Source organism: Scaptodrosophila lebanonensis, unplaced genomic scaffold (assembly GCF_003285725.1).
Source record: "Scaptodrosophila lebanonensis strain 11010-0011.00,11010-0021.00 unplaced genomic scaffold, SlebRS2 tig00000001-arrow-pilon, whole genome shotgun sequence".
NCBI classification, from domain to species: Eukaryota; Metazoa; Arthropoda; class Insecta; order Diptera; family Drosophilidae; genus Scaptodrosophila; species Scaptodrosophila lebanonensis.
The window spans coordinates 23,928,957-23,988,168 of record NW_022060529.1 but is presented as its reverse complement, the minus strand read 5'-3'; the positions used below and the strand labels follow the sequence as shown (position 1 = coordinate 23,988,168).

The 59,212-nt window shown below is 38.7% G+C and overlaps 3 protein-coding genes across 11 annotated transcripts; all 3 read left to right on the top strand.

Moving 5' to 3' along the window:
• The first annotated feature begins 10,279 nt into the window (after window positions 1-10,279).
• On the top strand, window positions 10,280-18,129 carry LOC115624022 (aquaporin). Of its 2 annotated transcripts, none has more exons than XM_030518610.1 (7): window positions 10,280-10,486; window positions 13,843-13,899; window positions 16,672-16,880; window positions 16,972-17,115; window positions 17,173-17,320; window positions 17,388-17,662; window positions 17,840-18,129. In XM_030518610.1, exons 3-7 carry the CDS (start codon window positions 16,689-16,691, stop codon window positions 17,873-17,875), a joined length of 795 nt encoding a protein of 264 aa, XP_030374470.1. In that variant the 5' UTR covers window positions 10,280-10,486; window positions 13,843-13,899; window positions 16,672-16,688; the 3' UTR covers window positions 17,876-18,129. The 2 variants fall into 2 exon arrangements, with proteins under 2 accessions (XP_030374470.1, XP_030374462.1); XM_030518602.1 differs by having other exon boundaries at window positions 17,388-17,739.
• Window positions 18,130-19,226: 1,097 nt separating this feature from the next.
• Window positions 19,227-31,315, top strand: LOC115623641 (protein quiver). 5 transcript variants are annotated; one of them, XM_030518100.1, is made up of 8 exons: window positions 19,227-19,744; window positions 19,810-20,290; window positions 21,576-21,673; window positions 21,734-21,837; window positions 22,681-22,728; window positions 24,124-24,180; window positions 25,876-26,022; window positions 26,184-31,315. In XM_030518100.1, exons 4-8 carry the CDS (start codon window positions 21,789-21,791, stop codon window positions 26,408-26,410), a joined length of 528 nt encoding a protein of 175 aa, XP_030373960.1. In that variant the 5' UTR covers window positions 19,227-19,744; window positions 19,810-20,290; window positions 21,576-21,673; window positions 21,734-21,788; the 3' UTR covers window positions 26,411-31,315. The 5 variants fall into 5 exon arrangements, with proteins under 5 accessions (XP_030373960.1, XP_030373950.1, XP_030373968.1 ...); XM_030518090.1 differs by lacking the exon at window positions 19,810-20,290 and having other exon boundaries at window positions 21,747-21,837; XM_030518108.1 differs by lacking the exon at window positions 22,681-22,728 and having other exon boundaries at window positions 21,747-21,837.
• Window positions 31,316-32,896: 1,581 nt separating this feature from the next.
• Window positions 32,897-43,974, top strand: LOC115634683. Of its 4 annotated transcripts, none has more exons than XM_030532545.1 (11): window positions 32,897-33,003; window positions 34,036-35,432; window positions 35,530-35,665; window positions 35,724-35,962; window positions 36,033-36,187; window positions 36,252-36,419; window positions 37,298-37,497; window positions 37,568-37,908; window positions 37,974-38,089; window positions 38,611-42,125; window positions 42,187-43,974. In XM_030532545.1, exons 2-11 carry the CDS (start codon window positions 35,280-35,282, stop codon window positions 43,452-43,454), a joined length of 6,291 nt encoding a protein of 2,096 aa, XP_030388405.1. In that variant the 5' UTR covers window positions 32,897-33,003; window positions 34,036-35,279; the 3' UTR covers window positions 43,455-43,974. The 4 variants fall into 4 exon arrangements, with proteins under 4 accessions (XP_030388405.1, XP_030388402.1, XP_030388403.1 ...); XM_030532542.1 differs by having other exon boundaries at window positions 32,924-33,038; XM_030532543.1 differs by having other exon boundaries at window positions 32,961-33,028.
• The last annotated feature ends 15,238 nt before the right edge of the window (window positions 43,975-59,212 follow it).

Here is a 59,212-nt window from a genome sequence, read left to right as displayed (position 1 = left end):
GAGCTCTGAAAATGAAGGCGTGCAAATAGAATGGCGCTTCTTCTTAAAGTAGTTTTGCAGATTTTGAATTTTGAAACAAGTCAAAGCTCAAGACATTTAATCCCTTCGTTTCCTAGTATTAAGTATTACCAAAATGACATCAAGATTCCAGTCTCGTGTTCATATGTATATATTTTTCAGTTGTATGAAAAATCTAAAAGATATAGGAAAATATAACATATCTGATTAATAAACTATTTTAATTAAGTTTTGTGTTTTATTCTGAAAACGTATCAGCATTATATCCAATCCACAATTGCTGTTTAAATTTCGAATAAGATTTTCTCATGATGGGCCCATCCCTAATGTCTAATATAAATTTTTGCTTAAATTATCCTTGAATCCACCCACTGTGCAACGCCAGCAACCGCTGCGACAATGTCGTGCATGTTGTAGGCTTGGCAGTCGAACCGTTGTTTTGTTCTACTGACTAAGGACGGTCTTGAATGCTTTAATATAAACATATATTTGTATATGGACGACTTGGGTTGAATTAGAGTTCGTTTCCCCATCACTCGACCCAACCTGACGGATGAGTTAAGCAAAACATAGAACTGATTAAGTCATTACTATCGTTCCACACTTACCTTTTCAGACGCCCTTATCGCTTCGACCAAGTCTTATCAGTTGGCGAAATTTCTGACTCTAATCAGATTAACTGAATTGATTTACAAGGGGACAGACTGTGTATAAGTGTCGGATCATTTGAATAACTCCGGCTTGGCAACCATTTGAATGATCGTATAAGTCTAGCTCTATATGCTTCTATACCTTATTGCTTTAATGGTCTTAGAGTGGCGTTTAAATTTTGTAAACTCTGACCTAATTGGCTATAGTTCGTTGCATGCCGCTGATTATCATTTCACTTTTCGACAACTTTCCTTTTGTTTACGACTCGCTTTAATATTGATTATATTTTTTTCTTCCGATTAATAACAATGTTCCCAAAAACCTTGTCTCCATTAGGCTTGCGAGCAAGCAACAGTTGCGAATTATTGACTAAACAAACGACGATAGGCAGCAACATTTTGCTAATAAAAGCAGCAAGTGTTTTTCTCATTTTTTATATTACATTCATACTTATGTAGGTACATATATACATACATATATAAATACTCGTACTTTTTTTTTGGCTGAAGCGCCTTCACAAATATAAAAACGCCTGTTAAGTTTAAGCTGAAAACACAACAAAAATTTATTGGAGGTGTATGCTGCTTATGGCAACAAATTAAACGAAACAGATTTTGAGACATTAACAAAATTAGCAATTATATTCGAGTCCAAGTTAGCAATGAAATGGCACGAACGGTAGCTAAGTAAGTAGTTCGCACAAATGGGAATTGTTTTTTCGATTAGTCTATTTCAGTACCGGTTTTTGGAACTGCGACCCTTAATATCTATTGTGCTTCAACAATTCATCTATCGTGACGGATAAATCTCGTACGCTCCAGTATCAAGGACTGGATATAATAAAAAGTGATGATCCTGTGACCTCTGAGCATTGTTATTGCTTATAATTTTGTGAGTATTGTGAGTGTTACGTTAAGCTTTTCCATCTGTATCTACATAGAATAAAATTCCTGTTGGTCCCCACTGATTGACTTTATCAAGAGAGCTGAAATTTCGATAAACGTTCTTTTTGTAGTAAATGAGGGGAAAGATAATGTTTCAGTAGCAAACATTTGTGTATTGCATTACAGAGCTGAGGCAAAGAAGCAACAACAACAACAACAGCTGCTGTCTTCCTTGAAAACAAACCAATCATGTTTAAACATGAAAAGAGAAAACATAATCACTAGCCAGATGGAATTTCCTTATTTGAGTATTGAATTGAATATTGAAAGTTATGAGAGCTATGAAAAATCATTAATCATCATTGGACTGGACCTGGATTTACTTAGGTTTCATACTTTTTAAGATGCTTGGGTTCATGCAAACCGAGTCGTCTTTTCGTACTGATCAACAATTATTACTTTTACACTACATATTATACCATTTTACCCTTCGCCTAATCATTTTAGTAATAACTAATTTCTTAATAGAATGGAGTATATGGTGGAAAATATCGAACTTTGTGCATAAAGCTACGGTGCAGGAATAAATCAGTAGATGATCAAAAACACAACACCTTTAAATTCACATTTCAAATTGTTCAACTGGTTTCATTTTTAAAATATCAATAATTTTCAATCAATAAATTTCAAGAAATCTAAATTTAATGGTATTTTGAAGATATTAAGCTAAGCTTTGATTTATCAAGGTTTGAAAATTAAAAATATTATATTATGTTACACGACTTTATTCCATTTAGCGCGATTTATATTTTAGGAACCAATCTGCCGCGTAAAAACAGAATTAGCTGTACTTCAATGGGCTGCTCAAATATGGTATATTTTTAGAAAATAGTAACATATAGTATTATGAATTGATGATAGATTGTGGTAATTATATTTATCACGAATTTGGCCAATTTAGTTTTCTCTCAGTATTTTTAGAACAGAGCTGGAGTAAGTCAATACTTGTAAATTATAGATATCACTGCATCCTTCATTAGGAGTTTCCATCTTCTACGAAATCGGGGATTTACAAATGATGGCAAATAAGATCAGAGGGATCTTATGTTCAATTGGCTCTTTATATGAACAGGTACGAGTACCAGTATCGGTTTCTGCAGAGTTGAGCATTTATTGTGGCACAAAAACAATTTCTTGAAGTCATTCAGCGCTTCGCCAGCAGATAAAGCTGGACTGGCTCAATGTCGCCGCTGTAGTGTTGTGGTCTGCGTGTAATTGTGCGCTTCCAGCAAAAAGAAACTTCAAGTTGATCTTGGCCAAAAGCCTTAAAGAAAAAGCTAACAAAACCAAACGAGCTGGCAAACAACGACAAGAAGAGTAGGCATCGGCTGGGTCGAAGCGATATGCCCCTCAAAGCCTTTCTGCGGAAATAAATTAAAACATATTGTTTTTGATTCGACTATAAGCCGCGATCAGGTCAGACTAAGGAGATGGTAACGTCTAATTACAACAATATATTTAGATTGATTGTGAGTAGAACAGGCATGGTTTCTTCTATGTGTTGTAAATAATATTCCCTCCCTTTTAAATAGAAGGGTATAGCCAGTGACTGATGGCGACTGGTCAGCACTTGGCAGTTGGCGGGTAGAAAAGTTATTTGGCGTCGGCGGCAATTTCGTCTCTTTCTTTTGGATCGGCTGCTGGAGTTTTATGTTGTACAATTCTTTACAGTTATAGTTGTTGACCTGCGTAGCTAATCACGCAATCAGACATACTGTACTATACATACATACACACTTATACTAGTGTAGTGGACAAGCGACAACAATAAGAGCACATGAGTCGTTAGAAAATGCTCAGGGGATGTGAAATAATCGCCAAACTCGCATCAAGTGCGCAATTCCTTTGCCATTCTTGGGAGTGTGCGTGTGTGTTGTGGCTTAGACGAGTAGTGTTGTGTCATTTTGATGAATTTTTCGAGTGTGTGTTTTTTTTCGTGGTAGGAAATAAAGGTCAATGTCACAGCTGCAAGTCGCTGCTTCAATGTTGTCTTTATTTTGCGGCACACACCGCCTTTTGACACTTCAGAGCACGACACTCATCAATCTTTGTAGCCTTATCGAGTGCATGCGTGAGTGTGAGTAATGCTGTACTGTCTGTCCCTCGATCCGTCGAACTCCAATTGCTGGCTATGCAAATGTGCCGCCTGCCCGTGCCAAAAATAACTGCGCTCCGATATTTAACTTATTAGATATCACCTTTATGTTTCAATAAGGCCGCGCTTGCGGCTACAACTTGTACATTGTTGCGCTTAAGTTAAATGATACATATGGGCATACACCAAGAGAAAAAAGAGCCAAGGAATAATTAAAACTTTCTGATTTAATGTCAAATCGTTAAACAAAAAAGCCGAAACAAATTTGTTCGGAAGGCTTTCGTGAAAATGCATGCATAGGTGAAGCAAATTGTTTTTTGAAAGAATCACAAAAGTTAAATATTCGATAAATGCTTGTAAACAATTTTCTTTATCCCTCCCCTGTACTTGAATACTATTAGTTTTTTAAAAATAATGATAAATATGATTCTTATTTATCTGAGGTAAAAGTTAACAAAGTTATTTTTTAATAAAATTCTGAACCTATGTTATGTTTTATTTATTTCCATTTTATGGGTCATATAAACATAAAACACTTTGGAATTTGCGAATCGCAATCCGTAAGAAAACCGCCGATTGCGATTGTGGTTCCAAATGTCAGTGAAAATATTAGTACACATGAGAAGCCAGAGATCCAATTGAGATGCGGGTGGTAACGACTCGAAGTGGGCTTAAATTTATTTAAAAAGAAGAATCATTTCAAGTTATCACTCTGCTTTATTTGTATTTGGTAATATTTTTACCATTATAACTGTTCAATTGTAATTTATTTGCTAATACTTTTACATTTATAACTGTTCATCAATGAGAAGGTACACTCTATGGACTCCTTTATGGCCGGTTTCAACAGAAGTTGCATTGTTTGTTACCGCCAGCAATTGAATTAGAAACCTCATCACCATCACCTTTCAACCCACTTCATCTTTAATTATTAAATACAATATTTTGACTAGCTTCGCGAGTCAATTCAAGAAGCTTAAGAATATAATGAAGCCGTTTAAGTTTATGGAACTACTTACATATCAATATCATCAATATCAATTTATCATTTAAATAAAAGCTTCTCAACAAATCTCAATTTTGACATGATATACGAGTATCTCAATTTATTGTTGAGAGGGATAAGTAATATTCAAAACATCTGTAAGGTCTATTAATAATGATAAGAATTTGTTTCTATAATAGTTGTAGTTAATTTAATTTGTATTATTATTCTTTAATAAATTGTAACAATTTAGGCTTTAATTGTTTGAAAACAAAAGCTTTAACTGATAGAGAATAATTATGTTTGCGGGTACAGATCTGTGGTTTGATTTTAGTTGAAACGTGAATGTATCTTAAATTAAATAGTTACTGATTCTTAATTTAATTAATAATTGTGAATAACGAATATGATAGTGTTTGGCGATTTGAATGCCCCGCGTATTTGTTACTTTGCGTGTTGAAATTGAAACCAAAACAACCGATTTGTACTGCGGGCGTATTTCTCTGAGTGTATGCATATAGTATATTGGTAGGTAAAATATACATTTTGCAGAGTCTCAATTTATGACTAACTGTCTGCGTTTGCGTCTGCGTCAGTGTTATTGTTATTATTTAAGTTGTGCTATTGAAAGCGCTTTGAAATGCCTTTGCTATTGACACGGCATGTCGTGGGAATTTTTCAGAGCTTAAGGCTTGACGTTTGACACTCGCACTTAATGACATGCTCATGTATTGTTTATGATGTTTGGTCGTTGTTTATTCAATAGTTTAATTTAGATCCAGATTAAGTGCGTGTGCAGCTGAATTTGTTCAGTAAGCCAATAAACAAGAACTGGCCACGTTCCGATCCAATCCGGCAACTGTACTTCCTGCCTACAACGACGATAACAAAAGCAACAAAAACAGAATTCGGACAAGACGCGTGCGCCACCGGCTTCTCCGCAGACGACGTTGTGGCTGCCGTCAAAATTGCAGGCAATTAAAATTGGGAATTTTTTCCCTGCCGCTGCTCCTCCGCAAGAGGAATGGTGCCAATGATTGACAGACAAGTGTGAGCTGAAGCACAAGCGCTCAAAAGCTTGTACGGAGTTCGCTTTGTGTTTATTTAATTATTTTGTAGAATCGGGCATAAATGTGTATTTCTTAACGAGTGTGCGCAGTTAGCTCTGAATGGATAGTACATACAACATACTTATACATATTTATACTTATATTCCTAACAATGTGTGTTGTCTCTTTAGAATACCAAGAAAATCGCTTTGCTGGCTGCCCGTCTAGTCGATTTGTTTTTGTGACTTGGACACGAATCTCCAAAGGCACAAACATACAACATTTGTAAATACATATATATAAATAGTATTTATGTTTGTACGTGTTGCGCAAAAACAAAGCCCATTAAGATCAGCCATAAAAAATTGATGAAAATTTGCTAGCGGCGGACGATAAGCGGCGATGTGAGCTGAACTCGATCTTAAAAGCGATTCGGTAAGTGCCCATTAAGCGGCGACAATTGCAAAAGAAAAGGTGCGCTGCCCGCCGAGAGTTATAGAAGCTTCCGCCAGTGCCCACAACTTCCTGCCAACTTACGAGTATGTAAGTAGTACTTATAAGTTTAAGGTTTCTCGAATTCAGCTGCGAGCAGTGAACTTTTAATTTGCCTAATTAATTAATACTGTCATACATACATTCGCCTTTGGATGGCGCCTGCCATTTCCGCCTCAAATTTATGATGCCATGATTCAAGGCACAGGCCCGCACATACTCGTGCGACGCGTGTATGTCACTTTTCATTGGTCGCTAAATTATTTTCCTTCACACTTTTCTTTGTTACGTCAGCCATTTCCATAAAGGCTTATGGCGAAAACGCGCGATGTCATGCCAGCCAAGGACAGGCAGGAATGGGCGTTGTTCGGCTAAAATATATGGTGTGGCTATATGTCAAATGTCGGCTCTGACATGGTCTGCACATAAAATCACATTTTAAGCACTTTATTGCTTGATTTATTGTCGCGAAACAAAAAGAAACTATCGGCTAGAGTTCTACATATAATTCAAATCAAGTTCTCCCATTTTTATACCATATTCGACCTAGGACATATTTTGCATTTTTTTGACCCGATCGTAAAGCCCTTTTATATGTTATGAGGGTACTTTAAAAAGGATATTAAAGGATGCAGACCCTTTCCACAAAAAACAAACTAGACCGAATGGGAAAAGGGTATACTAGAAAATCTAAAATGTACTAATATAACAACAGGAAGGAAGCGTGCCAGACCCCAAGTTATGATCAGCATGACGCGACGTATCGATATAGACATGTGCGTCCCTATGAGATTTGTCGAATTTCGTCTTCAATATGTTTGTCTAATTAAAATCAATAATAATTCTCTACAAGTACTACATACAGTTTTCGACCAGAACAAACTTCTATAGGATGTATTTTTCAAGCACCAATTCTAGAAGCAAACTATTTGCATAACTTTTTTGTTTATAAAAATGTCTACCAAATTGACAAATTAAAGAGGTATCTACGATTTTAAATATTTTTAACACCCAAATGTTTACTAATTAATATGAAGTACTCGAGTTCAAACGTGCCTCAATTTCACGATAAGTTACGAATCTCGTCCTGAAGCGAACGACGACTATATTTAAATTCGAAAAACAAGTCAGTTCATTACCAGAATTTAAGCGAGTAGATCAGCAAAGTGTTGTTAAGAAAGATTTAAGATCAACTTTTCAAGTCACTGTAAACCAAATAAAATGTATTTCGTTAAAATACCTAAAATTGTTTAAATAAGGCTAACGGTGTCGATATTGTTGCAGCTGTTCTAAGCGTGAAGATAAATAATACAGAAAACGTTTAAAAATAATAGATTAAGAATTATTGGTGGTTTTAAAACAAAGAATAATATATGTACTTACATAAAACAGCTTTTTAGCCTGGACAGAAACCCAACAATGATCCAATCAGCAATTTTATGTGGCATCATAAAAGTATGCAGCACTTATTGGCCAGTCTTAGTTGTTTTCTGAAACATTGGGCGGATGTCTGAATAAGCCACAAAATCAATCAAATTAATATCAACTCATAAATTTCTCGTGTAGCACGAATGACTTGCACATGCTCGCTCACTTTTCGTCAACAAAGCAAATGAAGGTTGGCAGCGACGACGAGTTTAAAACGTGTTGTAAAATAATTGAGATTTTACGGGGCGCTCAAATGGAAAAGTTCGTTGGCGCCCATTAAAATCAAAGCATTATTTATTTTGATTGCACTTATGTAGATAACCCACATGGGCGTCACTTTATAGCACAAGAATCTGCCGAATTGAAATTGGCAGGCAACTGGAGGCAAACCTTTGTGGAAAAATTTGCTAGGTGTCACGAGTATGCGAGTGGGCGAGAATCCCAATATTTGCACTAGAAAATAGCAGCCAATAAATGTGGGCTTATTATGTTAAATAAATCATAAACCGATTTCTTGCCGATAACTGCACTTTGACGTCACTGTTACCGTTAGGTAAATACATACACCTAGATACTAAATGTAGACGCATATATAGTATGTATGTAAGTATACATATGTACATGTTCTGAAAACATTGTTGCTCTCAGAGTTAATAATTCCTCTGCCTGTTCTACTTTTATGCTTATGCTTGGTTCTTTTCTTCTGGTATTGTTGTTGCATCAATTACACTGTCGTCACACACAAGCATACACACACACACCTACACACTTACATTGCGATCTCTTTGATTATTATTAGCATTAAACGATCTAAGAAGCTATCTTCGTCTGCGCCGAGGTTATACACTCTTTACAAGTGCATTACAATCAAATATTTATTTCTACTAATGATGATTGTTTGTTTGTTTATTTGGACTGAACAGGCTCCGAAACTACTGGACCGATTTCAAGGATTCTTTCGCTGTTGGGAAGAAACACTATCCCCGCCTGACATAGGTTATACTTGTATTATATTGGCAAAAAGGATAGAAATCCTTACTAAACCGCCAATGATGTTACCCAAGGCGTAAACAAATTAACTAAAAAATTCACTTTAGTTATTAAGGAAATAATATTCAAAAGTCCCCAGCCAAATAAAAAATTAAAAATCGATCGACATCATGACTAATATCGATGGCACAGTCCATTATCCACAGGAATTTTTAAATTCTCTAAGCACTTCTGGCTGCCGCCGCATGGATTGAGGTTAAAAATCGGGATTCCAATCATGCTTTTGAAAAATTAAAGCCCGCTGAACATGTGCAATGGGACGATGCTGCTTTATTAAGGAATTGCAGGACAATTTAAATGGTCAACTAACTAGACAAGTGATCTATTAATCTCATTTAAATGGCTTCAAAAAACATCTTTCGCGTTAACTATTAACTAGACCCAAGGCCTAACCTTCGAATTAGTAGGAATCGACCTATGAAAGGAATGTTTTACTCATCGCAGGTCGGAGCTCCGAAAATTAGTTAATTTTGCTGCCACAAAATAAAATAACATCAAATAATGCTAATAACAAAAAAATCTTAAAAAAAAACTATGCTTATAATTTTACTCTTCTTTATTAACTCATAGCAAAACGAAAGGTGCATGTTCCTAAATTGTATAATTTTTGAAAAATTTTTTGTTAAATACCCGTGCGAAGCGGGGGCAGGACGCTAGTATACTATATACTTCTAAACTCTTCTTAAGTCATATTGTTTGTATGACAGCTATTGATTTACTGATCTGACATGGTCGGTCTCGACATACATACTTGTATATGCAAATATGCAATTTTAATGTGATCGATCTCAAATTAGTATTGTAATAGAAATAAACAGACGGTTCATCTATGTATCTAACGGCTGGTCTTCTATTCTCACTTATTATTTATTTATTAACACATCCAAGCGTTACAAGTACCAGATTACTTTAGACATTACATATTTATTTCTAGTTTAAGTCAGCTTGATTTAATTTAGTTACAAATTTGATTTAGTTTTATTTGACGTTTTATTTATTTTATTTGTTTGTATTAATATAAGTGTATGATGTGTATAGTTATATATATAATTTAGGATATTTAGACGTTGTATTGCAAGTGTGCTTGAGTTTTAAGACTGAAGTGCGATCGCTGGTAATTGTCTTAAGGTGATAATTTATAACTAGTGCAGACCAAATATTTGTTCTTCTTGATGTGGAAAGACTGATTCTTCCATACAAATAATTTGGTTCTTTGCTTGTTATAATTCTTTGCAAGAAAATTAAAGTTCTCAGTTTTATCCAGGAGTTGAGGCAACACCCATAGTTGCAAACATAAAGACCAAAAACAATATACCCTTACGCTTTTCCATTGAAGTGTATGCAAGGCGGGTGCGCGCGCGCGCTTCTCTTAGCAACACTCGTACACTCACACACTCAAACACACTCACACACCCGAATACACTCAAATACACTGAAATAGCCGCAGTCGTGTGCTCGCTCGCTTGCACCGCTCGTTCATTGTTTGGAGCTCTCGCTAATTACTCGAATTTTATAAAAATTGGCTGCTTGTCGTCTTCAGGCGTTTCGGTTTCGAGGCTCGCAGTGTTTGTTGAGAAGTCAGAGTGCGCGGATCGCTCGAAAGGCGAATTGAAATCGAAATCTGTTTGTTAGTTTGTTTGTTGTTGGAGCCTGTGTTAAGTGTGGAGCGCAACAATTGGAAGAAGGCGATAATCGCAGCAAGTGAAGAGTGCAGAACAGTTGAGAAACTGTGGAGACATAAAGCGAAGCAAGGGAAGATATAAGAAGCGATAAGGTAAAATCTGCAATCAGAGATTAGACTCTCTTAGCTAATGCCACCAAGTCTAATAACACGCAAAGGGTGCTTTTTAGACTGTCATTAAAATGTCTTTTGCAAATCACTTATAAAAGTGCTAGTGGTTTTGAGGCCACCTCCTTGCCGCCTCCTTTCCTGCCAACTTGTTGCTCCTTCAATCACCAAATTTATTGCACTCTGCTTTCAGCGACCAAAGCGCATAAACAAAACACAAAGCTCGGACCGCATGTGTTGATCATAAAAATAAAAATTAAAAAATATAATACACATGACTTTTATGTAGCATGTACGAGCCACAAGGCCTTTATGTATATTCTGAGAAAGATGAAGATCAAGTGAAATGGAATGGAATAGAATAAAATATAATGAAAAGCTGCCAGAAATTATTAAAATGAAAAACAACTTGTGGTGCTTTTCAAAATCGTGGGCCACAAAAATTACTCTAGAAAATTGTTTCAAATGAATTCTAAAACTGTGGCGCGCAGCCGTGCGTGTAATTGGCCAACCATATGTACGCTTTTAACAATTATCTATACGTTCTCATTATCTATTGTGTAGCTAATTAGGAAGCATGAAAATTAAAAAATAAAATACACTAGTAGTGTAGTGGAAACTAAGTCTTTAAAATTTAATTTATGTTACTAATCTTGTAGTTGTTCAATGTCAATGTTCTGGAGCAACATCTGGTGGGGGATTGCTTGAAAGCAACATTAAAATAATAATTCATATTTGTAAAAAGGAAGAGTGTATGTAAAGACATAAATTGTTATTATATATATAGAGCTTATGCGTCACAATAAATAACAGGACACAAATCGGAAGCTGGGTAACAATAGGTAATAAATAGAACTTTGAAATAATCACAACGAATGAGTTTTTGCGGTTTAGTCAGGTTCTAATATTTTCATCACAGTCCATTAAAAATTTACTACCCAACATGTCATTTCACTGCTGTACGCCTATTATTATTATTATTACTTTTTGTTAGATATACCCACGACTCTGCCGCCGCAAACGAATTCCGCTTAGCGAATAAATGACTGTTTATGTCTTTTTAAGTGACAAAGCTATGTATAGTAGTCGTATATACAAGTATATACGTGTAAGTGTGTGGCAAACGACAATTCTAGACCTCCGAATCAAACCATGCCATCGACCATTTCTCTTCTCGAGTCTTGAGCCCGGCTCAAGTAGAATGACACTTTATTTAGATCATCGGGCAATATTACATCAGCATTTATTTTTCGCTTTTACGCCGACCCCACCTATGCTTTGTCTTTGTGTTTGTGACTCGATCTTGTTTTGAAAACAACAAACATTTTAAGATTTATTTAACTGCATTTGCACAAGTAATTTTATTTAGTGCTCTCATCCTTCCTGCAATCTGTTAGCAGTTCATGAACTTTAACGAATGTTTATTGGAAAAAGTTATTTATAAAATACTTTGCTTATTGCACTTTCGTTAACAGCTTTATTTTGCATTTTACATTCGTGTGCCTCTTTATGAATATTCGTGCTAATTTGTTGAACAAACTGATTTGTTGTGTAAACTTTAACTTGGGGATTGTGTGAAACGGCACGCAATTGTTCAGTTAGCGTGTTCGCAAAGAATTAAATTACGTCTTCAAATTCCGATGGAAGCAATCACTTTCTCAACATAGGTCATGATTTAAGCAAATGATTGTAATTGAACTGGCATGTTTTCAGTTTCTGTTCTGTTTTCCCAAGAAAATCATTTATAAATATGCTATTTGCAGTTAAGTATTGTATTTTTCTTGAAATTCTTAAAGAATGTACCAAGAAGAGGAAAGGATTGGATTGCAAGACAATGCATTTACGGTTCTCTCAATGCCTCTATCTACATCTACCACTAGACAAGCATATTGCCCGTCATCATAAAAAAATGCTACCTTAAATTGATAAGATTAATCCTATAGCCTATACATATGTTATATGGGCCAGAAGGCGACTTAAAGCTCAAACGATTTGAATACCAATTTACCATTTTAAGGGCTACCGAATTTTTGAATTGACTTTAGAACCCAAAGCTGAGAAGACTAAATAAATATTTTCTTAGGAACTGAAGGTCATATTATTATTATATTCTTCAAATTATTTCTGCTCAGATTGTTAAAAGATAGTTTAGAACTAAAGAAAATACTCTTCTGGGTTGTAGCTAGTAATAATCTTTTTATAACCCACATAGCCAAACTTGTCATTTTAATCGACCGAAATCAGTTGTTATCGCCCAGCTACTGTGTCTCGGTATTATTATTATTACCTGTTATCACAATCTTGATAATCAAAACCTGATAAATATGATTATACAGTAGCCACTAACGGGACCCACTTAAAACACAAGATACACCTTTTCAACTGAACTTGGGCCACACAAAGTGTGCAAACAGTTTACATTGCTAATTGCAGGGGCTTAACTACCTACCTAGCCCACCTACCTGGGGGCAGGCAGCTCCTCTAATGAGCAGGGTGTCTCATCACCTTCAAGCCGGCTGAACAATGGATTAGTCAAACAGAAAAAGACTCGATGGGAGTACGCAAAAAATATTTTAACAGCTGCAACAAAATGACGCTAATTAAGAAGCCATGAAGCAGCTTGAAAAACCTGCAACAAATCCAATTAGAAGTCATTAAAAATATAATTTTGCCACAATAAAAATTTCCAATTGCAATTGTAATTCGTGTCGAGGAAAAATGTATAAACATTCCACTTCCGATTGCATATTTTCTGTAACTGTCGGCAAAAGCCACAAAGAGTGTGAGGACCTTGCGGTTGTCATCCCTAGAAACTAGTATGTAGGTAATGGGATAGGTTTTAGCCGTGCCGGAAGTTGTTTATTAATTACATGCGATTTGTTAAGCAGAAAACAGGAAATAGTTGAATGGCTTAATCAAAATATAATGTGGGTAATATACTCGGGAAATACAAATTTAAATTGAGAAAAGCTAAAACACGAGTGTGGCTAAAACACCACAACTTCCAGCTTTAATCGCAGTGCTCTACTCATAGACTTTTGAAAAAAATGAAACAAATCGAACAAAGTCATATCGCAATCTGTATCAGTCCCCAGTCGATCTATGAACTTAAACTATATAAGTTTCATATTCATATTCCATATTCATTTCATTTATTCACACCATCATAAATTGGTGTGTATCTATAATTAGTTAATAATAAAGAGTACAGGTTATAAAACCTTATCAACTTAAATATATGTATATAAAGTGTTTTCAGTTTATGAGTGAACGGACAGTTTCTAATACTTGTATGTCAAAAAAAAAATCATTTTTAATATTTTGTTTTGGATATCTTGCAGTTTGTAAAGGTGACATTTGGCCACATCAGGCCAGACTCCATAAAACATAACTGCTTGGTAAGTGGATCTAAAAAGATACATTTTGTTATCCAAGCTAAGAAACTATATAAGTTGGGCTCCATCGAATTCTAATTTATAAGATTTCTTACAACTTTTTGATTATTTTTATGAAACGCGTCCAATGGCTAATAAATGATCTTTTAATTGGTATTCAGCTTACACTTGAACTTGTTACACAAGTTTGCTTGTTGAGGTCACTTCATGAAGTTCAATTGTCTTGTCCTAAATTAAAAGGCGCCCAGTTGGTTTTTCGACCGCTCTCTATTTAGGGGAAGCCCAATAGGTGGTTAATTTACAAACTGTATGATGAGGGTTGACAAATCGTAGACTAGATGTCAAGTCTGTTGTTTATCATTCGAGAGACGCACTTTCAATTAGGCGCTACATGCGAGTGTGTTTAGATATTGTTTGTATCGGAGCACTTGAAACAATGTTTTGATACTGGAACGATATTGCTCGCAAGCCCACACAGAGAACTCCCAGCGAAATGACGTAAAGCAGGCAAGAATCTTTGGGCGAATAATCGTATCAAAAAGCAGAAATTCTCGAGTGTGGCATTTAAAACATAAATTCTCTGAGTAGCAAGTGAACATTGAGCATTTACCTACACACTTGATTGATTGCGAGTGTATTTTCTGCGGTTTAACCAATTGTGCAATTGTACAATAAATTCAAAACAACTTGGGGCTGTATACATAGATACATACTTGTACATATGTATGTATGTATGTGATATGTGTAAGTGAGTGCGTGCTACACAGATCGGGCCTAAATAGCAAATGAATTCTATGAAGTAAGTGAGTTTCAGCCGGCACGGTCAACTAGTTGTAACCCCTTTTAAGCCGTGGCCGTCCGAATGTTCGTGACCGAGTTGCGAGGCAGGCATTCCATATAAGAGCAGAAACTGCGAACGCGGCCGGCCACTTTAGAAAGCCGTAACTGTACATGATTTTGGCCACTTCATATCGCACATAACTGGGCCCCAACTGGTGGCTAATCCCAAGCGCACAGCAAGCAGGGCCAGCTGCTCTGCCTCGAGTGCGTGGTCGCCGCCTTCTTGGCAAGGTTCCTCGCTCTCTACACGCTCCCAAGTATTTGCTCAAGTTTTATGGCCTGTTGCCAATTAAATATTTGTGTTCCCGCTGATAAAACTGATAACGGGCGGCAGCCAAAAGAAATCAAGCAGGCCAGACAACCGAAAACCTGAGCACCGCAAACACCAGGGGACAACAGTGTCCGGGTGTCGACACTCAACGGAAATGCACCAGCCCACGTATTTGTTGACATCATCTTCTATGGAGGAGCTGTCGTCTGTCGTCTACAAGCGACCTTTCTAGACAATTGCCAAAATGCACTCATACTGGCCGCCTAGCTGCGACTTTTATGCAAATGAGTGCAACGCTCATTTATGGCCGGTGTTTGACAATTGTTCACTTCCAATTGACGGCACCTAATTAATACGTCGCTTTTTAGTCAAACTCGTACCACTCGTACCGTATGCCCCATTGCCTATATTAAGAGCCAACCGTTCATGCAGTTAACTGCTAAGGCACCCTTCAATCGCAAATCGACACAAGACTGTAGATAGCAATAAACATAACGGATATCAAATTATAAGTAAATTAATTGACTTTATTTTTTCACTTAAATATTATTCCTAAAGCGACTCTCTCTCTCTCTCTCTCTCTCTCTCTCTCTCTCTCTCTCTCTCTTTAGATCCCTAGAATTAGTAGCCATTCCCTTTTCTCTAATGGCAGGTCGGAGTGTTCCTGCATATTTGCTCTTCACGAGCTTATAACCTATACCTATTAGTATACTATACAAGCCCAATATTTTCGAACCTTGCTTGTTCTAAGTTTTTAGCTTTCTCCCTTATATGGCAGAAAGAAATGACCAGAAAGGTTTCTTCAAGTTATTTAGGACATCAATGTGCTGATTAAGCAGTTTAACTCAAATTCTTTGGGAGCAGACAAGCATTATTTAAAGAAGGTGTGGAATATGATAAACACACCCATATATAATTCAAACTAGTTACATTTTAACAACAAAAAAACTGACTTCAGATCTCTTTTTTGGCATTTAAAGTGACCTTATGTTTTGAGGATAATTCAACAGCAGGAATACAATTTTTAATGTGGTCTGTTTAAATTATTTTTCTGATGGATACCATTGTAGGAACTCGACTAAACTCACTCTCAAATAGCAAAAGAATCATCAAAATCGATTCACCGCACGATCGAATGTTCTGAGGTAGAAAAACATAAAAAACAAAGACAGGCGAATTGAGAATGTCCTCCTTTGTAGAATCTAATCAAACTCTCATCAAAGTACCCTTAAATTACATCCTTTCCAATAAAAAAAATATCAAAATCTGTTGGTGTGATATTGAGTTATTATTCCATTGGTCGCGCACATACTTAATGGAAATTTAAGACTTACAACATGTATATGGTTTTCCCGTGGATGCCATTGTCAGAACTGATCTAGATTGAAATGGAACCATTCGGGAAGCACCAGCTTTCAAATGGCAAAATCGATTCAGCCTACGATCGAATGTTCTGAGGAAGCAAAACATAAAAAAAAAACAGACGGTTAAAAAATAGTATGCTTACAACTTCCATTAAAGTTGGCCTATCAAGATAAAACTTAACTTTGGGGCAAATAGGGATATATGTAATTGCCAAATGACGGGAAACATTTTTGGGTTAATTTTATTTGCAAAATACTAGTTTAATTGCTTTGTCGACTTATAATATTTCTGCTTTTCAGCACCAGAGGCAAACGAGATGGGCAAACCACAATACTCACTAGGCTTCAATGAGCTCAAGACGAAGGAGTTGCGGCTGTGGCAGTCGCTGATTGGGGAGTTCGTTGGCAACCTGATACTCAATTTCTTTGCTTGCGGCGCCTGCACGCAGCCCGAGAATGGTCTTTTCAAGGCTCTGGCATTTGGCTTGGGTGTTTTTATGGCCATTACTGTAAGTTGGCGCCAAACGGCGCTATTCGAACGTGTCGCAAGCCAACTTTTGGCGAAATGTTTTGAATGCATGCATATTTGTGTATTTTTAGATCGTGGGACACCTCAGCGGCGGGCACGTAAATCCGGCAGTTACCATTGGCATGCTGGTAGCTGGACGTGTCAGCTTGTTGCGTGCCTTGTTGTACATTGTGTTCCAATGTTTGGGCGCCATTGCGGGCACGGCAGCCGTCAGAGTAAGTCTCGAAATCAGAATCTCGTATGTGTATGCTGACTTGTGAATTGCTCCACAGACACTCATCGATGAGGATTACTACAATGGCTTGGGACACACTTCCTTGGCAAGCAACATCACTGAGCTGCAGGGGCTGGGCATTGAATTCTTCCTGGGCCTGGTGCTGGTGCTGACCGTCTTCGGTGCCTGTGATCCCAACAAGCCAGGTAAGCGAACTATTCACATTTGTTTCAGATCCTCCTCGAAGCAATGGTTCCTGTGTATTCCTCACAGACTCCCGCTTCACTGCCCCCCTGGCTATCGGCATGGCTGTTGCTCTGGGGCACTTGGGCACCATCCGCTACACTGGCGCCAGTATGAATCCAGCACGAACGGTAGGCACAGCCTTCGCCACCGATAACTGGGAATCGCACTGGGTGTACTGGGCTGGACCAATTCTCGGGGGCGTGGCGGCTGCTTTGATTTACACTCAGGTGCTGGAGGCGAAGGCGCCACCAAAACCGAATGAAGCGGCCGAGAAGTATCGCACACATGCCGACGAACGTGAGGTGAGAGTCATATGCGCTTGGAACGACAAATATTTCTATTGAATCCAGTGCCACACGCGCCACACTAAGTTCCCATTGTAAATACCGCACATCAAGTAACAATTCATCGCCAATTCGACAATTCCACTCATTAGACCTGATTTCTTATTTCTCCCTGTTACTCTCTCCCTTCCACAGCTACGCAAACTGGAAGGCGCACGCGACTATGCTTAAGTAATTTTAAGCACCAGCCGGTGTATCCGTAATTGCCAGCAGCCTTCCCCATCGATAGCCATCCGGAGGAGTGGCGGGCCATCTCGAATCTGAGAGGAATGCTCTTAAATAAATATATGTATTTTATGTCTCGTATTTATCGTAAATTATGCTGCGTACTCTTTGTTAATATTATGTATGTATGTACTATATTTATGTATTTATTTTTGAGAGAAATTGTACACTAATTGTAATATAAGCCTTTCTGAAACCTTTTTGCATGAGCTCACATTAAAGTGATAGGCAAAACTCAAAAATAAATTGTTACAAATAATAACTATTTCTCAGCCAAAGCAACATTCTTCATAAAGATTCTTATTAAAAAGTGTTGGTATTTTGTTGGTCAATGAACTATAACTGGTCGATCCTCTCTATATACAAGCCCGAAACTAGCTGAAACTTTCACTAAAGTTTTCTGCTATGGTGTAGGTGAGCACTAGGAAAAGCGGAAAATCGGGGTTCAACGATTGTATGAAAAGACTGAATTTTTCATCCCACTAACGTAAAAGAACCTAACCGATGGATCGTATTGGCAGTCCCACATAGATTGCACTGGTCCTTAGTGTCTCTGGGTAGTTGGAGATCAGTCCGGATAGTGGATCTTACTGTGAATGCCAGCAGTGCGTTCAGGGAGAGTCTTTTCTTTTGATTTTAGTGAGGCGAGCATATGGGCTTTGAGGTATTTGAATCTGTATATTACAAAACAACACAAAATTATGACCAGTGTATTTCATCGTCGGCCTGTAAGATTCCCCCTTCTTTTATATTACATATTATTAGATCTTTAGCGAAGCAGCTAGTTGAAAAAGGCGTTTAATGTATACTCGTATGTATACAGAATTGTACTTATCGTCATAAAATAAATGCCATAAACTTGTTTTGTGTTGTATTTGCTAAATATGAAGGGCTTTTCTTCCTAAAAGACATAATACATAATTGAAACATTTGAAAAGTTAGCTTCAAGTACTTTTTCAGAAATTTGCCAATTTTCATTTTTACCAAATAATATTATCTTCACATAATAATTTTACATTTTGTCTTGCCCATTAAACATAAACATGCGTTTACAATTGGTATAAATCTAGGACGCCCCTTAAGACCAAAAGTAGACAGTGAAGAGCTTTCATTTACTGTTCGCCACTTCGCAGCACTGCATCGCATTGGCGCGAAAAGCTTCGATTCGACCGGCTGCTTAGAGCAGTGCTGGAAAGTGTCGCAAACACCAAGAGCTAAAGTGTAACGTAACGTAAGGAGTGTAGGAAAATTCGACGCATAGCCTTAGTCGTTGTCGTTGCGTGGCTGCTGGTGTAAAAGACAAATCGGCGCGGGCATGAACAGAGCAACTAATTTAGAACGAATTTTCAGCCAGTTATCGGTTAAATCATAAAATGTTCAAATTCGAATGGAAATTAATAAATAAAAAGTCTGTCGATAAACGTGAAATTCGTTGAATAACGGATAGTGCGGTGAAAAGTTGCAGAAATACATGTGTTGAGAAGAATCAATACCACCAACCCAATGTCAAGCTACTGAACGTTATAACCTTGTGGCATGTAACCCACCTACAACAGCAACACGCAACGAAAAAAAAGCCACTTAAAACGGAAATAAAAAGCAGCAATTGCCGCAAATATAACGCCAAGAGTCCAAGAGTCAAGCTTTAAATGCAAATTGCATTAGTCTTTTATGGCCCACTTTAGCTGCTGAATCGATTTATTATGAAACACCTGCACGGCGACCGCAGCAAGTGTGTCATCTTGTCGTAGGGCCCTCAAAGCGCAGTGCCCCAAAAATTTAGCCGAAAATCAATAACGTATCCCAAGGCGAGGTGTAAGTGTCACAGCATAACAGCATCAATGATGAAAATCAAAAGCTATTCTAAAATTAAATGAAAGGAAAACTCCATATTCTGGCAAACGAATTGCTCAGCCTCTGACTACGTCCTGTGTATACAATACGGCAAAAGTCATTGCTGCCCACAAACTGAATCCACAACCACCACCAGCAGCAGCTCCGGCCCGTCTGTGCGGCGTACCCGTTACACGCAGGGGGCAGTCAGGAGCGAGAAATAAAGAGCGAAAGGGAAGAGAGCAGCTTCTGCAGGAGAGTGTTGTTTACAATCACACTCGCACTCTCTTCCAACTCGCATCACTCTACGGGTTCGACTAAATTAAAACCCCCTCACGAAGAGGTCCTTGTTAAGTGCTTGAATTAATTCTGCGCTTTGTTCGCGTCATCGAAACAATAGACATCAACTGCTGATAAATAGCAATAAATAACGCTCTCTATCTCACACACACCAACACAGGGACTCTGAAGAGCCAATTCTAGTGTCAGTGCAAACACTTGTTGCTGTTTAACATTATACGCCAAAGGGTAAACAGCAACAACAACATTTGACCCACCTATGGATTGTCGTTGCATGTTTAAGTTTTGTCCCCCGTTTAAAGGCTTGCATAAAGTAGTGAGAAAGTGTTTAAGTTATTAATATTAGAAAGAAAACCTTAACCTGAAATAAGCAGAAGTGACTCGTACGTGAAAAATTTGTGAACTTTTTCCACGCATAAATACATTGGTGTATAAATAAAATTAGTCTGCTCGTTGTCACACGATTTGTTGTTGCCACTTTTATTTTGACATTTTGCCAAAGTTCATCGCGAGCAACTAACACTTACGCATCTCTACTTATTTGTGACACAAACGCATACATTTTCTGGCACAAGAGAAAATGTTGAAAATGTTGCATGTGACAAATGAAAAATTAAACACATAATACCACAAATAAATTGGAAAATAAACCGCATCGAACGGCCGGCCAACTTGCACTCTGCCAGCATTAATCATTTATGATGTGCTTCCAATATTGATGGCGCACATATGTATGTATGTGCTTTATTCCCAATCAAGTTGGCGGTCCGAGAAAAGTGTCATAAACGAAAAGTTCAATGCACAAGCAAATCCGTGAAGATCTCTCACACTCATCCACACCCACGTGCTCCATTGACATCACCAGCAGCCGTGACTTGGGCTGCAGTACACATTGACCTAGAACATTTATTAGAGGTTGCCCGTTGTTATTTTTGGATCGATTTCCATACACACTCTTTGCTGACATGATACAAAAGAGCCGTGCACTGAAAGAAAAACTCAGCTTCAAGATATACTTGTAGTGCATCAATTTAGACACAGTTTTATTGATAGCTTTTGAGCCAAATAATTTAATTTTTACAATGAAAATGTTAAAGTAATAAATAATTAAAAGACATGTCTTATAAAATCGTAGAACCGTTTGGTATACAAATTAAACAAGTTTTCATTTAATGTAAGAAAACCTTTAAAAATATAATCTTATATATCGTACAAGTATATAGACCTACAATGTAAGGTCCTACACACTGTCAGATCACTTGATTTAATAGTTAATCTATATGGTTATTATGATTATTTTACATTGACTTAATTACAAGCTTACATACAATTTAAAGGGTTATATGAGTCTGTTTTAATATCTTAGAGTGTTTCTTAGAGTGTACAAAATGTCTATGTTGAAATCTTAATTGACGAGTTGGAATTATAGAAATTGGAATTCCCCCTCATAAGCAGACCGTATTTCCTACCAACATTGATTGCCGACTAACAAGGTTTTTTATTTATATTTTAGTGGCGGCAATGATAGGAACACTATGAAACAGGCCCTCAGCCCCGAAGTGCCGCCTGGTCTAGAGGGAGTGTCATATTTGTAATAGCGTGTACTTTGAGGTGAGTACAAACCGTAATACTCAGTGCATTATCAAATGTAACAAAAACAATATTTAATAGAGCATTTCCACAGCCAACTGAATTCCAAACACTGAGCTGGTGAAGAATCGTAAACATGTCGACTTGGGGGCATGCGGCCGGTAACGTACTACTGGCGTTGATAGGTAAATGATATGTTTTTAAATCATTTTAACCGACAGAGCAAATAATAACTATTATATTTTCCAAGTAACTGCAACAATGTTCAATTATTATTGCAATTTAATGGAAGCCAGCTTTTGATGAACATTGTAATACAAGTATACGAGTATATAGTGTTTTCCCCTTGGCATATATTAGAGATATATACAATGCTTTTATAGGCAATCAAACGCTGTGACGGCAGCGACAACTCAGATGGGAATATATAGTTCATATACACACATACTATATAAACATGCACATTGTCATACTATAGCCGCATAGAGACATAGACTTTGGTGGAAATTGGTCGACGCGCATTTTGTTGGCCAATGATCGCACTTGCTTCTGCTTAATAAAATGATTTTGTTGTCCGTTTTTAGTGTACGTATAGCTATATTTTTACAACAATTATTGAAAACGCTCTCATCAAAACAAATATAGAATCTTTGAAGTGTAAAAATAGCAAAAGCTGATAAAAGACTGACGCGCAGACGGACCAGCAGGCGGGTTTGTTCGCATTCATGAGGAATCAGAAGGGGGCCAACACAACGCTTGTGCGTTTGTGTGACATGCTAATAAAATTAAAAAAGGCGACGGCATGTACTAAGTATATTGCCTAGCAGGGGTTGCCAACTAAAACCCCCTAGTACCCTAGTAGTAAATGCAAGTACATACGAGTAAACTACTATATAGAGCAAGGGTTCTGCTTAAGCACACAAACTGTAATATTCTTATATAAAATTAATTTTCTGGAATCTCTTTCATTTCAAATTCTTTTGATTTTCGATCTGTATGTACTATATATGTAAAATTTGTACAAAAAGTTATTTTGGCATTGGCAAAATTCGCTACGGCTGATAATTGTTTTCCAAGTAAGTTTTAGTTTTTATTTGTAAGCGAAATTGCTTCATTTGGTTTGTTTGCGTATGACAACAATTAAGTTTGGTTTGACCTCTATATACATGACACTATATACATACATATATGCCGACAAACTGTGTACCCAAATACATATGTTTTATTGTACATTATTATTAGCTGGCTACTACCACCAAAGCTACTTATAACAATAACAATAACAACCCCGAAAGCGCTTCCCATGTATATTAAAACCGCAGCAACTGTTGCTGTTGCGTTCTGTTCAATATCCTTTAGTTTCGTACGTGCCGTTTATTGTAAATGCTGTTGATCCTTCAAGCGGCTTGTGTACTTATAAGTAACTGTTGATTGAACTCGGTCACACCCACACACATGCGTCTAATTGAAAGTGAGAAGCGTTCTCTCCACCAACTGCATCAATGCATCTTTTGTGTATGTGCTGAGAGTTGCGCCTCGCGTCGAACACTGTATAAACACATAAGTAACTGCTTCACCTTCAAGTATTTTGTATGTAGAGCCCAACACCTATGTATACATCCAACAGTTCTGCCATTATATACTCTAGCGTAAGGTCCAGTCGGGTTGTTGCATATTTTGTGTGCCAATCGTTCCTCTACGTACAACCACTTCATGCACCGCCGTTCACAGGATTGCAGCATATCTAAATTCTGATTTTTAACCATCAGCGCTGTTTCCGTTTCCGTTTCTGATTTCGATTCCGTTTCGGTTCTTTTCACTCCAACTCTACAGTGTATTAAAAAATATATTGAATCTTGTTAGAATAATAATAATATTGGATAATTGGACTATTTTAAATTGTTAGAACAATTTGTCAATCTTATAGTAATTATTGAAAAATGTTTGTGTTTTGGTAACACACTCTTGGTTTGAGATTCGTCCGGAGAGGGCTTTAACGAACAGCATTAGCTCGGATAGTAGCATTTGAAATCTGATCACCTTTTGAATATATATCCCAAAAAAAGTTGTACAAGGCAAAGAAATTTAAAATCTATCGAAGAGAACAGGCAACATTTTTTGATTGTCTAAATGGAAATTACGATGACAATTGTGCTTCCCCTTCCCATGAGAGGGCATTACGTAAAATATTATATAAATAATATATAATTTGAATTTGACTTAATTTACTTTTACCTACAAGATTCGGAATCGATATCTATTTCCGAAATAGAAACAAGCCTGAACTTTATTCTTAAAAAACTACATATGTAAGTAAGATAATCCTCTGAACGACTGTACATGTAAGATTTGTAGCTGAAAAGCACTCTAAGTGTTCCTATTTTCAATTCGTTTAACTCTTTTTCATGATTTCCGTTATTTGTTTCTTCCTCCTCTTCAACATTGTTCTTCTTTTCATTGTTTATTTGCAGCAATATTTGGATTTCTAACTATTGTATGGATTCCACATGTCTCAGCCGAATGTCAAAGTATGAATGCATAGCTCATGCCTATCATATATATAATAATCTTTTTTTTAACTTTTTCTTTTGAAAAAAGAAAATGATATTTCAAAAGTCATGCATAAGTATATGTATATTCGGTTTCTTATAAATTAATTGGTTTGCTCGCAACGAAAAATCCAGATCTTAACGGCTTTGTGTTGAAGCTTTTAAAAATGCTTCGTGAAAAAGGACATTTGAACTATTCCTAAATGTTGTACACTTTGTTATTCCACCTTCTGTTTTAGTTCATTTTAAAAAATGAATTCATTTTAGTTTTTCTTTTTTGTTGCTATCTGATCTTTGGCCAACGACTTAGAATTATTTTGCATTTGAAATGCAATCAAGCCTGCCTTACCGGCCCATGAGCAAAATGTAATGCCGCAATTTAAAACCACACTATTTTTGAGTTTGAATGCACCTGCCTTCAAGCACTCGAAGGCGCTTGCCACTTGACCCATTCTCGCCCCAAGTGCATTCAACATGAGGACGAGTGTGCAAAATACATTTAATAAAGCCGGAACTACTATAGCTCGTTATCATTAGAAAGACTTGCGGATTCGCGAGCGGTGCGACATTTCCACACAACTTTTCTTTCTTCTACCTTCCACTTTTTCTCGTAATCACATTCATGTGTCTATTAAGTGCACATAAGTACTTACTATGTCGCTTTTAATTTGTTTACGTTGACGAATGAGTGTGAGTGCGTGTGAGTGTGTGTGAGTGTTAATTATATACACTTGTGTGTGTGTGTGTGTGTGTGTGCAAGCTTGCCGCATTTCCCAACAGTATATTAGCACAGTCCTACCTATACTATAAACTATGTTTTTATGTAGAATATACCTTTGAGTTTGTTCAATGCACTTTCTTCTATTAGTGCTTAATGAGGCATGCGAAAAATTCTGTTGATTAAAACTCTGATTAGTTGTTTATATACACACTAAGGACGAGTTTAGTTGTCTTATTATCCAATTGATAAGCGTCCAAGGAAACTTAATTATTATTAAATTAAAGAATGTCCAATCTTGGCCAGGAATAATAGTGCAATGAAAAAATTGATAATTTTTTCTAAACTTTTTCAAAATATATGATTATACAACTTGTAAATCCAATCCAATCTGATCAGCATGTGAATAAAATAAATTATTTTACTTTTTAGATATTACAATCGCCTCAAATTTGAAGGATTTTTTTTCAATTTTTTTTTTAATATTTTGAAGCTCGGCTGAGATTATCCCTAGAAACTACAGAATTATACATAATTGAAATGTTATTCTGACGGCTGAAAAATGTACAAAAAAATAACATTGTGAACAGGAATTAGCGAAAGCATTAATAGTTGGTACTTGTATAACCAACTTGAACCATTTATTAGGAATAGGAGGAGCAACCAATCATGCGCCCAGTTGTAATTAAATAAAACGCATTGCCTTGTTTGTTTGTGTATGAGTTATAAACTGTTTTTTTTTTGTTTTGTTTGAATTATTATTGCATGTAGAGTGTTTTGTCAACAACATGAAATAAATACAAGTACAAGAGACTGTAGCATGCTTTTGTGATGCCATTCCGCACCTTTTATGTTACTCTACTTACTATATACGTATGAATCGAAATGTTGAGCAACAACGAGATGCACAGCCAATGCTTCCCCACTAAGATAATTTGTGCTCTGTACCGCTACAGCGCGCTCCATTTACTGCTATGAATGCGATTCCTGGACGGATGCGCGCTGCAAGGACCCCTTCAACTACACGGCTCTGCCACGCGACCAGCCCCCGCTGATGACCTGCAACGGCTGTTGTGTGAAGATGGTGCGGCATCAGAGATCACGTGAGTAGGCGCCAAGCGAGGCGCCAGCAAAGCTAACTGTATTTGTATGCGTGCAATGCAATATGTGACGTAACTGCTCTCTCTCTTTCTCTCTCATGGTCCCGCTCTCTCTATTTCCACATTTTAATCATTGTGCGTATGTGTGTGTGCTTGTCTTACAGCCTACGAGGTGGTGCGACGCATGTGTACGTCACAGTTACAGATCAATTTATTCATGGTCGATCACGTGTGCATGATGGAAAGTTCAGGCAATGGACATATGTGCTTTTGTGAGGAAGATATGTGCAATTCTAGTCAAAATTTATATCCGAACGGTTACAGACACTTCATAACAATCACAATGTCATTGCTAACAGGCATTTTGCTCAAACAGTTTGTACACAGATAGAAAGTGTAGGTGATGCTATACAAGTACGAGTATTAGAGCGAACACTTCCAGGCCAGCGCCTGGGAGGGACACAGAGTTGCTTACACATACTACTATATACTACACTATACTACAGCATACAAATACCAATACAACACAACCTCATACGCATACATTTAAACTTAAACCAAATAAGCAACTAATTCTAATTATATTATACGAGTACATAATTCTAATTCTAAATTTTCGCATCTATCATTTGTAGCAAAATTGATTTTTGTAAATGAAGTTAATTTTGTTTTCGTAGCACACTGATGGCGAAATCCATCAAGTATAGTAGTTATAAATCGGAAGATATAGACAAGCACCTGATTCCATGCAATTCGTTTGACTTCTTGATAAACTGTTAAATGATTATGCATAGAAAACTTCTACAGACAGAAGTGTAGTTGAATAAGTGCTAGTTTAAAGCTTTGTTGCACTCTATGGAAACTAAAACATTTGTAAAAAGAAAACCAAAGACAAAAACCAAAACCGATTCGAAAAAAAAAAAACAAAACGAATCTTTACATTTTCGAATGCATGTTGTTTATGCTAAAGCATGTAGCGCTTAAGTAGTAGGTATCGTAGAACGATTTTGTTTTGTTACTTACATTTGTAAAGCCGAACAACGTGACATATTTTGAACGTATCATACCAATACACAATACAATCGTATATAAGTCATAAGCACATGAACTCAAACGGAAACTCAAACACACACATAATACATTTGTAAAAAAAACTTATAATTAGTACAAAAATACAAATGTTATCATCGATTGAAAAAGTTGTGGCCATCAAAATCTTTGGAAAGATTACGTGATCGCCTATTTATTGCCATCAGGGGCACATCCAGATAAAAACTCAAATAAAATTTGCTCATCTTGTTTATGCCAGTGTCGATAATTCTCATGTACATAGCGCTATTAGTTATTGCTATTAATGGCCAGTTTTGTAATTGTCTAAGTAGTCTTCTAAGTTTAAAAAACACTCTACTGGCTTCACATTGTCCAATCATATCGCCTCGGCTATGCTACGATGCTTATGGCTCCATAAATCATTTAAATTGCGGAGTGTTCATAATATCGTATGTTTCAGCTGCCAGCTATTTTATTTTTAGCTGCAGCTAAGGCTTTTACTATATGCTCTATATAAATTATTTTAGTCCTTAGGTCCTTTAGTTCTGGTTGCCTTGAGGCGAAGCATAGTGCAATTTTGTTTTTTTATTAATCTCATAATGGTTTTAAATGCTGACTGTAGAAAACAATACACGTAGTTCATTGTACAGAGTTCGTTTATTTCAACAAGTGATAATTAGTTAGTAAGTACCGTATACCCTTCTCCTCCGTCGTCCATCCCTCATCTCCATTGAACCCGGTCCAGTCCCTGCTCCTTTAAGAACTTAGATTGACTCAATTTTGTTCATGCTAGTGATAGTTTTTAAACCAATACTTTGTAACGTACTGGTATAGTTTTGGTTTCGTCGACCAAGCTATTTAATTCAAATTTGTATCGTAGGCATAACAAATTTTTAATTTTAATTTATACATAATTATATAAAATTGGCTAAAATAAAAAAAGAACAAAATAAAGAGGTTTTTACTATTGCAAAATTTATCAATAAATTTGTATTTTACGTTTTCTTCCACATCCACTCGTTTGCACTTTCCATTAATACATAGCTTGTAAAATATTCTAGTATCTTCGTACATTGGCTTTCGTTACTACTACATACTATTTTACTATATCGACTTAGTTACAGAACATTTTGTATTATCTCATACTTAAAAGAAGTCATGCTTAATAAATCCGTCCAACAGTTCGAGCATGTTTAACCCACACAAAGCTTACTTTATCCAACATCTTGTTGCCTGCAAGGTAAGTTAACTAAAGTACAGTTGCGCACCTATTTTATAGTTCGCTCGTTCGATCGCTCGCTCGCCACTTCATTTTTATATATAATACTATAGAAGGGGCTAATTGCCACCTTGGCTATACGTGGATAACAATCAGTTGGCTGTACGTGTATTATATATCAGGAGTGAGACATTAACTCATATAATATGTGATACATGCACAACATCACACGCCCACGCCACGCCCATGCGGCGAAACGCCCCAACAAACCCATACTCGCATATAACATTTATTGCTATCTACACTTAGTATATTTCTATCTTGCAATTACACATTTGTTTTTTGTTTAGTTTTATGTTTTCTATAGTTATATATTCTGGTATGTTGGTTTGTGTGGATTGAACACATAAATATGCCTATATAATGATACTTATAACCGATATTGTGGTTTGTGAATGTTGACAATATTCTTGTAACCAGTATTTCAATTCAAGTTAATATGTTTCAAAGTTTCTAAGATCACTCAACGAATATCATTTGTAAAAGAGAATTTCCGACAAAATTAAATCACAACACATAATTGTAGTATGAAAGCGAAATGTTATTATGATTTAGTACTTTTTGTAGTTAATCACCTCTGTGCTAAAATCTCTCTCTATCTCTCTATCTTTATATCTCTATATTTTCATGCATAAGTCTCTCTTCTTCAAGTAATATATCTCTATTTTACGAACTCAACTGATTTGTTACTAACTATTAATGAAAACCAGTCAATACCGACACAGCAATAATACCAAATAAAACAACAATTTTTAATAGTTCCACAAAATAAATGCACTAGCTCTTCGTCTGTAGTCCCCGAGAATTACCGGAGTGGTAAATTTATTTACACTTCTTCAATTACAATAGACATAGAATTAGTTACTTAACTTACTACGCACGACTTCAATTTTATTCCAAAGTTAATATATAGATTCGGTTTTCTTTTTAAACATGAACACGGACTAGTCTAGATCCTGAATCTGAAACACACACACACTCAGCCCCGTTTAAAAACTCGTACCTCCAGTTATTTAACTTTCTCATGCCATACACAAAACTGAATTTTTATTACATAGGCGCGGTAATAATTTGTTTTTTAAGAATATGCAAAATGTCTGCTTCGATGAATTTAAAAACTAAGCAATGCAATCGCTATTTGCGGTGAAGCTCATATCCATAGATTCCTCACAATACAAAAAGCACTAAATTAATATCAAAGACTTTACCAATATAACTGTCAATTAATATTTTAAATATTGGTATTGGTTGATGAATATTGCAAAAAACAAAAACAAAAAACAAACAAACACAAACTCAAGAATAACCAACATTTCCGTGGGTTTTGGTTTCTTTAGTTCAGTTTCGCATAATTCCCAAAAGCCCCAGCGATTCCCGAGCTGTGCGCGCAGCTGCAAATGTTGTAACATAGTTTTCGCTATGATTTGTTAACTTTTTAACAATTTAACGCCAACAACAACACTCCACCACTCCACTCCACCAACACACCACACCACAGCACGCTCACAAAACGAACACCAACCGCACCACTCACCACTCTCACCACTCAGACACGCCCATATCCACCGCACACCGTACCGGTGCCGCATGTATAAGCCACAAGCCAACGGCAGTTCGGCAAACCCCTAGCCCCTAACCGCTCGCGCTCACCTCTTCATAGTCCACCAGGACATCATCTGCTCGAGGCAGATCAGTATGTAACCGCTGGCCAGGCAGCACGATGTGCGACAGTGTTTCTCCGGCCCAAAGGCGGGACAAACACTTTCGCAACTGCTCGCCTGATTGATTGCCTCTACCTGCTCCCTCCCCCTCATGAGGGCGGGGGGGATGCGTGCGTATACGCAATGTCGTTCACAAAAACGAAAACCCAACCCATTATGGTGCTTTTTCACATACGACACCACTGTCTGACTAAAAGTTTTTCATCATGTACGCCATCGCAACCATGACAGGAGCCGAAATGCCGCGACAGCTGCACAATTGCCAAGGGTGCAAGCCCGCCCGTCTTGCGTAATCGGAATCGTCGCAATTGTGGTCAGCCGGCTCGCGCGCATTCTCGAGCAACTGCATCGTGTAGGCTGTCCAGTGTATTATGATTATGGCAAAGGCGCATTTTGCTCACGCATCGACGCTCTTTGCCACAACGGCAGCCACGTGTAAATGTGAACGTCGATGCGGCGCACTAGCGATGCACCACAAATAGCAAGAGAAGCGAAGCAAGAACAACAGCAACAACAGGAAGATCAACAACAAACACAACAACAACAAGAACATCGACGAGTGGGTGCGGATCAAGGCGGATTATCAATGAACGAGACGACGGAACGTCCGAGTTCTCCCTCTTCCAGTCCTTTGTAAGCCAGCTAAGCTAAGCTGCAGCACAGGCTTCCAAACGCTTTAAAGCTCTTTCAACACTAACGAAAGCTTCCCAAGCTTTTTCCGTTGCAGCCTACGAACTTTCAATTTTGTTTAAAGAATAATTGCGCGCTCATTATGAGAAAATGGTGCTTCCGTTTTTGTTTAAGTTTTTATTTTATTTTCTCGAGCTTACCAAAGCAGCCTGTTAACAACATACATTTTAAATTGTTATCTAACAAGCATCCAATAATACATACTCGTATTTATGTATAACTACAGTTTCAATCAATATACATACGTTACTATATTATGGCACCTATGCGAGATATTAAACAGAGAAGGGCCACTACAAACAATGCCGCAAATAAGTCAAACAGTCAATATATTACAAGTATGTTGATAGTAATCGAAGTCCAGCTATGAGGACAGGCTTAGTAAATAAATATTTATTAAACACTTAATTAAACGAACCTTTGATAATAGGAAAGAGCAACATTTTACTTGAAGCAATAATTGAAATTTTACTTTAAGAGCAAAACTCCAAATATCAAATAAATTAAAAAATTGTATATCATTTAAAAATAAAAACTTTATGCTAGCTTGAATATTGTGTTGTACTAAAAAATAAATATACTATTTATAAATAAATAAAGAAAGTAAGAAAATAGAACTTTACTCATTATCTGTGTCCGTCCAAAACAAGGAGTACATAGTGATATGAACAGACGTCCGACCGCCAGTGTCAAGCTGAACAACTCGATTTGGATCCGTCCCGTCATGTTCTGACTTATGAGTAAAACATTATATCAGCTCTTTGGTTGGCTCTTGTTCTGTTAAACACAACAAACAATCAGCCCCCCTATAAAGAACGTCAACACCAAGGAAAGTCATAATGGTTGATAGCCATGAAAGATTCTTAAGCAACAGCCATCTAAGGTACGATGGCAAAAGATCTTCAGGATCCCGTATAAAGAAGAACGCAGCTTAGACCATGCTGCACACGAACATAGTATAGTATGTAATGTAAGGGTCGCCAAAATATAGGATTAGACTCACACCGTAAACAAACATGTGTACATAAGCACACGAGATTTGATAATAAAACCTAACCTAATCTCAAATTTCTTTATTGACTGAAGTCATACGTAATGCAGCCAATGGAGATATAATATATATTTTTATACTCTGTACGTAAAAGGTACAAAAGTATATTAGGTTTGCGGAAAGTTAAATATAGTATGTAAGGTATGGTAGATCCCACAAAGTATATATGTATGTACATACATATATATCCGTGATAAGCATGTCAGAACGAGTCCGTCTATCAGACGTGTCCGTCCGTATGAACACCTGAAGCTCAGGGACTATAAGACCTAGAGACACAAAATGTTGTACTACGATGCCTTGCATGTGTGCGCAGTACGAGTTTGTTTTATTTTTTTTGTTGCACCCTCCACTTCCACGCTATTAGGGATTTTCCGTAACGCCATTCGCATAATCACTTATATCTCGGAAACAATAAGAGCTGGAAACACCAATTTTGGCCCAAGATGCCTTGTATGAGTGTGCAGGTCAAGAGTAATTATAAATTGTCCCCTCATTATTTAGATTTTATTTCTCTTATAGAAGGTTAAACAAAAATTTCCCAGACATGGCCACTTTAAATTCGGATTTGTTTTATTAAAGAAATACATATTAAAAAAAAAAGGTGGTTTCGTTTTTAGTACTGTTTAATTTCCTAATAGCATTATTATAGAATAAATTAGTTTTTGTGTTATTTTTGTATTAATACTTTTTTAGTGAATTGGCGTATTTTTGCGAATGAATTCACTTATTGACGTTCTGCAGCACTATTCTTGGGTTTGTGGAGAAGCTAATCGGGTTAGAGATGGGCGATAGCTGCGGGCAAAAGCAACAACAATATACCGAACCACAACAGCAGCGGCTGGTTGCGTTGGTTGTTATTAAACAATTCGTTCAGGCTATGTATGTTATGTTCCTTTCTATTGAAATAATTTCTTTGAAAAATTCTGTAAATTTTGCAAAAAACCCCATGGAAATTGGCCAAATGCAACATAAACTAATCGACCCAAAATATTATCCAATGCCTTACGACGATGGGCAACTCCGAAAATAATTTAGTATCATGGCCGCCTTTAGTATCATGGCTATTAAGTAAAAACGTGTCCGCCGTAGAAAAATAATTTTGAAGCGAAAAAAATTATCAGGAAGATAATATTGCATATAATGTTGCGGCAAATAAAAATGCAGTGAAAGCATATGTTATCCAACAAATTGTGGGTGTTTAAAGCCAAAAATAAAGTAATTTAATGTGCGTGAAAAACGTAAATCGATTTTTTGTTTGTGAAGAATTTTTTCACTGCGTTTGCCCCGTTGCAACTCCGAACGCTAGGGGGCGACACGGTGTTTCGGAGTCGCAGATATAGAGTTCTATGCCGATAAAACTGTTTGCGACGTCGCCGAATTTTATGTGTGTTGTGACCAAAATATGTTTTGTAAATGTACGTAAAAGGCACGGAGCGACGAGCATGCTTATATAAGGATTTCTCTTATTAATAGATGACCATTTTGGTAACCGCTAGAGACGAATAATTTACTCAGGTTGTTTCGCCGCTCGTGCTGATTCAACGCCGTCAATATTAATGAGCGGCTTGGAAGCCTTGGGCGTCTGTTCGTCAGTCTTCGGCTCAGGCCGCCATTGCTAACCACGCTATATATTGTGAAAAATTTTCAGTGAATTATCAACAAAATTGCGCGCGTAGGTGTGTGAAAAGCACAATAAAGTATGTTAAAAATTTAATATATTGCTATATTGTATGTTAGGGCTGTAAGGTCTCTCTTATTATAATACAAAAACTGAAAAACAAAAGTCGCATGAACAGCGTTACTTTTTTTCGTCGTATTTGCGCGTAGGCTTCGTGTTTTTTCTTCGGGCGAACTATACGAGTTTGTTTGGGCGAAATCGCCGCGTGTGTGTTTGTTTATGCCGCCTTTTTTATGTTGGCATCGGCGGAGCGGCGTTTCTATGATTTTGCATTTTTCAAGCGTGCTTTTGTGTTTCTAAATTAATTGAAAAATATAATATAAGTGATTCATCAGTTGCGGCTAAAATGCGAGCAAAAATATTAAATTACAGCTGGCAAAAACAAAATCATGTATTTGGCGCAAGTTGTGAGTTTTTATGAGATTTGCAATTTAAACAGGCATTTCCCGCGCGCTACCTATCTATCGGCTTTTGTCTGTGCATGTGTGTGTGTGTGTGTGTGGGTGCTTGTTTACTTACCAGTTTTGTTGTTGTTTCCTCGCAGATCTTTATCAGACACCTTACGATAACAACAAACAGCAGAAACGGCAACAGCAACAAAAATAGAAGAAGAATAAAGAAACCACAACTGGAGATATAGAAAACGGCACAATAATTTAAGAAAGAATGATGAACTGAAATGTGCAAATATTATCAACGTAATTATGCCAATTCACATAATTTTTTCGATTTCAACGTGAAAAATGTCGTCGACACAATTGCTGCATTCGTTATTGTTGTTGCTACCACTGCGTTGTCGTCGTAATTGCAATAAACTAATCTCTTTGGCCGTGTTGTTGGTGTCAGCGCTCTACGCACATAAAGCGCAGCGACAACAGCAAAGACAGCAACAACAAGAACATCAGAAGGAGGAGGGGCAGGACGGTAGCAATAAAAGTGATTGGCACCCTCGCACCAAATTTGCAAGCAGAATAACAGCAACCAAAAACACAAGTGCAACAGCAACAGAATTGGTTCTGTTGTTCGATCTGCACTATTCGGCGTACATTGCGACCACAGTTGCTCCCAAGAAGCGAGGCATCATCAAGTGTAACGCTAAGAGAAGCAACAGCTACAACAATCGTAGCAATTGCAGCAATCACTTCATTGCTCCAGATCATAATCGGAATCCGAATCCGAGCCAGAACCTTCATCGTTACAGGAGCAGCAGCAGCAGCACGTATCACCACAGCACGTTCCCAGCGGGCACAGGGGCTGCGTATACTTGCTGGCGGAGCAGCCACAGCCACCGCAGCCCCTGCAGCAGTGTAGTTGCAGTTGCCGGTGCAGAGGCTAGGTTCAAGGAGCTCAAGCAGCTACAACTGCTACTGTCTAGCTCAATAAGAGCAACTACTAAGACTCGTTCGACGTTAAGTGCGTCGTTGCATACGCGTAAGAGCAGTAAATCTCCTCCATCCATAAGCGCTTCGTTTGTGAGGCTAATTACAGCAACCAGAACAACGAAACAACTTAGTGTCACACGGACGTGTACAGAAGGAGCAGCTGCGATAGCATTAAAAACAACATTGTCAGCATCTACACCTGGGTCAGCGGCAGCAACAACAAATCACAACAATAGCACAAAATCATTGCCAGTGGTCGAAAGTGCCATTAGCTATTGCGCCAGATTAATATCCATAGCAACTTAAGAGCTTCATCAGCCACAAACAAAAAACAAATAATTCCACATAAAAACAAACAAAAGAAAACGTTCCATACCCATCCATAAGCAACAACAACAGCCACAAAATGTCAAAGCTGTCATTCAGAGCACGCCACTTGGATCCGTCCAAGCAGATGCCCATCTTCTTGGCGGAGGAGTTGCCCGATTTGCCTGAGTATTCAGCTATCAATCGTGCCGTACCGCAAATGCCCAGCGGCATGGAAAAAGAGGAAGAGTCGGTGAGTTTGAGTCGGTGGCAGAGTCTTAAATTAATGCTTAGTTTGAAGCTTATATGTGCATATATATTACCATGAGAATATTTTCCCATCTTCACAGGAACACCATTTGCAGCGTGCCATTTGCACAGGCCTAATTATACCCACGCCCGAGGTGTTGCAAACGGATCAGACCTTTTATGACGCGTACTATCCACCTGATTACAAAATGCCACGGCAAATGATACACATGCAACGTAAAAAATTCTACTATATCTTAAAGGTGTACAGTTAATAATTTAGTTTATATTGCAGCGCTTGGCCTAGACACGGAGGTACCCGATTATGACATGGACAGTGCGGACGAGGAGTGGCTGAGTCAGCAACAACGTTTGGAACTTACTGAACTTAAATTCGAACAAATGATGGATCGACTTGAAAAGAGTTCAGGCCAAACAGTCGTCACGTTGAACGAAGCCAAATCGCTGCTAAATCAGGATGATGAGACGAGTATATCAGTATATGATTATTGGCTTAACAAGCGCCTCAAAATGGTAAGATTTGTTGTGCCAAAGCTGCAGCATATTCAAGCACTCACACAACAATAAAAAATCACCAATGTAGCAACATCCGCTGATACTCACGGTGAAAACCGAAAGTCGTCCCGGTGCCTCCTCCAATAATCCATACTTGGCGTTTCGTCGGCGTACAGAGAAGATGCAAACCCGCAAAAATCGTAAAAACGACGAAGCATCCTACGAAAAGATGCTTAAGCTGAGGCAAGATGTTTTATAAGATTATTCTATTCTATAACTTTTCTGACTGTTAATTTTTAATTTGCAGGCGCGATTTGCAACGTGCCACAACGATCTTGGAAATGGTGAGAAGGCGCGAGGAGACCAAACGTGATCAATTATTGGTGACAATGGATATATTGGAGAAGCGTGTGGGCATAGGTGACTTCAACGGTGCTGTGTACTCGGAGCTCAACTCGCATTTCAAAATGTCAAGGTGTGTACTTCTCTCTTCTAAAGATTTATACATAGTTTATTCGATCAAATTTTTGACAAGGTAGCCGATATAATCAAGATATGCATGTATTTACAGTGCCGCCCAAGAAATAGATTCAAGATTTTTAGACATATCTGGCTTTCCAACAATCTGATCAATATGAAACACCTTATTGTGACGGTTATAACTAGCTATATTATAGTAGTCTTATTAAGTACAGCGTTTCAGTAGAATCCTAGTTAGTTCAATGTTGATTTGTGGATAAAATCCCTTTTCACCCGTTTCAAGTTTTATCGCATGTAGAAAGCGGCGTGCCAGTCCCCATGTTATAGATACTACTAGTATATATCAGCATGGTTAAATCCCATAAGCACATCTGTCCTATCTATTCATAAGAAAATCCAGAACTTTAGACCATAACTGAGCAACAAGCTTAGAAAGTAGGTTTATCTATAGGCAGGCCAACCTTATATTAAAACCTAGTATAAATAGCAAACATATACTAGCTGCTAGAGAATTTTGTAATACAGTAAGGTTCATTTTCGATTTATTTTTTAAGAGTAAATGTTTGCATAATTTCTATATTTGTTGAGTATTTTATTTATAAATATAGCACTAATTGTTATATTAGCGAACTAGTGTAAAATTGTCCACACCTGACAACAATTACAATCGAGATACACCTTGGACACCGTACCTTAAAGCCCTTAAAAAATGGTTAGGTCCTAATAACCTCACATTCTATGAAGCGTTGTATTTTATATTAAAATTTGATCACCTACAATGATTTAGTACAAGAGTTGGGCAAAATGTCTGGTTGAGCTGGAATGTTCACAAAATAATTGGTATTTATATTTGTTATTGTTTTTGACTTACAGACCCGTGTATAATCCACTTCAATACTCACAAAACGCAACAGTTGTGGCAGGTGCGACGGTGGGCACAAATGCGCTTCTGGCCGGTCCTGGTGGCGTGTTGCCGCCGGGATTGCTAACTCCCGGTGCCCCTGGCGCAACGGCCGCAGCTGGCTTGTATACGCCTGCGTCGCAGTACCTGAATACGTCGAGCCTGGCAATGGGTAAGAGTTTGTGCGGTCCTTACTCAGAGTAGTCCTAGCTGTAACTCGTATCCATAAATTATTTTTGCAGAAGCTATCAGTGCAGGTGGTAACAACAGTAGTCGTAAGGAGAAGCGGCCGTATAAGAAGCGAAAGCACAAATTGCCGCGCGAAAAGCAACAGCAGCAACAACAGTATTTTTCGGGAATTGGCCTGGTGCCGCCTGCTGCGGGCGTATCACCTGCACATCTGTCCCATTTGCACCATTTGCATCGGCAAAGCGCGTCGCCAGCGGCGAACGAGTCAAATGTTGAGACAGAGGAGGACGATTATATCAGCGGCAGCGCTCAAAACGGCAACAAGTTGGGCTCCGAGAGCGAAGACGAAGCACCATTCGCATTTAGACGCAAGTCAAGTTGTAATTATCTCCGGGTAAGTGTGCGCAGCTGTACAAACCCTCTAGTCGCTGTCTAATACATGTGGATTCTACCTTTCAGACGCGACAACAATGTGGTTTGTGGCCCTGGGAACAACCATCGACGTATGAAACGACGAATGCCACCGCTCTCGCGAAGTACCGGTACACGCTGACTTCCATCAATAATCAACAAAGGTGCGTTGCTGCTTAAAAGCTGCGTAGGCGCTCTTCGATATCGTTCAAGAATATGGCCCCTTTTTTTTACCAGTGGCAAGGGTTTCAAACATTTTATATTGCAAGGATATCGTCCAAAATGGTTTTAAAAAAACAACAAGCAAATGAAGTCAACTTAGACAACTTTTACATGTTTCAGAATATTTATCATTCAATTTCAATTAATAGTGTTTGAAAACTGTAGGAACGACATTTCTCAAAATGGAATATATAACTGTTTCAAAGTTTTTGTTTTCTGAAGACTAATTTGGTCTTGATCTTAAATGTAATTTATTTCAAAATTAATTAATTTAAAAAGGTAGACGTTTCAGTAGTTACTGAAAATTCTGATGATATATTGCTACCTAGGATTGCTATGGTCGTATTATTTTTGTCTATATCAAACGAGAGGGGAACTAGTCTACCAAACTTTTTCAAGAATGAACTAGACTCGCCGAGTTAACTAATTAACTATTTATTTACTTTTAATATTTTCCCTGCAGACCGCGTTGCATCGGCTTTGCCCGCCGGCGGCTGGGACGCGGTGGACGCGTGCTCTTCGATCGCGCGACAACGAATTTCGACGATTTTTGGTCACAGCTCGATTACACTGTTCTGGAAAGTGTGGTCAGCACGAAGCCGGCGAAGAAGGAAATTGTCAAACCAAGTTCACCGCCCACAGTTGTAGACCTGCCCACATCGACGAAAGTGACCGACCCTATACCGCCTGAAATTAAAGTCGAGCCCATTGATGAAGCGCACGTTGTTTTGAAGCCCCACCACAATCAGCCCGATAACGATAACGTCGATGTCGATGAGGAAGATGATTTTGATGACGAAGACGAGCTCGGCACTGACGACGAGAATGTATCCCGTTTGGATGCTTACAGCTCTGCCCTGACTCTGCTACAGAGTCCGCACGACATGCGCATGAGGCGGCGACGTCTGAGACGCATGAAGCAACAGCTCCGAGAATTAAATGCTGCGAAGCGGACGAAGTTAGCTAACGACAGTGCCACTGGCAACATAAGCACCAGCCTAAGTAAAGAGTCCAAAAGTCTGCCATTGGTGCCGCTGCCCAGGGTGTATTTACATCGTTTGGCCTTGGCATTGCAGCGAAGTGAGGAGAAGCAGCAGAAGGCGGCACTGTCGGTCATGAACGATGCAGGTGTGACCGAGGAGCAAGTGATTAAGCAAGAGGAGGTCGCCGATATTAATGCGGTCAGTGAAAAGCTTGATGTTAAGCAGCTGGAGCTGTCGGAGCAGCAGTCGCGACCCAATCATCAGCACCACCGTTCCAACAATAACACCGTGTTGAACAACAACAACAATAGTAGTAGTAGTAATATGAATAAGAATGTTAGCATTAGCGATAAATTCAATGTGATAAAAGTGGAAGGTATGGAGGATGAGCAGCAGCAACAGCAGGAGGAGCCGGTAGCGTCCACATCGGCGGCGGCTGCTGCAGCGCGAGCAGCAGAGGCGGCAGCAGCAGCCGTAGCGTCTGCAGCGAGCACTTCCCAGGCGTCATCGATGATGGAAGATGTGGCCAAGACGATAAAGCGCGAGCTAATCGATGCGGACGACTCCAACGAGCCATTGAGCAGCATACGCATAGCAACGGTGGCCATGCAGCAGGACCTTGTCGATGATGAAGAAGACGATGTAAACCTGGCGCAGTTGAGTAACATTATCCGGCACACTGTAAAGAAGGAATTGCAGTCTCAGCAGAGCTTACAGCAGGTAGAAGAGAAACAGTTAAGCGAGCAGAGTCCGACTTTGGACGATCGTGCTGAGAATCACGCTCCTGTAGACGATGATGCGCCTTGCCTCAATCAAATGCCAGACGTAATTCGTTTACGAAATTTGCGCAATTGTAATCATCAGGAAACGAAGTCAGCTCCAGTGAAAGCCGACGATCTTTACATCGATGCCGATATGGATGAGGTCGACTACAACAGCGGACTCTCGCCCACGTCAAGCCAGCGCCTAGACATCTGCAACGAGTTGCTGTCAGAAATACGCCGGGATTGGCTTCATTTCAGGCCCAAAACGCCCACGGATATATTGTCTGATATCAACAATGACAAGGACAGCGAGGAGGTGGACGCGGGGCTCGTTGACTGGACACAAGATACGCCCATTACTGTTGAGCTCAATCGTCTAACCCGTGAGGGCAAGTTAAAACGAAAGACGAATATCAATAGTGACAACGACGATCCTTACTTCCTGAGCAGCGCATTTAAGTACACAGATCTCGAGACAGATACACAACTGCTTCAGACGGCATATGCCTGGGACGTAACGCGGGGCAGCAGTAAGAGTCCGGACGCAGGTGGAAATTCTAACTCGGCGCTTGATTTCAATCTCAGCGGAGGTGACTCACTCACAGACATTAATCTGTTAGGCGACGGGGACGACGAGACCGATGAAAATATGCTGGACAACATTTTGCAGGAATGTGGCATGGATGATCCCAAGGCGCTCAACCAAGCGACAAATTTCTGGAATGGTATTCTGGACGGCGAGGCGGCCGTTGACGACGTAGCCAACGAGGTAGCGTCTGCCGAGGGACTCCTGGATTGCATTGATGACAAGAAAGCGAAAGGGGCTGCTGATTCGAAGCGCGCCGGTCGCCATCGTGGGGGCAAAGCACGCGTTTTCAATGGACCCGTTGGATGTTCCAGTTTTTCTGTTGGCGCCACAGCGCTCTCTCTGCGCGAACAGCAACTTTTCTTCAGTCAGGCTGTCCCGAAAGCAGAACCAGAGACCCCCGAGATTAAAACGGAGCCAACTGAAATCGTTGTCGATGCGGCAGTACAGCAGCCGCAACAGCAGCAACAGCTTCAGGTTTCTGTACCGAACGTCTCTCCTGCGATTGCAACAGCGCCTCAAGTTCTCAATATACCCGCGCAAATCACACAGCAACAACAACAACAGCCGCAGCTGCAGCTGCAAAAGACGCAGCAGCCGGTCACGCAACTGCTAACCCAATTTGCGAACGTGGCGCAACAGGCGCAACTTATCACACGGGCTCCTTTGCAGACAACGACGGAATTTGTGGCAACGGCTACATCTGGCGCCTCCGTTGGCGATATTGTCACCATAACACCTCATACGGGCAATTCGCTCTCATCGCCACTGCCTCAGCAGCAACAAAGTCTTTTGCAGCCACAGCTACCAACATTGTCCCATCAGCAACAGCAATTGCAGCATCAGTTGCAGCAAGCCCAGCTGCGCAACGTAACTGTGCAACAACGCCAATCGCAGCCTCAGCAGCAGCAACAGCAACAACAACCGCTGTTGTTCCAGATGCAACGCGACATTGGGAATACACCTGTCATCACACAATATGTGTCGAGTGCCTCTCCTGCCATAACGTCGCAGACGATCGTCTCGTCTGTGGCCAATGTGCGGACGGCGCAAACCACCCTGACACCACTGAGCGCAGGCGCCACCGGTAATCACATGATCTACACCACAACTACCGGTGAAATTGTGACGGCGGCACCCAGCAGCGTCCAGAAGCTTGCCTATGCCATACAGAAGAGCGGTGGTGGTGGCGGCGGAGCAAATACGCCCACACAAATGCCCGGCACCATTGGACCCAATACGGTGATCACGCTGTCTAATGTGAAGCTGCAGAACGATGGGCAATCACCAAGCACGAATGTGCTGACAATTGATGGCAGCGGTGCAGCACCCTCAGCAGGCGGTACAGGAGCGCAAAGCGTGAACATCATCAACACGGCCAGTGGGCAACAAGTAGCAGTGCACAGCATTGCCGGTATGCAGTTGCCAGCAGGTGTGGTGGCCAGCTCCGCAGCCACCCCGTTAATTGTGACCACACCCCCGCGCAACAATACGCAACAGGTTCAGGTGCAGCAGCAGCCGATCGTGTGGCGGCAGTTAAGTGGTACCACCACGTCCGAGGCGCCAGCCACAGCGGTCGGCAACAAAATTCTGTGGACGAATCGCGCGGGCCAAAAGCGGCAGCTGAATGGTCCCGAAAATACAGGTACGTTGTCCTATCAATTGTTGCCAAACACTTTCACCTTCATGTTATATTTTTCCTACAGACATCAACAAATTGCTATTGAATCGCAAGTTCTCACAGCGTAAGGTTATCCAAGGACAGCCTGGGTCGCAACAACAACAGCAGATCCAATTGACCAAACAGCAGCTTCAGCAACTGGTGCAACAAGAGGACGAGCAGCTGGTTGTAAATGCCACGGGCAACAGTGATCATCTCGGCTTACAGGAAAGCAGTGGCAATGCCAGCAACGTTGATGCGTTGAATCAGCAGCAACAACAGCAGCAGCTACAAAAGCTAAGCAAAGTAATTAAAATGGCTCCGTTCCCACTTCTGGTGTCCGATCTGAATCAGCAGAAGCCAAATTCCGCAGCTGCTATTGCGGCCAATCACAATTATAGTCTGCAGCCAACAGCAATCATCACGTCACAAGCGACACCACAACAGGCCAACAAGATATTCCTAACCAGCAGCAACAGCAGCGGCACGGGAAACTTTACAATTGCCACGGCGAGCGAGTTACAAGCAGCAGCGGCTAATGCCAATAACTCGGCCCAAAAAATGCACTTCAAGGATCTGCAGAACTCAAATCTCAAGCTGAACTTTGTCACCACATCAACGGCTACAGTGAGCGCGGGCGACAACCTAGTGACACAGGCGCCGCAAACTCAGCAAGTCGGTGCGACTACTGTGGTTCTGAACAAGGGCCCTTCCTGTCTACCGACGAGCATGCAACAGCAACAACAGCAACAAAAGTTAAAGACAGTATCATCGTCAAACGCGTCAGTAGTTGGAACCACCCAACAGGGTGACAGGCGTGTTCTCTACACTAGTCTGCTGAATGTGAAGCCGCTGCAGAAGAACAATACTGGCCAGATGCAAATGCAAATCGGACCCAGTGGCCTACAGCAAGTGTTACGGACGCGTCTGAACAACTCAGCCATTTTCACGCGCACCTTGCCGCTGGGCACCACAGTGAACAGCACGTCTGGCGGCGGCAGCGCTGGTAACACGATGCAGGTGGGCACGAGCACGCCAACAACACTGAGGCAGCTGGTCTCTACGAATTCGAACAGCGTAAGCACATCGGATACCGGCACGTTGCTTACGACCACCAAGGAGGTGAGCAAGGCGCTTACTGTGGAACAGGTGATTGCGAGTGCGAATAATGGCGGTGTCGTTATGCCCAGTAGCAACAATAATAACAACAGCGGCGGGGGAAACAGTGCTGGGAACGGTGGCGGCAGCGGAGTTACGGTGACAACGACTGGAACAGTGAACGCAAATGCGATGACACCCACCATCAATAGATGAGATACGGACAGCTAACATCAAATACAAAGTGGTTGCACTGTGAATCTGCCAAGTGGCACTTCCCTCAGTCTAGCGCCCGTACCTGTGGCTTATGGCGGCGGACCCATACCGACAACGAATCCCCTTATGGTGGCTCTCGGTCAGTTGCTGCAGCCGCAGTGCTGTTGTGCGCTCTGTCTTGTTAATCTGGGCAAGCAGACGACTTAAGCTCGTCCGGTGTATTTCGGATTGGTATCACCATCGCCAACACTGATGGGCATTAATTAGGTTGGGAAATCCCAAAGTACTCTAAGCTTGTTGTTGTTGTTTTTGCTAAGGAGAACCCGCTACTAGTTGAAAACACAGCAGAATGTAACAAATCACATACCTAATTACATACATAGGTTATATATAGATTTTCATATATGTATAAAAATACCTAAAGTAATGCGCTATAAATATTCAGTGTGAATATATATATATATATCTGTAAAATGTTGGAAACGAGAAAGCGATAAAACCAAAACACCAAAATTCAAAATTATCCTCGTACCATAGCCAGGAACAGGTCATAGCAACAGTTTTGGCCGCACCGTGCATTGGTTGGAGAGGCGTACTATAAATCGTGAAACAGTGCGTCGAAAAAATCGCGCGCACACTTAACAGCTTCCGGCAGAGCCTTTTTGCACTTTTTGTTCCATTTTCGGAATCACAGAAGTATATTCTATAAGTTTGGTGTGTTCGCACGACGGGTTTACAATGTACTATAATTTATTAATAGTTCTTATGATAACGATATAATTTGTTTGCTAATGTTGCTTATAAACAAACAATTGTATAAATTGATATGAAAGCCACCAATAACAAAGTTCGCTTAGTTTTATATAAAACATATGAAAACTTTTACGATTTAGGTCTTATTTTCAAGATCGTCTAACACCTATGCATATATAGATATATATAAACATATATATATACTCGTATATATATGTAGAGAGCTCAACCCGACGTGAGGCACATGCACTAATCGTTTGCTTGCCGTGACTTTTCTTTTGTGTGCGCGAGGCTACAGGAAGGGATCGCAACCAACTAAAACTCAAGTGTTACATAGCAAACTGTACATATACATATAACAATGCTTATAATTAATACGAATAGTAGTAAAAGAAAATATATTAGTTGGCTAAAAAAGCAAAAAAAAAAAAATTAAATATATATATATACATATATATAGTAACGAAATAAAGAAATATTAAGCATGAGGGTGCGGGCTCCCACCCATACCCAACATATGGGCATGCTGTTTCAGAACCACGCGCTTTAGCAACGCTGCCCGCTGTGGGCCCCAGCGCCGTTTTTCGGCGTTTTAATGGGGCGGACATGTGCAGGCAGCTTGCAGAAAAATCATTTTTTAATGTACGTAACTTTAACCTATTTGGTAATTTAATAACTATAACATTTATTTAAATAGAAAACACAGCAAGAGAGGGAGAGAGAGTAAACAAAAACAAAACACTATTACTATATGCTCTAATTATTATTTTTATACAAGGTAATACTTTTAATTAAATTTAAATAAGCTACACGCAAAAGAATTATATACATACATACATGCTTATACATACAAATAATGAGTAAACATTTTAAATCCAACATGCAAAAAGTAAATATAGTTACAGTACTTTTTAGTATGTAAATTAGTTTGGTAAGAACAATGATAATAAATGGAAAAAATACAACATAAAAAATATTAATAAAACACAAATGCCGATTAAAATCCATTACTTTTTATTTCATCTTGATTTCATTTCAGTTCCCTTATTTTATTTATTCTCAAGATGGCATCTACAGTGGCCAAACACACTCGCACACACACACAAACACTTGTATATGGATTAGTTTTGATCGTTCTGAGTTTTATTTAGAGAGAATAACGAAAATAATTACAAGGGCATTTGAAAAAGCTTTACAAACAATAATCTCCACTTCCTCGAAACAAAACCATACCAAAAGTACTCTCTAGATATGCGTGTGTCTATATAGCTGTATAGAAATGCATGTTTGTATTTGTACCTTGAATTATACTTAACTACATTAACGAAATATCTAACAAAATACAAATTGCAAAAAAAAAACTAATAGATCCCATTCGATTTGAGAAATCCAAAACTATTCTAAGCAGTCGCACGGCTGATGGGATTGGCTCTCTATAGCAATTACCATTATTTAATTAGTCGATGTAACAGCCCCGGAAATTTCCCCCTCTAATATTTCATCGATTTGTTGTAATGTTAACATTCAAATTTTTGTAACTCCCTCAGTAGTTGTGTATTACGAAATGTGATGTGGACTTTGTTTAAAAAATTGTAACTAGAATTACGGGTAACCAACCACAAGCATCTAGAAAATAAACATAAAAAACATTAAAAATTAATTGACATACAAAATAGTGCACAATTATATGAGAGGTATTTATGATTTTCCGCGAAAACACATAATCTAGACAATATCTTTTACGTAACTGGCCGATTGTACACTCGGAATATTTTTCGGAATCATACCTAAATCCATTCTGGCCTCTTGTGTGTGGTTTTAATGCACTTTGTATGTAATCTGATGTGCATTTCTTTCCCGCAATGGGCATAGAATAGTACATTCACACAACCAAAGTCAAAGTTGCATCCAAGCACCATTAAAAGAAAAACAAATACAAAAATAACCGGCGTCTACAAACATACATATTTACGCCATTCAATTGATATGTAAAACTACCATACGAGTATTATTGCTTAAATGAAAATATGCATACATATGTATAGTCTCTGTATAAACTTCAACTATTTACAAATATATTGTTAGTACATCAAATAAGAAAACTGGAAACGCTTGTTGTGGTATTTAAGGAAAATACGAGTATATGCAGTGCTGGCCACATCGATTTAACCGATACTGATTAAGTCCCGATCCCACGGTCCCACAATTGGCAATCATTTAATGTTGATGGTTCCGATATTCTCACCCTTTTTTATTCCCTGGCAGCTCAACATCAGTCGTGTGGCCATCTACTGCAGCTAAAAAATTATGATAATCTATTAGACATATTAAAGCCAAATTTTGGTACACTGTAAAAAAAACTAAGGCACAACAATATTTAAATATTATATTAAATGAAATGAAAATAATGAAAAAACAAACAAAAACATTACGAAAGTAAATGGCATAAGCGATTTTAACTGTTCTTGCATAGGCTATCGATTAATATGGGTAACATAATATAACATTTAATATACAAATATTTAGAAGCATAAAATATAAATCATTTAAATATGTGTAAATTTCGTCAAACAAGATTTAAATGGTGTATATACTATAATAATCAATGGTGAGCGAATTCTGAAAACTAATTGAAAGTTAAATTTCAAGAACGAAATAAATGCATGAAACTGACATATTCGAGCAAGTTCATGAATATTACGTATTAGGGAGTTCACAAGTCATACAGATTTCCGATGGTTTCGGGGGTACTTCGCCTTTCTCTAACTTACTGCCCTTCTTTATAAATATGTAACAAACATTTCCGATGGATAGATATCGGGCAAAAAGAATGTTTGGCTTGGTGTTATTTTCGAATACCCTTAACACATTACACATTCTGGAAAACGCTGGGAAATGCGAAATAGTGTGGATGGTGGGTTTCACCCAAGCGTTGTGTGCGAAGAGCGTTTGCCCTTTTTATCTCGAGAATGGAGAATGGAATGGTAAAAGTTGTCAGCAGGTGTTGTGAGTCACTTGAAAATTTTACCTCGAACAAAAAGTGAAATTGAAAAGTCATCATTTCATTATTTATGAACTCAAATTCATTTTTGCCAATCAATTTATTATTTATGAACTTAATTCAATTTTTGCCAATGGAGCACCACCGAACACCCTACACTTTGTTTCCTCCAGGACGATTGCCGTTTATGTTGTCCAAAAAGGGGTGTTGTGCTGGTAAGGCAGATTTGTTCCTGCAGGATATCGCATAACTTGACTAACGCTTAAAAAAAAAGTTGTCGGATTTGTACTCAAAAATATTGATGAAATACTGAAACGGTACTTCAGAATATGTTTATGACATGGTAACAGGAACCGAAAGAAAACTGCAGCTGGTTTCAGCTGAAAATTGATTGCGATCGAAGCACTTCCAAGCAAATGATCGCCGTTCTTCAGAAAAACTAGTCGTGCCGTCATTTTGATCTTAAAGTAATGTATGAAGTAAGAATGAAGTAATTTATAAAGTAATGGAACGCAACGATTTGGTTCCTAGGAAAAATTAAAATGTTGATTAAATAATGCCCGATGCATTTAAAAAATAATTTATGGATATGATCGATGAAAAAACTTTAACAAATCCAACGCAGATCCATCTTAAGGCGAAATAGTGCGTCATAATAATGAACGTGTGGTCGACTTTATATGGAAAAATTTTTTCTAGGGGGGGGGGGGCAACGCCCCCCCCCCTGCCCCTCCCCTGGGTACGTCCTTGATGTCCACCTTTTCGACACCTAAAACACCCGCTGTTGCCGAAAATTGTTCTCGTTAATATCAACATCCGCTGTAGTGCACTGTAAACATGATTGGGACATCTTACATAGTAATCGATGGATTTTGAAAAGTAAGTTCATTTCATCGCTATAGGAATACAATAAGCCTAGCCTTTGAAGAACACAATCAATTACTTGAATAGATAGCTTATATTCAATACCAAAATATTAAATAAGAGAAACCAAGAACCGACTATACGTGCCATTGCTGTTGCAAATTTATTTATATATAAGTATATAACAAGAAAGGAATGCTAAAGTCGAGCAGGCTCAACTCTTAAATACCCTGTACCACCCCACAAAAAAGTAATTAAATTAATTAATTAATTTAATTTAATTAATTAACTAAATTAATTTAATTAATTAACTAAATATTAACTAATTAAATATAAAATATTCCATGCATGCATACATACATTTACATTTCCATCAGAATCGCGCCTTATGCGTGTTTGTGTACTTGCACATATGTATGTATGTGTGCATTGGGCCTGGTTATATGGCTATAACTTTCTTTCCGATCATTCTATCATAATGAAACTTGGTATACGGATATATAATTACTAACCTAATGTGACTACCAAATTTTAGTTCAAAATTCCAAGAATTACGGGAGTTATAGAAAATCGTTAATAGGGGGGGAGTGGGGGGGTGGATCAGAAAAAATGAACAAACTCGTCCTTTCTCGGTCTCAGGAGAATCTGTATACCAAGTTTGGTTATTCTAGCTCTTATACTTTCGGAGATCCTTGCGTTCATACAGACAGACAGACGGACAGACGGACAGACAGACGGACAGACGGACAGACGGACATGGTTATATCGACTCGGCTTGTCATGCTGATCAAGAATATATATACTTTGTGGGGTCTACCAAGCCTCCTTCTGTGTGTTCCATGTGCACTCGCACAAAACTAATATACCCTTGTACCCTTTGGGTACAGGGTATAAAAATCAATACCACTTTTCGTTGTAATTTTATAATTCAAGAACCGGGTCACCTATCCAAACCAAATGTTTAGACTTTGTTCGGAGAATTTAGTAGATGGTTTATGTGAAGTTTGCACAAAATCTTTATCACATTTTTTGTAACAAATGAATTCAACAAATGGCAGATCATTTTGTTAATGGGGATTTTGCTGTCAAATTGAAACATTTTTCAAATGGGGAATTGTGGTGTGAATTTGGAGGAATCATGTTTTTCACATGGCCAACTTTATGTTGCCTGTTCCAGAGTCGGTACTCCCAGCCGTTTATTTATTCATGCTCTAAGTGCGAAGACAACAAATATTGTTTATCCAAATGTTTCGGATTAAGTTTAGAATAGCTAGCGATTAAAAAAAATTTTTTTGGGGGAACAGTATTTACCTATCGGCTAACTATGCCCCGACTCAAAGCCAAGGGTGATCGGAGGCGTCAATAGATCTATCAAATAAAAAGTTAAAACTTAACAGAGAAACAAAGCTTAGAATTAGTTAAAAACTAATTTTAAAAAAAAGAAGGAAAAATGGAGCCCAGACCTGGCGGGGAAGACTTATTAGCCAGTTCGGCAGGCTATGTCCCGTCTCACAGCCGTTCCTGGTCAGAGATTCCGGAGATGGCTGAAAAGAGAGGCTTTTATCAATATGAGGCCGAATTCTATGTATTCCATGAGAAGTTATTAAGACCCAATTCTATGCTAGCTTTATAAAATGATGGCGCTTTAGTTATGATCTGTTAAGAACCTAATATACATCGCCAGTTTTGTGTGTCTAGCTGCTATATTACTGTGTGGACGAAAAAGCTGAAAACATAAATATCTTGTTTTACACACACATCTATGAATGCTTTGTTTTATATATTTGACCCAAAATCACTTTTGCAAAATTTAAAGAGTGAACTCGTGATTTTTTAGTATTTTCGACTAGGATTATTTAAGTCCGGGACCATAAATCATCTATTTCGATTGAGCCGAATATAATCGCTGCTCTGCAAGGAATAAATAGTTTTTAACAACTCGAATAATTCTTGGAATTTTGTAATTTTTTCACTTTTAATTTTTGCACTTGTAATATTTGTTTTTTAAGTGTTTTTAATTGAAATTTTTAAAATGGCTTAATGGCTAAATACAAGACATTTATGAGTAGAACGCGCTTTCCTCCAGCATTCGAGCAGATTTCAACATGGAATATCTTGGAAATAAATAAAAGCTTCAATTTTGCGCGACCAATAATCAATTAACACCTCGATAGCCATATACCTCATTCCATACCATACCATATACCCGCAAACGCACATTCGATCGCTGTCAACCTGTTTGCTTACTTTACGCCTCCTTAACGAGCCAAAATCAATTAAGGCGCTAAAATGCAGCAACGTTTATAAATTAAAAAAAAAAACAAAATCCTTTTGCAAAATCGAATTTAGTTTTACAAAAAAAGTGCACAACGGAGAGTGTCAGTGGTTCGCAGCTTGCCAATTGAATAAATAGTTTCGCGGCTAGCCAAATAAAAGGGGTTTTTGCCGCCATCGTTAATCTTTAGTCGCTGCACAGTGGAAAGAGGGGTACATTTTTGGGCGAACAAATTGAAAACCTTTTAATGCATTTGCGTCTAAGAGATTAAGTTCGAAAATACAGTGAAAACTCCCTTAATGGACACTCGATCGTATAAAGTATTTACATAAGTACATAAGCGGACACTTCCATTGGGCGGACAAAAATTGGCCGACCGTGAGTGTCCGGCCAAGAATGTTTTCACTGTATTTACGGTACAGTTTCATTTCTTTATTTTGTCATTAAAGTATTTATTTAAAGTATTGTGGATTTTATAAATTTGTGTTAACTATATGGGTTCTTATGCCAGTTATGATGATGAGCCTCCAAAATAACATGGACTACTGTACAAAGCTCATAAATATGTACTACATTTTCTTAAGATGTACATAATTAGAAGCCAAAAGTTATCCCAGTGGATTTTTGCAGCAATATATCCTGCGGAAGCTGTAGAAAATAATGAGCCTATATATTTAGTATGGTAAGTAATACGAGTCTACATACCAAGAACGGTGAAACAGTTCTCGGAGTTCATACGGATCGACGGATACTGGGTGTTTCTGTATAGTATCAACTCGTCGTACTGATCAAATATCTAATATATGTATGACTTGTTAGTAAGACTGAATAGTTATCCCCTCAGATGCAAGGTATACAAAATTAAAGAATTATCTCGAGGGATCTCATCCACCAACAAGCCATATCGACCAAACACCGTAAAGTGCAGTTATGTTCATGCATAATAAATTAAAATTGATTGTAAAGATATACATATACACGTAATTCTGTTCTTACCCGGTTATGATTTAACAGCGTTTGAAAATTAAAAATTTTATATATGGTTGCACGACTTTATTCCATTAAGCACGATTCAAAATAACATGTCTTTTTTTACACGGTTTCTTACACGACTTTTTTTGGAACCAATCTACCGTGTAATAAAAACCGAATCAGGTGTATAGTATGTTTCGAAAGGGAGCGTTCGCACTAATTCCACGTTGGTTGTAATTGTAATTATAGTCCCAATACTTTGAAGAAGTCCTGTAGATATTGTGCACATAATTTTGATTGGAAAATGCATGCTTCTACCCACTGTTCACTGGTCTGCAATATAAAATAGTTTGCGTTTGCTTTTGAAAATTATTCGATTGTTGGCACCGATGCAGCGTGGATTTTGTGCGTCAGGTCTGTCCGGTTGAGTGGTTGACCGAATGGGTAGTGGGTTCCTGCTTGGTAGGAGTGTGTGTGTGTGGGAGGGTGAGGAGGAAGGGGGGGGGGGGGGGGGGGTGGGGAAAGGTGCACGCGCTGACTGGCTTTGGTGTTAAATATTTTGATTTCGACGCACTGCCGTTTCAGTTGTCAGTCAAGAGTGTTGCTGTTGCTGCTTTTGTCTTTTTTGTTGTTGTAGTTTTGTGCCGTCGTTATGCATAAAATCGGCAACGATCTCGAAAAGCAACAGAAGCTCATTTTGTTGTCATGTCGAGGTGTCATGTTGCAATGCTCCACAGCTGCCGTTTCCTTGCAACGGTGCCGTTAGCTTCACATGCTTTTCACGCAAAGGAAAAACTAAAGCCCGCCAGTAAAATTCGTTAACGGTGCCATGCGCGTGCAGTTGACACCTTCATATCAAGATTGGTCTCAGAGGCCTCTAATATAGTACATATGTATAATAATCCTATATATACATATATACTTGTACATAGATGTAAATAAGCGTAGTTACGATTCAAATAACACCTGATTTAAATTCGAATATCTATAGACTTAGTGAGTTCGATCATTTTCCAATCCAATTGAATTGTGTAATGGATTTGCCAAATATATGAAAAATAGGGAAATATACCAGTTTACCAGAGGGTAATAGAAATTGCAAGGCATTATTTCACATAAGTTAAATTAAATTAAAAATTTAAATAAAAGTCGACCAAGCATTTCTACTTCAAATGTATCATTTAAATATGTACCATTAATAATACTGTTAGCTATTGTTCGCTATTGTGTCGCATATCTAAGTATAAGTATGTTGTTGGACTTTCGAGTCCTTTGACTTATAACTTTAAGTGCTCCAAATAGTAAAACAGATATTATAAGCATGTTACATTGATGTGTAAACATAAAGTAGTGTTAATTCAGTGCCAAGAATAACCAATAATAAAACACCTTAACTCTTTTCGGAGCAAAGTTTCCCAGAGGGAAAAGCTAATTGCTACAATTTATTTATCTTTTGAAACCTTCAAAATCGATGTATATTTATGTTATTTTATGTTTAAGAAGTAGATAATGTTATAGGGGTACATGGCTCCTAAGTAGGTAACGCAATCATTATAGAACGACTTTCGTAAGAAAGTCTAAACCGTGATCCCATTCTATGATGCCCCTCTTTTGCTTACTCATATTTGTTTTGTATTTTCTCTCACATACAAATAGTTATTATCCTTAGACTACTAATGTTATTTTAACTTCGGTAGTATTGCACAACTTAGGGTTTTTTAACTTCCGTAGTATTTTTGTTTGAGGACTTACCTTGGTGGCGTTTTTTGTCAAAAGCTGATTATCGATTTTGAGTTTTGTGTTCATATTATAATGATATTTCCCACCTTTTTCAACAGAACTCTCTTTTTCTCGTTACTTTATAAGAACTGTTCTCTATAAGCATCTCCGGGGAAATCTCTGACCATGCATGGCTGAGTGTCCGGCAGAGCTTACCGAACTGGCTAATACTGTATTTTTGTTGGATACAGGGTATATCACTGTCGGCCTTTCATTGTAGCGTTCTCTCTTGTTTATAAATAAACATATGCAGAAGTCTTCTAAAATCATATTGAACTTATGACAGTTCTACGACGTATAGAATATACCTATACATAGTAGTTATCTGACAAAAGCGGTGTTGATCTAAGTATTATATATGTTCTACAAAAATCGAAAGTGAAAACGTTACTCCAAAAAGTTGAGAGGAGTTCTGACAGCCGGACGGATGTGATTTAGCTCCGCCTCATCATGTGGTCTGCAATGCTTCCTTATGGGTGTTGCCAGTTCCCAGTCACACACAAAAATATATCCGTACTGTTTTCGGTGGAGGGTATAAAAATAATGCCCTCAGGTAACGGAAATAAACATACAATGTTTTGTGTGTTTTGTGTGAATATTCCAGGCCTTTGGGGATCGAGGTGCATGTTATGCTGGCCATTAACATATGCGGAGAACCATACCAATGGACGCAAAATCTGGTGCCCTGATTATATTAAGTCGCACTTAAGGCCAGAACAACACGTCGAATTCGAATTTCCTTCTGAATTTCTTTTTGGGTCACCCCGACACAGAGCCAGCCACAATGCCTTGCCTAATTTGATTGCGCCGCTTAGATTTTGTCTGCTCTGCCCAAGGCCTCTAAACACTGAACGTGACTGAGGAGCCGCCTCCCAAGCGAAGTCGAAGTCGACCCGCAGCCGCAGCCGCACCTCCACTTTCCGGGCTCCGTCCTTTGTAGTGTAGTTTGAATCTCAGCCATAGTGGCGATGTGGCGATGCTTCAGTGCCTGTGCCTGTGCCTGCGTCTTGCCTGTGTTGCCACAATTCTCGCTTGTCGTATTTCGTTTTTAATTGGCTACATGAAGCTGCAGCTTCACCTCAGTTTCAGTTTCAGCTCCAGCTCCAGCTTCAGTTCCGACTACAGCTCCCGCTTCATGTTGAACTGCATCTGAGCTTAGACGCTAAGTAACATGGATTCCAAACGGCAAGACATGACTTTTCCCGGCCTGCCAGGCCAGCCTGCCTCTTCCAACAACAACAACAACAACAACAACGTTGCTTGCCTTACACATGTTCAAGCATTGGGCCGCTCCGATGCTCTGCGCCATATTTTGCACTCGACTCCAGATGCTTGCCCCGCTCCTCCGGCGCTCCTCGCTTTAACGGTAGGTGTTACCTATGCAGTGTCAGCAAATAATGCTCGATTTTCAGTTGTTTGTTTTTGTTGTTGTTGTTGTTGTTATCTGCGTTGATTTTCTAGTTGTTGTCGTTAGTTGGTGACTGCTTCGTTAGTGTCTTCATGAGTTGATTTAAGCCACTTTTGTGTGCGAAAAACACGGGGACGTGTGGGACACACACACACACACACTCACCAATACTCGTACCTGCTATGTATATGAACTTTCTTTCGATTTGGCCTTTCGTGACTTTGACATTCCTTTTATGTTGCATGTGGCGCGAGAACTGATGCGGGTCAGTGGAGCTCATTAGGCAGTGCTTACAGGGGAAATCATTAACAAATAATTCCGCCTGAGAGAGTTATTTCATTTTCTTTATTTATTAAATTATTATTATGTATCAGGTTGCTTTTAAATTATTACGCTAGTCATTACAATTTTAATTATATCAAGCTTATTATTAAGTTATTTTCATATTATTAATTTAATTTTCAGCATTAAAAATTTTTAATATTCTTTATAATTGTAGATATTTATTAGGATTGTTTGATTAGTTTTATACTTAATATATTTTGCCTACTCAACTAAGTGTGTGGTTAATATTATAATTTTGGTATGCAATTAGTCATTCATTTCAAATTTGTATATTTTCATATTGAAAATCTTTGAACTTAAGCCTAATGGATCGAGAAACTCGGACCAGCCGCTCTCTTCGCCACAGTCTTTCGACTAAAATAATCATGGATAATAATGGAAGCTATATAAGAAGTCGCTTTAGATGCAACTCTTGATTATGTTGAGGCATTATAAATAATTGTAAACACCAAATGTGCTTAAAATACCTACAAATACTGAAAAGTTATTCTACTAGGCGTTATAAAATAATGAGGTGATATATAAATTATAATAAACATGGCCAGTTTAGGGATAAAGCAAGTCCTCATACCATGTTATGGTTAAAAACTCTCGGTTTTGATATAGGTGGACAGACAAGCATGATAATTTGTCTCGTCATGCCTATACATATAGAAAATATAGTACTATAAGTACATGCCTATAACAGAAGGCCTAATTGCCGATATGCTTTTCAGTTTTCTTAAAATTGAAATTTGATTATCGGACAATGAAGAATTGTTTGAGTGAAAAGATCAAAATTCCAATAAATATGAAGAAACAATAACTCTTATCTCTAACTCTTCTGTAATAGTAATTATTTGTTGTTATTTTTAAAGAAATATCGTGATTTTTAAACATTTTTATTTTTGTCATGCTGTTTAATAATTGACGTCTTTTTACAGTAATCATTTTTTTTAAGTTGTCTAAGAATATGAACATTTTAAAAATATTTTTTCTTATTTATGAAGTAAGCAGATAATAAACAAGAGCCCACTTAGCAAACTTAGTCATTGTGAGCCCAACCGTTACCGAAATCTAGACGTTTATCCAGACAAAAGTGCGGACGGACAGATGGATTGACTGATTTATTGATATGTCCGTATTATACTAAACATTTGTACAGGGGAATATATCATTTGACAAAGTAGAATATCGTGATAAGTATGTAACTCTAGAAGAAGTCGGGTCTTGGCATATTACTTGTATGTGATAGATTCGGTCCCTACAGTCAAACCGTAGCTACTAATGCCATTGATAGCTAAAGTAGATAAAGCTTAGAATAAAAAAAAGAATGGAATGCTAGAGTCGGACGGGCCCAACTGTTGAATACCCTGTACCCAATTAAACATACAAATATATAAACATTTTTATACCCTGTACCCGTAGGATAAAAAGGGTATATTAGGCTTGTGCAAAGTATGTAACAGAATATATAACCAAAAAGTATATATATTCTGAATCAGCTGTCCGTCAGTCTTTCCGTCCATCTGTCCATCCGTCTGTCTGGATGAACGCAAGGATCTCAGAAACTATAAATGCTGGAATAACCAAAGTTGGTATCCTGATTCCCCTAAGTACGAGAAAGGACGAGTTTATTTTATTTTTTGGAATTTCCCCAACAAGTTTGGTTATTCTAGTTTTTGTACTTCCTGAGATCCATTTGCTTATTTAGACGGGCAGACGGACATCGCTGTATCGACTCGTCTTGTCCTCCTTATGAAGAATACTTGTACACTTTATGGGATCTGCCACAACTCCTTCTAACACATAGATAGGTATACATTTGCACTAAATTTGTATGTCCTTTTACCCTATGGGTACAGGGTATAAAAGTAGGCTTGTCAACGTCGGATAACACTGAAAATTCGTAAAATCAGCACACACTAGCAATCTATAATACTTGTATGTTATCAAACATTTTTAATGGTTTAGTAATTTGTAGATATGTATGTTATTTTATTCAGCTTTTCACACCAAAAACATGTATATTAAAAATCGCATTTTTGAATTTTTAAGTTGCTTTACTTCGAAGGGTTTTGGAGGCGCCTTCGATTGAGCCCACTGGCGTGCATTTGGACAACTGGGTTATAGCGGCAACAGCAGCTGTCTATAAGTCCCCGACATCTGCGACTCGACTCATCGCTGACTGGCCTGCCCTGTCACCGAGACTGTCACTTTGTGCAAATATCGCTAGGAATGTGTGTATTCTGCCAGGTTGACACTTTGTCTAGGACGAACTTAAATGAGTTTTCCACAAAGTTTGATCGATTTGCATTCGAAAGGCGTTATTCTGTTGCCACCTTAATGTGTGTGAATGGTGTCAGAGGGGGCCGTGGAGAAACGGCACCATTTTACGAGGCAGAACGGCCATTTTGTTGCAGTGTGGCAAGATGCTTTTAATGAGCCCACAAGACCCCATCGACAATTAACCGTTAACGCTCACCATGGTGCTGGTGCTATTGTTGTTGCAACTTGCAAGCATGTGGAATATGCAAGCAGCTTGTATATACAAGTACAAACATACATACATGCGAGTATGCCTGTACCTGTTGGTTGGTTGTCGGAAACATTTCGGTTAATTAGACGCGCGTCGTCGGCATCTGCGCTTTCATCGCAAGCATTTTGTACGGCAGTTTCAGTTTTGCAAGCGGCATGCCGCGCTGTGTTGCAGTCTTTGTCGCTGCTGCTGCTGCTGCTGCTGTTGCTGACGTCGCAGTTGACGTCGCCGTCGCCGTCGCTGTTGCCCAGCCGGGGGCACAATACTCTGTTATCGCTGACACCGACAACATCTTTGGAGCTCTTGAGCCGATTCCCGGTGCCGAGCGAACAAATCAATTTTGGACCTGGACCTGCAATAAAAGTGCGCGACCGCAGAAACCGTTAAATGTGGCAAAAATGCAAATTTCCTGCTTATTGTTGCTGCTGCAGCTTGCAGTTCCCGTCTGGGCCAAAAATTACGGTCATGAACGATGTGGCTGTGACTGACCCTTGGCCCCAATGGCTCAGACATAGTCTTAGCCTCAGCCGGCTACGGCGATTGCAGTGCTGTTTGTTTGGTTTGCAGCCAGTTATCGACGTTGGCCAGGATGGCGTCGCCATTGCTCATCCTCTACTGCTCCTCAATGAATGAAATCATTTGTGGCTGCATTCGTGGCAAGCGCCCGCAGGCGCCACTCGGTCGTTTGCAGGTGGAAAAGCGGACGCTCTTGCCGATCCATCGTTGGCGTTAATGGTTTTGTTTGTGTGCTGCTTACAGCCCTCCTGCCTGCCTTCCTGCCTGCCTTCCTGCCTGCATGCCTACCTGCATCCTTATGCATATTTCCATGTTGATTAAATTGCGATAAATTTTGAGCAAATTGCATTTCGTGTACAACAAATTGCAGGAGGCGTTAGATAGACGCCGCCTCCACAGCCATAGATCGCCAGCGTAGGCGTTGTTGATCAAGAGGGGGGGCTACAGATGGGTGAAAGCATTCAGTAAAGTCGCAAGCAAGTCCATTTAAGTCCCAATATGACAAAACACAATAATACAGAAATCGTTAGCTCCTCTCCTCACAATCCGATTGCCAACTCATAATTTCTTAATTCAATATCCGTATTTTTGTTCAATCCCATTAAATTATATAAATAAATATCCCTTACTTTAGTAGACGACTACGACTTATTTTCGTTATACCCAAAAATTGCCAATTCGCAATATCTGTGTATAGCAAACATATTATGCAAGGTCGTACGTAGCTTTTTCCAAGGGGGGCCAACAAATTACAATTTTTATTAAATAAACAATGGTACCCCTGCCCCCCTATATGTTTATATAGCAATCAGAAATTCATCTCTTCATGAAATGAAGTGTGAAAATGTATTGCCTTTTAATCATAATTTTAGAAAGCAGCTTGTATTTTTTTCTACTTTCTTCAGAAATATTGCTCTAATTTTCAGAATTGATCTCGAAAGTAGATCGACTTGCCTGTAGTTGTACGAGGGCTGATCAATAAATATCCGTCTTTGAAAAAGTTAATCTTGCCGTCGTATTTAGATATTGATATCGAAAGCTTTAATTTTAAATTACAGACTGATTCATCGATGAGTTTTTTGGCTTTTTGGATAAATGAATTGCGCATTTGCATTTGACAGAATTGGACCCGTAAAAAATTGAAATAAAAGTGATGTTGGATGCTGTCTATGGGAACGAAAGTGCAAGTAGCTGAGTCCGTTGGTGTCTCTTACGGAACGACTCTCAAGACAGAGAGGCAGAGAGTCGAAACAATGGTCTTTTTCGGGTGAATCTCCTCCGAACAAGGCAAAACGGTTCCATCAGCGGAAAGCTTATTGCCAAGGGC

Excerpts from the sequence above, each read along its gene's own strand:
- LOC115624022 (XM_030518602.1), top strand. The coding sequence starts at position 16,689 with ATGGGCAAACCACAATACTCACTAGGCTTCAATGAGCTCAAGACGAAG. Across the intron at positions 16,881-16,971 it reads GTGTTTTTATGGCCATTACT|ATCGTGGGACACCTCAGCGG; the intron begins GTAAGTTGGCGC and ends GTGTATTTTTAG. Across the intron at positions 17,116-17,172 it reads CGGGCACGGCAGCCGTCAGA|ACACTCATCGATGAGGATTA; the intron begins GTAAGTCTCGAA and ends ATTGCTCCACAG.
- LOC115623641 (XM_030518090.1), top strand. The coding sequence starts at position 21,789 with ATGTCGACTTGGGGGCATGCGGCCGGTAACGTACTACTGGCGTTGATA. Across the intron at positions 22,729-24,123 it reads GGCTGATAATTGTTTTCCAA|CAATATTTGGATTTCTAACT; the intron begins GTAAGTTTTAGT and ends GTTTATTTGCAG. Across the intron at positions 26,023-26,183 it reads GGTGCGGCATCAGAGATCAC|CCTACGAGGTGGTGCGACGC; the intron begins GTGAGTAGGCGC and ends CTTGTCTTACAG.
- LOC115634683 (XM_030532545.1), top strand. The coding sequence starts at position 35,280 with ATGTCAAAGCTGTCATTCAGAGCACGCCACTTGGATCCGTCCAAGCAG. Across the intron at positions 36,188-36,251 it reads GAAAAGATGCTTAAGCTGAG|GCGCGATTTGCAACGTGCCA; the intron begins GCAAGATGTTTT and ends TTTAATTTGCAG. Across the intron at positions 42,126-42,186 it reads GAATGGTCCCGAAAATACAG|ACATCAACAAATTGCTATTG; the intron begins GTACGTTGTCCT and ends TTTTTCCTACAG.